Source organism: Pituophis catenifer, unplaced genomic scaffold (assembly GCF_029215685.1).
Source record: "Pituophis catenifer annectens isolate HBS135680 unplaced genomic scaffold, rPitCat1.0.hap2 SCAF_5, whole genome shotgun sequence".
In the NCBI taxonomy this organism is placed as follows: domain Eukaryota; kingdom Metazoa; phylum Chordata; class Lepidosauria; order Squamata; family Colubridae; genus Pituophis; species Pituophis catenifer.
In genome coordinates, this window is record NW_027256885.1 from 31,747,816 (window position 1) to 31,808,763 (window position 60,948).

At 39.7% G+C, this 60,948-nt stretch overlaps 2 protein-coding genes across 2 annotated transcripts; both read right to left on the minus strand.

Moving 5' to 3' along the window:
* Positions 1-10,803: 10,803 nt before the first annotated feature.
* On the minus strand, positions 10,804-24,862 carry LOC139317637 (vomeronasal type-2 receptor 26-like). The gene is made up of 4 exons (XM_070944721.1): positions 24,731-24,862; positions 22,492-22,719; positions 20,850-20,976; positions 10,804-11,705 (listed from the first exon to the last, which is right to left on the minus strand). The coding sequence occupies exons 1-4, from the start codon at positions 24,860-24,862 to the stop codon at positions 10,804-10,806; spliced, it is 1,389 nt and encodes a 462-aa protein (XP_070800822.1).
* A 9,830-nt stretch (positions 24,863-34,692) lies between these two features.
* LOC139317638 (vomeronasal type-2 receptor 26-like) lies at positions 34,693-54,651 on the minus strand. Its single transcript, XM_070944722.1, has 3 exons — positions 54,466-54,651; positions 45,449-45,575; positions 34,693-35,594 (listed from the first exon to the last, which is right to left on the minus strand). Exons 1-3 carry the CDS (start codon positions 54,649-54,651, stop codon positions 34,693-34,695), a joined length of 1,215 nt encoding a protein of 404 aa, XP_070800823.1.
* Positions 54,652-60,948: the final 6,297 nt, after the last annotated feature.

The window sequence follows — 60,948 nt, forward strand, 5'->3', positions numbered from 1 at the left end:
TCAGCCCGTTTGCCAGGAAACAGAAGGAGCTGTCCACCATAAAGGGCTGTCTGCTATGGGGAGACAGGGTGCTGATCCCAAGCACTCTGCAACGGCGGACGTTAGAGACTCTGCACAAAGGGCATCCGGGCATCGTCCGCATGAAGGCCCTGGCACGGAGTTACGTCTGGTGGCCCTCCATGGACAAAGACATTGAGCAATGGGTCTCCAGATGTGACCCGTGCCAAGAAGTTCGCCCAGCACCGCCGCAATCCGAAGTCGCAAAGTGGGAGACCCCCAGCAACCCCTGGTCGAGGATCCACATCGACTTCGCGGGTCCGATGCAGGGGCGACACCTCCTCATCGTGGTAGATGCCTTCTCCAAGTGGCTCGAGGTGGTACCCATGGCATCTACCACAACAGAAGCGACGATCCGAGCCTTGCGCCGTCTGTTCGCCACACATGGACTACCGGACGTGCTGGTCTCGGACAATGGCCCCCAGCTCACATCCCTGGCCATGGAGTCCTTCCTGGCAGGACTGGGCATCCGCCACGCCCTGTCCGCCCCTTACAGGCCGGCCGGAAACGGACAAGTTGAACGCATGGTCAGACTGACCAAAGAAACCCTCACCAAGATGGGCCCGGGAGACTGGCAAGAACGCATAGACAACTTCCTCCTCACCCAGCACATCACGCCACATGCCACCACCCACAAGAGCCCGGCCGAAATGCTGATGGGCAGAAGGTTGAGGTCACCCTTGGACCGGCTGCACCCCCAATACAGCCCGGAAGTGACCGCAACCGCCAGCCGCCCGCTTCGCGCCTTCAGCAACGGAGATTCAGTTTTCGCGCTGAATTTCAACGGCTCTCCTAAGTGGCTGAAGGGGAAGATTGCCAGCACAACCGGCCCCAAATCCTACACCGTCGAGTTGGAAGATGGACAGGTCTGTAGACGTCACATCGACCAACTCCGGAAAAGGTGGGGGGGAGCACACGAAAACCAGCCTGACGAGGGAGGCCTACAACACCCAGATGAGGTAGGCCTCCAACACCCCGGCGAGGTAGACCTACCACACCCAGACGAGGTAGGCCTACAACACCCCGGCGAGGTAGGCCTACAACACCCAGACGAGGTAGGCCTACCACACCCCTGCGAGGCAGAGCAACGCCATCCCGACAAGGCCGGCCCGGCACACTACCAGGTGCTGTCACGTCGGCAGTCCAGCGAGGTAGACCGGGGCCAACCGCACGGGGGATGGCAACACCAACCCAGCCAGGTGGGCACCCGGCACAACAGGGCCAGGGACTACCAACCCAGCCCGCAAGTAGACCGGGACCTGCCCAGAGAAGGAGCAGCGCACCCCACCAGTGACGGCAGCCGACGCCAGCCCAGCCAGGGAGACCGCAGTTCCAGGCGAGTAGACCGGGACCCAGCCAAGACGGGCAACCCACTACCCATGGGCGAGGGTGGCACACGACTCCCCGGTGAGAGGGACCCCCGCCCATCGCAGAAGACAGCCAGGAAACAACAACCCAACCCGGATGACCCCAGGCACCACCCGACGGTAGACCAGGGACTAGGGGGAAGGGAAAGCCAACAACAACCCGGCCAGGGAGACCTACACCACCCCGGCAGGGGAGACCTCCGCCGCTCCACAGAGGTAGTCCCGCAACAACGTCCCGACCAGGTCGACCACCACCAACCAGACGGGGTAGACCAACACCAGCCCAACCGAGGGGACCAACGCCACCCCTGCGAGGTCGGACAGCACAACGACAACCAGCACCACCCACAGCCGGCGGACCGGACCCGAGGGCACCGAGCGGAACCACCACCCAACCGGCAGCAGGCCGGACCGCGACCGAACCGCAGCGCCCGGGAGACCAGGGAGGAGCAAGCGACAGACTTACCGAGACTCAGACGCTCTTCCCGGGTCGGAACCGAGCAACCGAGACGAGGCGATAGATCCACAGGCCAGGAGGAAGACCAACAGAACCAGCCATCCAAGGTTTGCGGTCCGGCCGGAGGCGCTGGGGGTGACCCCGCTCACTCGACAGCCGAACCGAGCCTGGTTCCGGAGAGGGAACCAGGAGACGAAGGAGCCCCGTCCATCCAGGCCAGAGACGGAGAAGAAGTGAGACTGCGCAGGTCAGCTAGGGTGCCGAGGCGTCCTACGTACCTGCGCGATTACGTGACTTTTGTGGACGAGATTTGACAGTTCGGACTAAGGGGGGAGGAGTGTTATGTCCTTATAAGGACATCCGCCCTGATTGGCTGCTAGCCATCGGGCGGGAGATTTGAATCCCTGTCAAGGGGCGGTGCGTCTGCCGGGAGCGAATATAAGGAGAGCTCCGGCAGTGCGCCTGCAGTCTTGTCTTGCTACTTTTGTAACTAATAAAGTTATTAAATGTATCGAGCTGGTCACGTCTTCTGTTCCTGCGCCTGATCTAACACAAAACTTCCAGGATTTTTTTCAAAACCTAAATCCAAACAACAACCAACATGATCATTTTCGGAAAGATTTTTGGGAACAGACATTCAATTGTTTCTTCTCAAACTCAAAAATTGAGACATTTGAGAAGAAATGTACTGGTCAGGAGAGGCTTGAGACCCTTCCCACATCTGTGTTTGAAACACGGATGAGTGGACAGAGTTACAATATTTACAATGCAGTCTATGCTGTGGCACATGCTTTGCAATCTCTCTCTTTATCCAAATCCAAGGAAACAACAATAGTGAAAGAAGGAAGGAAATATTTCCACAATTGTATGTGGTGGCAGGTAAGCCTGCTAGTGGAGTAACCACCATATTTGTAGTTGCACCATCTCTTCATAAGCTCTAACAAATAATATCCCCTAGGGCACATGTCAGCAACCCGCAGTTCCAGAGCTGCATGCGGCCCTTTGACCTGAGGCTCCCTGCCGACCTGGTCACGTGACCTGCTCTCTGTCCTGAAAGACTGGCCCAACCCAGCAGTGGCTGAGACCAACATCGCTAACACAAGGGCTGGAGGTGTGGAAATGGGATCCAGGAGGAGGGTACAAAAGAAAGGGGGACAGGCCCACAGCTGAGGACTGAGCATGCGCCACAATGGCAGCTTCCCTGAAGACAAACATCCTCCTCCACCTTCTCACATGATCCCTTGACCAGTTGTTGCAGTGCCGGGAAGGTGTGCATGAGCAGGGATACCATCTTGAAGTGAGAGGCTGGGCTTGACCAAAGCGCAGCGAAGGCGTGCGGAGAGGGCGGGTTGACCAGCTGATGGGCAAGCATCTTTGGCAAGGGCAAACCAGTTTTGTCTGAGCCTGATCTCCAGGGTGGGTGTGCGAGATCCAGTGGGGTCAGTCTTTTCCCACTGCCCTGAGTTTCTTTACTCTTCCAGCTGGCAATATATCTGTTTATAGAGACCTCCAAAATACTGTCCATCTCAACATGTAAGCCAAACTGAGAAACCCATTCCATGTAGGTCAGCACTATTGTTATTGGAACAGTTGCATTAACAGTCTGCTTATCCCTCCCTCAAATTCACATTGTGTGAACTATGTTTTCCTGAAATCCCAAAGGTGATTTTTTTTCAAGAGATAACTGGACTTTCTGTTTTTTCTTTGAAGACATTTCTCTTCTCATCCGAGAAGCTTCTTCATGTCTTCAAAGAAAAACCGGAAAGTCTAGTTGCTTCTTGAAAAAAGCACCTTTCAGACAACCATGACCTGGATGACTGAGAATCTCCATAAACATTTTCCTGAAATGTTTTCTCAAATTACTTTTCTTGACACAGACTCAACTTCCTCTTTTAAGTCTGTTGCCCCACTAGTGACTCTTATAAGGTTCTTCGGGGCCATTCCTATAAAAATATGGATGTTTCCCCATTTGTAACACTATAGCCAGGCAAGAGAGAGAACCTGATGATCTTATTTTATTGGCAGTTAACCAGGAGTGGGAATGTCAGACATTGTAGTCCAGTTTTGTATGTGAGTCATTATTGAACATATATAACTCCAGCAATTCAAGAGATCCTGTTTAGGTCACCATAACCTCATATATCTTATGATCATTACTGACTGTTTTGAAAAGTAACATACATATATTAAATGTAAAGACATTACATTTTGTCTTATTATTCTCTTGCTTTATACTGAAGGATTTTACCTGAGCAATAACTCAGATCATAGATAATTTTTTGTTAGTAATTTACTGTGCAATCCTGTTAATACAGTTTAATTGTTTTTCAGTAGTGTCATATCTACTCCCTTTTGGAATCATTGTTATGTTTTGCACATATATTTCTGCCTTCTGTTTTTCTTTGACTGTCTCTGTATTTCAGGTTCATTCTTTTCTGAGAAGTGTCAGATTCAACAACAGTGTTGGTGAAAAGATCACCTTTGATAAAAATGGAGAATTCATTGGTGGATATGATATTGTCAATTGGATCACATTCCCAAACAAATCCTTCTTTAGACTCAAAGTTGGAGTGATAGATCCCACAGCTTTATGGGTTTTCTTGCTCTGGTTAGCTTCTCTGCTGCTTTTCTAGCTAGGAAGTTACTTGACAGCTTCAATGAAGCCAAATTCATTACCTTCAGCATGTTGGTCTTCTGTAGTGTTTGGCTGTGTTTTATCCCAACCTATCTAAGCACAGGGGGAAAATATATGTTGGCTGTGGAGATTTTCTCCATGATCTCCTCTAGTGCTGGATTATTGGTGTGTATCTTTTTCCCCAAGTGTTTTATCATTGTGATGAGACCTGAACTGAACAATAAACATCAGCTCATGAAAAGAAAGTTTTAATTTTTAAAAAAGAAATGTATATGTAATTGTAGGAGAATTTTCCAATTTTGAAGTCTGTGACCAGTTTATAATTTTATTTAGCTGAAATGAGCTTGCTTTCATACTTCAAAATGGGAGGCAAAATTCAAAAGTCTGAATGATCAACTATTACTACCACTCTTTTTAGATCTATGCTTTATTTTATTTATTTTTAATAAATCTATGATTTATTTTCTTTAGTTGTCATTTGTTATATGAGCCTCTGTGGCAAACATTTTTCTGTCTTAAATTATTGAGTGGCCAATTCATATGAAAAGTGACAGGTTAGGCCAGTTTTTTGTTTTAGGTTGTTGAGGTGTGATGTGGCATTGGAGGAAGTTGCAAAATGACTCTGACTGGAAATGGGTTAAAAACCATATTAAGGAATACCTTAATATTCAGCGCCCCTCCACGGGGCTTCATGGAATCACACAGAATTTGACTTGTCAGGTGGTTCTGAGGGACCCAAGTCACTCAGGAGGGGTGATGAAAATAGAGAGGACAGTCTTTGGATTACAAGGAGACTTCAACCTCCTTGTTTGACCTAGAGTTAGCTCTCAATCTGGCAGGAAGAAAAAGATGGCCATTGCATGCATGACCAAAGCTATGACACCTGACCAATGAAGAAAGCATAAAAGACTGAGAAACAGTGTGGTTGATCTGGGTGAGATTTTTCCAACTTCTGTTGAGCAAAGAGACCCCTTAAAGTTAGCCTGAGTGAAAGTGGGACTCAAAGAGTAGGAGGTGGAATCGTCTTCCACCCCTCAAGAAAAGCAGTGATCAAGCCAGAGAGCTTTCTATAGAACTGGAAACGGAGAAAATAGAACTTTTCAGGAGAGAGAAAGAAATATGATGCAGGCCAAAATGAAACCAATGATTCAATTACTTGATGAAGACATGAAGGAAAGAATAGAAAAGATGGATGATAAAATGGAGAATATTAAACAAATAATAACTAGAAACAAGCAACAGATCCAGAAAGAAGAAGAGAAAGCAGAACAAACAGAGAAAAATCAATCGTATTCTGCTCTCCAAGGTGATTCGAACCGTTGAAAACATGACTCGCAGCAAAGAATGAGGTTGTAAATGGGTTTACTTTTCATTTCTTGGAGCAGTCACACACGAACGTTAATTGACAAACATAAAGTTGGCATTGGGAGCAGCTGCCTCCCAACGCTATTTATACAAAATCAAAATAAACCGGGTGTGATACACAGGAAATGCCTGTCACCCAGAAAATAATCGACAGACTACCGCCCAAAAAGTACCCCTCAGACCAGAAACTTATCTATTAGGTATACTGACAAAGGACTATAAAAAAGAGACACAATATTTGATAATACATATCCTAACTGCAGCTAGAATTGTCTTCGCACAAATGTGGAAATTGGAAAACACGCCACCAGAAGAAAAAATAATACAAAAAATTATGGAATGTGCAGAAATGGACAAATTGACCAAAGAAATACAAGGAAAAGAAGATACAGAGTTTTACTTAATTTGGCAAGAATGGTACAAATGGTTAGATAAAAAAGACACGAAATAAGAGATTACCACCCAATACTACAAAAATAAGTAAATAACAGGAAATATCGTTATATAAACATTGATACAAGATGAAAGATAATATATATAGATATATTGATATATAATTACCGAAGTAGCTCTACTTTCAAAGTTCAAGTCATGCGACTTGACTTCATTGTATAGTTAGTTTATGTCTAGTTTGTTTTAATGTTTATGTCTATATGTGTATGTTTGTTTACAATAAAAAATTTAAAAAAAAAAAAAAAAAGAAAATAATCGACAGAGAGTTGAGAGATAAGACAAGAATACAATTTATTAATTATTTCTTTGCAAAGGTCTCCCTCAAAGTGAGAGAGCAATTTACCATTCGTTCTCGTCGTCTTTTATACAATTTCAGGTTACACCTTACAGGATACAAGCATGTCCCTTGAGTACAATTTCAGACTTTATATAACAGATAAGCACATAAACACATGATATCCCCATTATGGAAAGTCCCCATAACTCCAATATATAAAAATACCCTACTTAAAAATATTGCTTATACATGTAATATCAGCATATGCGTACTTCCCCTTCTTAACGAGGTCAAGTTGACCTGAAACATACTTCCTCATAGATAATCACTTTCTCAAGAACACAACTTCCTCAAGAACACAGGAACCACACAATTCCGTTCTCATGTTCCTTAAACTGTCAGCTAAATTATATAATCAGGTTATACAGAGTAAAATAAAGCCTTGACATGATTTTAAAATGGCGTAACTTAGGCTATATGGTTTTACAGGAATAATCCTAATTTTTTTATTTCTCACACCGGGCACCCTATTAGCCAATCGGCATTGCTTCCGGGTGCCGCCCTTTTTTGGGACGGCAGGCGATAGCCAATCGGCATTGCTTCCAGGTGCCGCCCTTTTTTGGGACGGCGGGCGATGTCAGCTCCCTATGCTGCCCTGGCCGCGGGGTGACCATCCATCTCCAAGTAAGGTATTAACACCTGCCACCCACCCTTCACCAAAGTGCACAGCTAACAACCCCTCACCACCACTAGACATCGTCGCAGCAGCCCGCTTCTTGGATTTCTTCGTTAGGTAGGGTTTTCCCCTGTCAGCAATGGATCTGCAGCAACTCCCCTCCCCATGCTATGTCGAGACAGCTTGAATCTCGACAGGCAGCCCCCTCTACCAGGAGTCCACCTGCAAAACATGAAAGAGATAGATTAGATTGTGGGACCCGGTTTGTTGGGGTTATTTTTATGATAGGAATTTAAGAGTTTAGGAGCTTTTAGGTCCGTATCTGCCACCCAAGAAGCCTCAGCTAAAGGATAACCCTTCCACTTCACTAGATACTGAAGCCTCCCATTATGGATCCAGGAATCCCAGGAATCAAGAACGCCATCCAATTCGTAGTGGTCATCTTTTACGGGGCCTGGACCCTGTGTAGTTTCAACAAACTACAATGAAAAGTGGGATGAATTTTTCCCAAATATGGTGGTAATTTTAGAACTACCGTAACTGGATTGATTACCCTTTGGATCCTGAATGGGCCTCGATTTTGGGGTCCAAGTTTTTTACACGGGGTTTTCAACTTTATATACTTAGTGGATAGGTAAACGAGATCCCCTAATTGGAATGGTTTATGGCTAGCTTGTTTTTTGTCCGCTTGCGCTTTGTATTCATTCGCCACCTTGTCCAGGGCTGCTTTTATCTGCGGCCACACTTTACTTATATTGGTACTCCATTCAGCTGGAGCTGGGGGTGTTGGTCCCAAACTTGGACCACTTAATTCGGGGATAGCATTGAACTCTTTTCCGGTGACAATTTTAAATGGAGATGCTCCGGTACTCCGATGCATGGTGTTGTTGTATGCTACCTCAGCAAATGGTAACAGGTCCGACCAATCGTTTTGTTGATAGGACACGTAGCACCGTAAGTAATGCTCTACCATTGCGTTTGCTCGTTCTACTGCGCCATTAGTACTGGGATGGTAGGCTGTACTTAGTCCTTGAGAAGAGCCAATCAGGGTTATAAAGTTACGCCAGAACCGTGCCGTGAACTGAACTCCCCTATCCGAGATAATACGTCATGGAACCCCATGTAGACGATACACGTGCTGGATAAACATCTTTGAAAGTTTCTGGGCTGAAGGCAATCCTTTACATAGAACAAAGTGCGCTTGCTTGGAGAAAAGATCGACTATGGTCCAAATTACGGTATTCCCATCGCTCTCCGGGAGCTCTATGATAAAATCCATAGCGATTTCCTCCCAAGGCCCCGTAGGACTGACTACAGGCTGTAAGAGACCCAAGGGCTGACCGGGCTTTGGTTTAGTCGTTGCACATATAGAACAGTCTCTAACATATCGTTTAATATCCTTGCGCATTTGGGGCCACCAGAATTGCTGTCTTGTTAGATGTAAAGTTTTGAGGAATCTGAAATGACCACCCAATTTTGAGTCATGACAGTGCCGTAATACTGATTGGTGCAATGCTGCTGGTACGTAAATCCGAACCCCCATCCAAGCTAACCCATTGTGGTGTGTCAATATGGACTTGTGAGTCTGGGCCCACATGTCTTTCACCGTTTCACGACACAAATCTTCTTGCCATACACTGTCCGTCACCTGTAAAGAGGGTTCAGCTGGAGTTTTAGGTATCATTGCTTGGACAATATCCTCTCTTCTACTATGAAATTGAGGCATTCCTGACAAGGTGTCCGCTAAGAAGTTCTTCCCTCCGGGTACGTATTTCAATACAGAGCTGAAATTCTTTGGCTGGTAGTTTGGTTTCTCTGTCCACTTAATAATCAGGGAGATTGCTTAATGAAAGCAATCAGGAATGCCAGAATTGCAATAATTGAAAAAGGAGCCATTTGGATGTCTGGCTTAATGACACTAACCCTTACTAACCCTTCAATGATTGAAATTCTACTCTTAATTGTGGTTATACATTGACAATTACCTGTATAATATAATATACAAATGGATCAATGGGGAAATATATGGTTGAAAGAATTAAAATTTTCACTTTTAGTCTTACAGATAATGTTTATAAAATGATGTATTGTTGGAAATTACCACCAGAGAAATTTGAAATGTGAAAAACATGAATGGTCACTTTATTATGTATGATAGACATGTAAAAAAGCCAAAAGTATTTTGAATAGAAATAAATAATTCAGAATATTTGGAAGACTAATATACAATTGAAACCAGAGACATTTCTTTTAGGATAAATACATAGATAACTAGGGAAAAAAAAGCCATGGAACTTTATTTTTATATATGAAAATTGCAGCAAGATTATTATATACTCAAAACTGAAAATCTTTGTCTCAACTCTGGCGTGCCTGGCAGCCTGGGGCTGCCATTCTGGTGGGGGAGATTGCGACAGGATGATCCAAACACCGCCCACCATCCGGGACTAACTTTCTTCCACCCACTTGGCCTCCTAATAAAACAATGGAGCCGTGGCAGCATCAACAGTTGAGAGGCGGTGAGGGAGGCAATGGTGGCAAACAGCTGAGAGGTGGCTGCGGCCAACTGGGCAGCAGCCACCTGCTAAATGAACAGTTCCGGGGTCACATGGGGAGGGGATTGTGCATGTGATAGAGTGGGGAGGCAGGAAGCATTTAAAAGGTGATGGGGAGCACTGAGTGGTTAGCCCTGACTAGAATTCATTGTTTTGCTGAAGCATTCCTTGTTGGTCAGTTTGTGTTGGAGCGGAGATAAAACTCTACAAACCAGAACTGTGTTTGGTGGTTTTTCATTCCAACCTTCTGGAACCTGACACTTTGCTTATACCCACAATAGAGAAATGGTTAGTAAAGATGAAGGAACTTGTTGGCTAAAATAATTTTAATTTAGAAGAGTAGAGAAAAACATCTATTTGTGTTTTTGCATAAACTGGAAAAATGCCCTTAAGATTTGTGGCTTCACTGATTAGGAAAAAACTGGGTAATAGAAAAAAGTGTGCTTTCTTTGGTAATTATAGAGTAAGATATAATTTTGTCATTACTGGAAGCAAAGGAAATCAGAAATTGGAAGCTTCTTTTTTCTGTATTTCTTTTTCTTCTTTCTTTCTGTACTTTTTTTCTTTTCTAAAATAATTTATAAAATGTGCAATATTCAGCAAAAAGATGGATTATTTTTAAATATCATCAAACATACCACTGGAGTTTATACTTTCACTGCATCCATGTATTATCCTTAATGTCTAAAAATTGCCTTACCACAGTGGTCAAAGATTCAAGAAGAAAATAAAATTAGCAAGGGCAAAATGTGACATCTCTGCCAAATCTCACTTTAAATCCTGTGGGTCTGAAATAATTTGAGTTTGCTTGACTCTTGCACATGTTTACAGTTGAATCTGAATCTACTAAATAAAGTCCTATGGAAAGCTGTAGCTAACCACCACTCGCTTTAAAAAATAAAGTTCTTTCACCTCAGCTCACAATGCTAATCCTATTTGCAAATTGACAAAAGTCAATTGCTCATGTATTTCTCTTTATTAGATTATCCCTTTTATTCAGATCAGGCCTCACAATAATGATGTAGCATTTGGGGAAAAAGACACAGGTTAGCAGCCCAGCACTGGAGGCCAAGAGGGAGAAGATCTCCACAGCCACTGTGAATTTCCCTTTGGTGCTCACATAGGCAGGGATAAAGGATAACCACACACTGCAAAAAACCAGCATACTAAAGGTAATAGACTTGGTTTCCTGGAAAGTGTCTGGTAACTTCCTAGCTAGGAAAGCTGCAAAAAAGCTGATCATAGCTAGGAAGCCCATAAAAGATAAGACACTATAAAACATAGCAACTGACCCTTCATTGCATTCCACAACAATTTCAGAAACAAAGGAGTGCATATCAACATCTACGAAAGGGGGTGAGGTGGCCAGCCACACAGTACAAAGGAGAGCTTGAATGAGGGAGCAGGAGAGAACAATGGAAAGGGCCAGTCTTTTCCCAACCCATGTCCTCATCTTTGATCCTGGCTTGGTGGCCATGAAGGCAAGAACCACAGTGATGGTTTTGGCCAATATACAAGAAACAGCCACTGAGAAGATGATCCCAAAAGCAGTCTGTCGAAAGAGACAGGTCACTGTCATGGGTCTGCCAATGAAAAGCAGAGGACAAAGGAAGGAGAGGAGGAGGGAGATGAGGAGGGTGTAGGAGAGACTGCGGTTATTGGCCTTAATGATAGGAGTGTTGTGGTACTTCAGGAATACTCCTAGTATAGAAATTGTAATAAAAGAAAGAATAATGGCCACTGTCATCAAGCTGCTTCCTAATGTTTCTTCATAAGAGAGGTATGTTCTGTATTTAAGAAGGCAAAAATTCTGCTTATTGTTTGGATACTGATCTTCTGGGCACTGGAAGCATTGGTCCATATCTGGAAGAGCAAATAATAGTAGAATGGTTAGGAGACCATTAGTCTGAGAATGAGAATATATTTTGGAAATGTATGTTAAACCAAGTGTTAAAGCAGGGAATTGGAGTTGATGTACAAATATAAATCATTAAAATATTAAAGACATTGCCTCTTTTTCTGGATTTGTGTCTTTTAAAGTTTCTTTTAAAGGTCTTTTGATCATGCAGGTTGATGAAGACAGTGCAGTTTTACAAAAGGTTCAGGGAACTACATTCATCAGAGAAGCTGGGAAAGGAAGACAGCAAATAGAGCCAGGAATCTCTGCTTCAGTAGATGCAGGGATGGGCTGCTGGGGTTCGCAGAGGTTCAGGAGAACCTCTAGCTAAGATTCTGTGCAGTTTGGAGAACCCCCAAATCCCACTTCTGGCCCACCCCACCCTGCCCCTCCCAGGAGTCCCTCTGTGGCCTGTTTTGGATGCAGGTAAGTGCAGGTCGTGAAGAGGCTCAGGGAGGGTGAAAAACGGCCTGCCAGAAGTTCAGGAAGGCCAGCAACTGGCCTCCAGAGGGCCTCTGGAGCCCGGGGAGTCAGTTTTTGCCCTCCCAGAGGCTCAAGGAAAGCCTCCAAAGTCCGGGGAGGACAAACCTCCCTCCCCCCGCCATGGTGCAGGAGGCTGACTAGGCCACACCCACCATGGGTATGCCCACCCAGCAACTGGGCAGAGAACCCATTGCTAACATTTTTGAAGTCCAACCCTGAGTAGATGGGCAGAAAAGGAGAAAGGTCAGTGCAGGGAGCTGGGAGAGAATGGGTAGAGAAGGAGAAAGGTCGTTGTAGGGAAAAATTGAATTCGGCAAAAGTTTCAAAAGACTTCAAAGATGCCTCAATAAGAAAGATATTCAGTATTCCCTTCATCACTATTTTCATCAACTTTCACCTGATAATAAACCACAATAGAGAAATTTATTTATTTATTTATTTATTTATTTTTTAGATTTCTTTTTTTTTTTTTAAAATACTTTATTGAGTTTTCCAAAACAAAAAAGAAAGTATACAATCTATCTCTCCTTTCGGAGGTGCAGTGTTTATACAATATTGTGAAACAAAAGTTAAAAAAAAAGACTTCATCCTTAACTATACATTATTTTATACAATACAACTATAATACATGTGCCAAGTCAAATTCTAAGGTCATGTTTTCGTCTTATTGTTCAACCAGTGGTACCAAATACCCCATACGTCATAATATTTTGAGTTGTCCTCGTTTTTTAACTCACTTGTCAGTTTCGCCATTTCTGCGCACTCTAGGATCTTATTTATTAGAGTTTCTTCTGAGGGCATAAGTTTGTTTTTCCAGCATTTTGCGAAAGCTAATCTAGCCGCAGTTATAATCTGGATTATCAGTTGGGTTTTATTGTTGTTGAAGCCTTCTTCGGTTATGCCTAGGAGGAAAAGCTCTGGGGCTAGGTCTACCTCCTGTGCCGTTATTTCACAGAGCCAATGTCGGATTTTGGACCAGAACTTTTTAGTCTCAGGGCAGGTCCACCATAGGTGGTAGAAGGTACCGACCATTTTTCCACATTTCCAACATGTGGGGGAGAGATTTGGAAACATCTTGGCTAGCCTCGCTGGGGCTAGATACCACCTGTGTAACAATTTGTAATGATTTTCCCTAAACGTTGTCGATTTAGTTATTTTGTAGTTTCTATTCCAAGCTATCTCCCAATCATTGAAATTTAGTCTATGTCCTAAATTTTTTTCCCAGATGTTCAGTTGATTTCTTGCTATGGACTCTGCCCTATCTTCATCTAATAGAAAGTTATAGATTTTTGATAACATTTTCTTATCTGTTCCCCAAATAATTTTGTCAAAGTTCCCAAATTTCGCTGCTATACCAAATTTGTCTCTGTCTTTTTGGAATCTTGAGTTGATCTGAAAATAGTTCCACCAATCCAAGTTTAGGCCCTGATCTCTCAATAGGTCCAGTGATTTAAGTTTCCCTTCTTCATCGAGGATATCCTTGTATGTACCCCATTTGTACTCATCTCTCCTGTTTGGTGCCGCCAACGCTTCCATGATGGAAAGCCAGTTGGGTACTTTCGTATAGCTCTTCTGTCTAATTTCGACCCACGTGTGAATAAGGGTCTCCCTAATTTTATGTTTATGAAAATAGGATTTTTTCTTATTCTTTATATCCCAAAGGAAGGAGTGCCATCCTTCTAGAAGGTCATGTCCTTCCAAGGTCAGGGTTCTCCTATCTTGTAACTTGATCCACTCCTTAATCCAGATTATTTTTGCCGCCTTTTGATATAGTTCCCAGTCAGGGAGCCCAAAACCTCCCAAATTCCTTTTCCCTTGGAGTATCTTAAAAGAAATCTGCGATTTCTTGCCCTCCCACAGAAAATTCCTGATATGTTTGTTCAAGTCCAAAAAGAATTTTTTATCTAAAGATAACGGAATGTTTTGGAATAGGAACAAAATTTTTGGTAGGATATTCATTTTAATCGCTGCAATTTTGCCAGAGACAATTTGAGCTTTTTCCATCTTTCAAGATCTTGGTGTGTTTTCTGCAGAAGGGGGATGTAGTTATCATCTTTTAATGAGGAGAATCTCGCGGTGATCCATATTCCCAAGTATTTTATTTTCCTAACTGTCTGGAGGCCTAATAAATCTTCTAATTCTTCTTTTTGAAGGTCTGTCATGTTTTTCACTAATAATTTAGTTTTATCCTTATTGAGTTTAAGGCCGGCCACCTCTCCATATTCCTGTATTTCCTGCATTAATTTTCCACCGGATTCTAATGGGTCTTCCATTATGAGGGCTACATCGTCAGCAAAAGCTTGGGTTTTGAATAATTCGTTCCTAATCTTTAATCCTTTGATATCATTGTTAGCTCTTATTTTTCTAAGTAGCACCTCTAGCGCCAAAATATATAATAAGGGGGACAGGGGGCATCCCTGCCTCACTCCTTTTTGAATCTGGAACAATTGGGTTCTGTCTCCATTCACTAGTATATTTGCCCTCTGGTTTTTATAGATATTCTCAATCATCTTCCTAAAGTTAGTACCGAATCCCATTAGGTCAATTTGATTTATCATAAACGTCCAATTCAAGTTGTCGAATGCCTTTTGGGCATCGACAAACATTAAGGCCAGCTGTTTTTCAGGATGTTGTTCGTAGTATTCAAAGGTGTTTAAAACTATTCTCAGATTGTCTCTAATCTGTCTCCCTGGGAGAAAGCCATTTTGATCCTTGTGTATCCACCGATTTAAAATTTTTTTGAACCTCTCCGCAATTATATTCATGAACAGTTTATAATCTGCGTTCAACAATGAGATAGGTCTGTAGTTGGATATCTGTTTCGGGTCGGCACCCTCTTTCAAAATAAGCGTCAAATACGCTTCCCTCCACGAATCTGGAATTGTGATACCCGCCAGAGCCTCATTCAGTATTTCTAGTAACTCTAATTTTAGGGCGTCATCAAATTTTTGGTATAATTCCCCGGGAAGACCATCTGGGCCTGGAGTTTTATTCTTCTTTATTTTAGAAAGGGCCGTTTTTAATTCCTCTATAGTGATCTTTTCATTTAACCTTTCCTTTTCTTCTTCAGGGATTAACGGTAGATTAGCATCCAACAGGTACTGTTCTACCTTGTTTGACGCAATTCTTTCACTTTTATATAAGCCTTCGTAAAACTTTCTTATACTCTCCAATTTATCTTCTTCCTTCGTCAGCAAATTACCCTGGGAGTCTTCTAATACTAATATTTGATTTTTTTCCTTCTCTTTTTTTAGTTTATATGCCAGCCATCTCCCTGATTTGTTAGCGTTCTCAAAACAATAATGCTTGGTTCTTTTTATTTTTTGCGCCATTTCCTCTTGGTCCAATAAGTTCAATCTATGTCTCGTCATCAACCACTGTTGTTTGGTCGCCTCGTCTCCCGGGCATTGCTGGAGTTTATCTTCAGCTTGCGATAACTTATTAGTGAGCTCTTCTCTAGTCTTTCTTTTTTCCTTGTTTTTGAAGGCGGCATATGAGATGGCAACCCCTCTCACATATGCCTTCATAGTGTCCCAGACAATTTCTTTGGCTGTCTCTCGATTTCCATTTTCTATGAAGAAGCGTTTGACTTCTTCATTCAATTTCAGTATAAACTCTTCTTCATATAGCAGCTTAGTCCTTAGGCTCCATCTCTGTTGAATTTTCTTTGTATCGTGGTGCCAGCTAATTTCAAGGAACTTATGGTCTGCCCAAGCATTTATGCACATGTTGACCTTTTTAATTTCTAGGCCCAGTTTTCTGGTAGCCCAGACCATATCTATTCTAGACCAAGAGTTTTGTGGCATTGAATAGAAAGTAAATTGTCTGTCATGGGGGTGTAGGATACGCCACATATCGACTAGGTTTATCTCGTCCACTAAATCAAAAAAGGACTTTGGTAAGGGAGATCTTTTATTCTTTTTAGTTATATCACATTTGTAATCATATTTTGGATCTATTATTCCATTAAAGTCCCCTAACATACATATTTCGTAATTTGCCCAATTTGCCAGCTGTTCATGTAATTTCCGGTAAAATTTCCCTTGTTTTTTATTCGGGGCATAAACCCCAACCAGTAACACCTTGGAATTACCCCTCATTATTTCTACTATAAGTATTCTCCCTTTTTCATCTTTATATTTACATTCTGCCTCTATTCCTTTCTTAACATAGATAGCCACCCCCCTTTTTCTTTTCTCAGCTAATGAAAAGAATACTTTACCAAATTTAATAAAATTTAAGTAGTTGGCTTCTTCTTTTTTTATGTGAACCTCTTGGATACAAATTATGTCGGGATTTTGTTTCGCCAATTTCGACAATACTATCCTCCTTTTTTTGTAATCATTTAAGCCGTTCACATTTAACGATAAGATCTTAGTATCATTCATTCCTGTAACTGTTCTCTAATCTCTGGTTCTTATTTACCTTTTAAAGTAACTGCTCTCACTGGTCTAGTTTTTTTCCCCCTTTCTTCTGTGTCTTCCTTTTTCTTCTCCTCTTCTATGTCTTCTGTTGTGATTTGTTCTTGAGATGTCTCTTCTTCCGTATTTACTATTTCGTTTTCCTCCTTACTAATTTGTTCCTCTTCACCTCCCCTTAATTGCTCTAGGAAGTCTTGGGCATCGCTTACATAATCGATTTTAATTTTCCTCCCTTGCCAGGATATAAGCATTCCTTCTGGCAAAAGCCACCTAAATATTATACTTCTCCTGTTTAGTTGGTTTGTCAGAAATCTATAGTTTTTCCTCCTCTCCCTCACTTTCCTTGGAATTTGTTTTAAGATGTTCACTTCTTTTCCCCCAAAGATAATTTTTTCCTCCCTGGCAATATTATACAAAATGTCTCTCACTTTTTTCCTAGCAAACCGAACATGGACTTCTCTAGGGAGCCTATTCCTTCTCACGTAATTTGTTTGGACTCTGTAGATTTCGTCGATCTCTCGAATTATTTCTTGCTTATCCTGTTGGAGAGTCACTGCAATCAACTCAGCCATCTTATCTCCTAAGTCCTCTTCTTTGTCTTCCACTATGTTTTGGAATCGCAAGTAAAATGAGGCCTTGTCCATCTCGAGTTGAATTAGGGCATCTTCCGTTTCTTTATTCTGCGCCAACAGGGTTTGATCAACCATGTCCAGTTTCTTCTCGTTTTTTTCTATTCTTTGTTCCGCTTTTTGAATTCTGTTCTCGTTACTAGCGATCGAGATTTGAATCTCATTCATTTTAGCATCAAGTCCATGTATATCCAGTTTCAATTCAGAATGGCTATTCAAAAGTTTTTCTTGCATCGCAAGCATGGTTTCTTGTATTGTTAACAGAGACGATTGTACCGTCTGCAGTGTTGGAGTTGCTGGGGGTTTGTCTGTTTTCTGTAGACCTTCTACTAATTTCTGGGTGGCTGGAGATGACATTGCTAATGTGGGGATAGATGGCACTTTTTTATTGGTTTTTGCGATTGTTGATGTCAAGCTTGCCATTTCTTTCAAAAGTGCTTTTTGATCTCTAATTATATTTTCTATCTTTCTCCAAATAATCATCCAATGACGCTTGCCACCTTTTACTCCGGGGCACTATCTTAAGTCCCAACCTCCTTAATTAATTCCCACTAATCTCTTAATATGTTTCAGGTAGAACTTGATTTAAAGATTACTATGATACGATAATTCTACGTTACAGCTAACCACAATATGTAAAAGTAGGGTTCTTATAAGGCTAAGTACAGTCTTAATATAATTTGTTAATATAAATGAATTAATAAGTTAATAAGTTGAGCAGTTAATAAATTACGTTAATAGATTAATTAATAATTAATTAATAAAATTTGTCAATTCTCTCAATAATTCTTATATATCTAAGTTTAGCCCTTAATATGGAATACAATATTACTAAAAAGTGAATATCAATGAAATAACTATTACCAATAGGGATAAATATTTAAGATTCAATAGATTCAATAGATAAAATAAATATACCTAGATAAATATATATAAAATATCAATATTATATCAAATCAATTCAATAAATACAAGTCTATATCCTAATATAAAGTTTTATCCAATAACTATTAAATAAGGTCAATACTTAATTAATCAATTTTATGAGTTCAATATTTCTTAACACTAAGGAAATCTGCTTGATAGATAGTCTACTTGATAGTATAGTGTAAATTTTTTTTTTGGTAATTTTAAAAGTACTTATCAGGGACAGAATCAAAGTTCTGAGTATTAAAGTCCCAGATACTCGAAAGAGCAGGAAGGGAAATAAATAAAAGTATATCTATGATGTAAAACGGTGATCGCCCAGCTTTAAGTCTTCGCCTCTCAGCTCTGCTAGGTTCCGGCACTTCTCAGTGGTAAACACTCACGACTAGAGCGTCTCCTTGTCAGTCCTCCGCTGTTTCAGTCTTCCACTTCGATGGACGCACTTCCTGTTTCTCCAACACTCTCTAGAGCTCTCAAAGGCAGGTCGCAAATTTCTCCTTCTTCTTATTCACTTTGATCGCCAAACAAAACCCAACCGCCCCAATAGACTTTCCCTTTGCTTCCCTTTCTCACCGCACCATCTGGAGCTCTTTAAAAAGACAATCTGCTCCCTCTGTGACTCTCGTCAGCTCGTCGGGTTGTCGGGTCTCTGTAGTTGCAATCCGCTTTACCCTCTCCGTCGCCGCCTCACATCGGATCAGAACGCTCCTCTCCCGACAGCACCGACCTCCTCTTTCGGCGCTAGATCACTCCAGGGTATGGGAATAAGGTTTTAGAGCTAACACCGCACCTCCGATCTCCTTCTTAACTCCCCGTCACTTGCTGGCTATTGCAGCTTCAGGCCGGCCATTAGCGGCCAGCTCACCACGTTGGATTGACAGAGCCGCCGGGTCCAGCGAGAAGTGGTTGCGCCCCACTTTCCCACTCGCCTGGCTTCCCCTCTTGTCCGCAGGGCTCTCCGGGTCCTGCGCCCCCCAAGGGATCCCCAAAACGTGATGAAAAGAGGTGAAGAGGAGCAGCGAGCACTCACTCCACACCCTGTCGCTGCAAGTCACCAACCGGGTTTTTCTATTTTTTAGATTTCTATACCGCCCTTCTCCTTTCGGACTCAGGGCGGTGAACAGCCAAGATAAAAAACATTTATATACAAAAGTTAAAAAATAGATTTAAAATAATTTAATAAATTTGGCCCGTAATTTAAAACTTTCAATTAAAATCCATATCAAATTTTAAAACTAACTGTAAAATCAGGACAGCCCGGCTAACTGAAAAAAATAGGTTTTTAGGGCCCGACGAAAAGTCCGGAGGTCGGAGATCACTCGTATCTTTGGGGAAGATTGTTCCAGAGGGTAGGTGCCACCACAGAGAAGGCTCTACCCCTGGGGGTCGCCAGCCAACATTGTCTGGCCGACGGCACCCTGACGAGGCCCTCTCTGTGGGAGCAAACTGGCCAGTGGGAGGCAATTGGTGGCAGAAGGCGGTCCTGTAAGTACCCCGGCCCTAAGCCATGGAGCGCTTTAAAGGTGATCACCAACACCTTGAAGTGCACCCGGAAGTCCACCGGAACCCAATGCAGCTCGTGCAGGAGAGGAGTCACATGTGAGGGCCCCGTCGCTCCCATAATCCCACGCGCGGCCACATTCTGCACCATTGGAGCCTCCGGGTGTACCCCATGTAGAGAGCGTTACAATAGTCCAGACGAGAAGTGACGAGTGCTTGAGTGACCGTGCGTAGGGAGTCCCGATCCAGAAAGGGGCGCAACTGGCGTATCAGGCAAACCTGATAAAAGCCCCCCTGGCCACGGCCATCATATGCTCTTGTAAAGACAGCCGTGCGTCCAGGAGGACACCCAAGCTGCGGGCTCTTTCCGTGGGGGCCAATGATTCGCCCCCAATAACCAGCGATGGCGCCAGCTGGCTATACCGGGATGCCGGCAGCCACAGCCACTCGGTCTTGGAAGGGTTGAGTCAAAGCCTGTTTCTCCCCATCCAGATCCGCACGGCCTCCAGGCACTGGGACATCACTTCCAAGGCATCATTGGGATGGTCTGGGGTGGAGATGTACAGCTGAGTATCATCAGCGTACTGATGGAACTCCACCCCAAAACCCTGGATCATCTCACCCAGCAGCTTCACATAAATGTTGAACAGGAGGGGCGAGAGGACCGACCCTTGTGGCACCCCACAAACAAGGTGCCTTGGGGTCGACCGCTGCCCCCCTGTCAACACAGATTGCGACCGGTCGGAGAGATAGGAGGAGAACCACCGTAAAATGGTGCCCCCCCACTCCCAGTCCCTCCAGCCGGCACAACATGATACCATGGTCGATGGTATCAAAAGCCGCTGAGAGATCTAACAGGACCAGGATAGAGGAGTAACCCCTATCCTGAGCCCTCCAGAGATCATCCACCAACGCGACCAATGCCGTTTCCGTGCTGTACCCAGGTCTGAAGCCGGACTGGAGCGGATCCAAATAGACAGCTTCATCCAGGTACTGGGGAATAATTGATAAACAAAAACTTTGGCTCGTATAGTCCACTGTTTCCAGTAGAAATGCAATACTGAGTTATGAAAAGTTGTACACATTTAGGAAATTGAGTAATGTATTGAAATGATAGACAACATCCAGAGTCTTCCATAACATCTCTTACCTGTCTGATTTGTGATCTTTCCCTGTGGACATGGAATGCAATCATAGCAGCAAAATGGTTCTCCTTCTTTTGCGGTCTTTCTGTAACCTAAAGGGCAATTATTATTACACAGGGAGAGAGGTAATATCTGCCCATGAAGGAAATAAAATATATTAATATATTTCAAAATAATATTCATAAATTGCAACATGTTGACATGGAGGTGCTCATGGAAGTTTTGCAATAAGGCCAAGAGGAAGATGGACTCTTTCTTACTCCACATATCAACTGCATGTTTCAGCTGTTACAGGTAATGCTCCTGTGAGCTCACCTACAAATTAAACTTAATGACACACATTTTATTATTGGAAGCATAACTTTTGGGTCTTATAGCTGCCTTGGATTCTGTAGCAAATCAAAATTAAGTTACAAAAAATGTCAAACTGGCCAGAGTCAGTAAAACACTATAATTAACCTGATTAATACTATTGATTTGTAGAAATAGAAAAGGATTTCACAAGTATGATTTACCAACATCATTTTTGAGATAATAGCTTACTTCTTAATGTAAGTTTCATAAAACTATTCAAGAGACAAACAAAAAGCAACAAAGCACTGCTACATGCTATAATCTTCTTTGAGATTATGTTATGAATGGATTAACAAATGTGCCTATAGACAGAGTGACTTCAGAATGAGTTAAACATATATTGTGACATCATAATAAAAGTTCCTGGTTGAACTTCATTAGCAATGTCACACAGAAATATATGAGTTCCAGGAGCATTTGAAGTGAGTCACTGGCTCCCAATGGCACACATATCCAGTAATCAAATCATTGTCCATTTTAATGTGTACTGTAAGCTCTGCTCACTTAATAAAAAGGAACATAACTTTGAAGCCATAAGGTAACCCCATAAAATATACAGTTTGGGTCCCACTACATAATTTGCCACCTAACCTATCCATTGTATTCCCAATTATCACATGGATAGAGAATCTCTTCCTACAACGACTCAGTGTCAATTTGCAAAGCATCCCTGGCCTGCTCTCGAGTTGCCATAGGCAAGGGAGATGGGAAACTGATGAAGCAACACAGCAGCCAAAGACAGGAGTACATTCCAGACATCTCTCTCAAGGCTGTTTCCCAGGGTTACGCACAGTAGCCAGAGGGTAGTAACCTGTACAACCTGCAAAATCGCTCTGTTGGTGAATGTGATTGATGACACACCCTGGGGGGAGAGGGGAAACAGGGTCATGATTAGGGCTGTAAATTATGTGGGGTCAGAGTTGACTTCATTTGGGTACGTGCTGAGCTCATAATAAATAACTGGATTTCTTTTGAAATCCAGTTATTGGCTCGAGGCTCATGATTTAATTAGGGCATCCGTTGGAACCCTGACACTTAGATTCATCAACTATTCCTATGATTGAACCAAAACAAGTTGAAATAGAATATATATTTTATCACAATAGTCACTTGACAATATACTAAATAAGTACATATTATCATGTGTCAGATTACTCAGTTCTTGATCAGTTTTTTTTTTTCTTAAGACAAAATTGCTCAGCGGAAAATAATTAAATTGTGCTGGGTTTATGTCAACTTCCTTGGAATAGTGAGCAAAGTAATAAATCAAGGAGGACATGGTGTGGATTCTACCTGATTAAACCAGGTGGGCCAGATAAGATTGTCCTCTGAAATGGTCAGCATCTGATGTGAGAGTCCATCTGGATCTATGGTTCCCACTTTAACTCTATGGAAGGATTGGTTTGGGAATGTGACCCAGTTTATGATATCAAATCCTCCTCTGAATTCACCATTTTCATCGAAGGAAATCTTGTCTCCGGCACTGTTATTGAATGAAACTCCTCTCAGAAAATGGTGAAGCTAAAGAGCAAGGAGGGAAAAATTAGAAACAAGATGAAAGCATGATATTGTGGGACGGGCCCCTTCTCCAGAATAAAATATTCCACAGGATATTAAATGAGGCAGAATAGAATATTTCCCCTAAAGGAAAAGAGGTGAAAAACCACGTTAATAAAGGCAGAAAGCAGTCCCAGCCTTTCTGCTATATGAAAACAACTTCAAGCAGAAGCCTGAAGAGGCTAAGATTTATGAATGGATATCTTGGCTAAGCCACTCTGTTCATAAACAAAGGGCCACCAGCAGGTAAGGCCTTGCCTCTCCTCCTTTCCCAAGAAAGTGTAGACTCTTGAAACATGATGATTCAAAAGGAACCTTTTATTGAGAAGAAGTGATAGCAGGACAAAGGCAAAGCACACTAAATTCCCTCCCAAACTATACAGTTAGAAATAGGACTTTAAAACCTCTCCCTCTAGTCCGATGTGAATTCAGCCAATCCACAGGTTTGAAGATATTATTGCAACAGCCATCCTGAGAAACAGATAAGGAGCCATTCCCAGTGTCTTCTTCCACTTCCAACAAACTGAAACAATCCACATGCCCCTCCCTCCTTATTACATTCCACAAAAGGTGAGAATGCTTCAGGGCACTTAGACCCAGGATAAAGGTTATAAAATACAGCTTGTCCCTATGCTACCCCTCCTCCCTCCATTTGAATGACAGCATCACTTAGCACTAACAATAGAGAATAATTCTATAAAATATTTTATTACAAAGCTCAATTGAATTGCAGAAACATGTCTTTCTGTTTAGAAATGAGCCATGATCTTGATATATATGGCAGAAACATTACGTCATAAATCTATCTGGTGGGATTTTATAAGAATATTTCTTTTGAAAAACGATATAAAAATGGATCTGAGAATTAAATCGAGACTAGATTTCTTTGTCTGCAAATTGATTTTTGCAGAACAATAGTGCAAAACCAAAAACAACGAATGTCGCCCATTTTTAGAAAGATAACAGAGAAGTCCAACATGGAGAAAAAATTTTAAAGTTCAAATGAAAGGAAATAATTTGCATCCAATTTGGAATAAAATATTGGGGGAAGAGCATTGCACTGAACCATAACTGGAACCTAGGCCAGTTCTACAACTGCTAACTAAACTAAAGTGCTAACTAAAAATGGAAAGAATCTACAGTACAGGGCAGCTCATTCCAACTTTTTTCTCTGCTGATTTGCTTGAGCCGCAGATATTCATATATGCATACAACCTGAAGAAAAAAATGATTCTTCTTCATGGAAATATGAAGATCTCTGGGCCCAAACATCTTACAATTATTAGTTAATCACACACAAACAATCACACACACTGCTCTTTAAACAGATATGGTGAGATAACCAATTAAATACAAAAAACTCATAATATTACTGTTCTATCAATAGATATTAATGTAGGTAAATCCAGCTGGATGATCACTGAAGGGCTAACCCTAACCCTAACCCTAACCCTAACCCTAATTCATAGTATTGTAAGAAAGGAAATGTGCTTGTTTGAGGGAAGCCAATTATCCAGATGAAAGGCAGAGAATTCCTTTGAAGTAGAAACATTCACAAGAGGGGCCCCTCAGTTGCCAGAGATAGAGATATTTGTTTGAAGGTTAAAACAGATCAAAGGATGACCACATGTAATATCAACAAGAGATAATTTGAATCTATGCTTCAGTAATTGGCAAAAAGAATTATGACTGTTGGCAAAGAAAAATGTAAAATTTAGTAATTGGGAAGTGTCAATTAAATATGACAAATGTATATGATCACATAAACTGCTGAGTTAACAGAATCCTTTGTCTTAGAAGAGTATAAAAACCATTGTAACTGATTTCTGTCTTTGTTCAACGCTTCATGTACAAGCTTTGAACCTATTTGCACAATATACAATGTCTCTGGCTAACCCTGAAACGTTGTATTGGTTTTATTAAATTCACAACAATATGGTGCCATATCTTGCACTAGTCTGAAAAGGAGATTTACCTTCCACAGCTGTTGTTTCAGAATTTTCCATGTCATTCCTGATCTTTGATGGTCTATGGATGAATACAGGGCATACAAAGCATGTGCAACAGCATAGACAGCATTGTAAACACAGTAACTGTGGGCAGTCATCCTTGTTTCAAAAACAGTCATAGGAAGATCCTCCAACCTTTCCACTCCAGTGCAGATATTCTGGTCCACTGACTCAGTGGAAGAGTTTGGAATCAGACAATCAAACAGTTGTTTCCAGATCTCTTTCAAGAAGCCATCTCCTTTATGCAAAATAGGATTCCTCATCTGAACAAATCTCTGGAATCTGGTCACTTCCTTAGATTGGATTGCCAAGGATAGAGCACCATGAAGGAAATCCATGCTCCAGTTTCTTTGAAACAGGGTTGAGGTGAAGTCCACATCTGCTGTCATGATCCAGACCTTTCCTTTTTTCCCCGCCATATCATCATATTCTACAACGTTGAGTAAAATCCATAAAAACCCAACACTATGAAATTCTCCATGAAAGATAACTGCATTGGCTGTGCTCTTCAAGGCCAGGCTTATTTTGGCACGGTTTGTTTCCAAAATCACAGTCTGTCCTCCGGGTAACTCTTCAATGAAGTCAAAGCAGATGCCATGCTTTGAAAAGAAAGGTAATACCTTCCAGAGTAACAATTCTGCCTGACTGCCAATGCCAATATAAAATACGCCAATCCATGTCCATTTGAAATAGAGTAAGAGCTGAAGAATCCCATCATACTGATAATTAGCATTTGGAAAAAAACAATGGAAGAAAATAGCTTGATTTGTTCTCTTCCTCTCTGGAGCAGAAGAATAGGCAAGCTATGTGAATGGAAGCATAAAGCAGAATGAATTCAAGAAAGGAAAAAGATTTATTCCATAAGAAATAAATTTTCCCCAGTAAGACAGGGCTTAATTTGGTTCTTATGATTGTGATGCTTGAAATAAACTGGGTTTATGTGGTCCTGATTTTATTGTAAATTTTCTATCCAACAAGCACTTGGATGTCAATACAGTTAGGGATGTGTTTGTGTGCAGAAAAGATGAATAAGGCATTTAGCTAGTTTCTTTGCAAAAAATATTAGATATTCACCAATACCCATCCCACAATTCTCAAAGTACAGGTGAAACTCAAAAAATTAGAATATTGTGCAAAAGTTCATTTACTTCAGTGATGCAACTTAAAAGGTGAAACTAAAATATGAGATAGACTCATTACATGCAAAGCGAGATAGTTCAAGCCTTGATTTGTCATACTTTTGATGATTATGGCTTACAGCTCATGAAAACCCCAAATTCACAATCTCAGAAAATTAGAATATTGTGAAAAGGTTCAATATTCTAGGTTCAAAGTGTCCCACTCTAATCAGCTAATTAAGCCATAACACCTGCAAAGGGTTCCTGAGCCTTTAAATGGTCTCTCAGTCTGGTTCAGTAGGAATCACAATCATGGGAAAGACTGCTGACCTGACAGTTGTGCAGAAAATCATCATTGACACCCTCTATAAGGAGGGAAAGCCTCAAAAGGTAATTGCAAAAGAAGTTGGATGTTCCCAAAGTGCTGTATCAAAGCACATTAATAGAAAGTTATATGGAAAGGAAAAGTGTGGAAGAAAAAGGTGCACAAGCAGCAGGGATGACCGTAGCCTGGAGAGGATTGTCAGGAAAAGGCCATTCAAAAGTATTGGGGACTGTCACAAGAAGTGGACTGAGGCTGGAGTCATGCATCAAGAGATACCACACACAGACGGATCCTGGACATGGGCTTCAAATGTTGTATTCCTCTTGTCAAGCCGCTCCTGAACAACAAATAACGTCAAAAGTGTCTTACCTGGGCTAAAGAAAAAAAGAACTGGTCTGTTGCTCAGTGGTCCAAAGTCCTCTTTTCTGATGAGAGCAACTTTTGCATCTCATTTGGAAACCAAGGACCCAGAGTCTGGAGGAAGAATGGAGAGGCACACACTGCAAGATGCTTGAAGCCCAGTGTGAAGTTTCCACAGTCTGTGTTGATTTGGGGAGCCATGTCATCTGCTGGTATTGATCCACTGTGCTTCATTAGGTCCAGGGTCAATGCAGCCGTCTACCAGGAGATTTTGGAGCACTTCATGCTTCCTTCCACAGACGAGCTTTATGGGGATGCTGACTTCATTTTCCAGCAGGACTTGGCATCTGCTAACACTGCCAAAAATACCAAAACCTGGTTCAATGACCATGGGATTAATGTGCTTGATTGGCCAGCAAACTCACCTGACCTGAATCCCATAGAGAATCTATTGGGCATTGCCAAGAGAAAGATGAGAGACATGGGGCCAAACAATGCAGAAGAGCTGAAGGCCGTTATTGAAGCATCCTGGTCTTCCATAACACCTCAGCAGTGCCACAGGCTGATAGCATCCATGCCACGCCGTATTGAGGCAGTAATTGATGCAAAAAGGGCCCAAACCAAGTACTGAGTACATATGCATGCTTAGACTTTTCAGAGGTCCGATATTGTTCTATGTACAATCCTTGTTTTATTGATTTCATATAATATTCTAAATTTCTGAGATTGTGAATTTGGGGTTTTTATGAGCTGTAAGCCATAATCATCAAAAATTTGACAAATCAAGGCTTGAACTATCTTGTTTTGCATGTAATGAGTCTATCTCATATATTAGTTTCACCTTTTAAGTTGCATTACTGAAATACAGGTGAAACCCGAAAAATTAGAATATCGTGCAAAAGTTCATTTATTTCAGTAATGCAACTTAAAAGATGAAACTAATATATGAGATAGACTCATTACATGCAAATCGAGATAGTTCAAGCCTTGATTTGTCATACTTTTGATGATTATGGCTTACAGCTCATGAAAACCCCAAATTCACAATCTCAGAAAATTAGAATATTACATGAAATCAATAAAACAAGGATTGTACATAGAACAATATCGGACCTCTGAAAAGTATAAGCATGCATATGTACTCAGTACTTGGTTTGGGCCCCTTTTGCATCAATTACTGCCTCAATGCGGCGTGGCATGGATGCTATCAGACTGTGGCACTGCTGAGGTGTTATGGAAGACCAGGATGCTTCAATAGCAGCCTTCAGCTCTTCTGCATTGTTCGGTCTCATGTCTCTCATCTTTCTCTTGGCAATGCCCCATAGATTCTCTATGGGGTTCAGGTCAGGCGAATTTGCTGGCCAATCAAGCACAGTAATCCCATGGTCATTGAACCAGGTTTTGGTACTTTTGGCAGTGTGGGCAGGTGCCAAGTCCTGCTGGAAAATGAAGTCAGCATCCCCATTAAGCTCGTCTGCAGAAAGAAGCATGGAGTGCTCCAAAATCTCCTGGTAGACGGCTGCGTTGACCCTGGACTTAATGAAGCACAATGGACCAACACCAGCAGATGACATGGCTCCCCAAATCAACACAGACTGTGGAAACTTCACACTGGACTTCAAGCATCTTGCAGTGTGTGCCTCTCCATTCTTCCTCCAGACTCTGGGTCCTTGGTTTCCAAATGAGATGCAAAAGTTGCTCTCATCAGAAAAGAGGACTTTGGACCACTGAGCAACAGACCAGTTCTTTTTTTCTTTAGCCCAGGTAAGACGCTTCTGACGTTGTTTGTTGTTCAGGAGTGGCTTGACGAAGAATACGACATTTGAAGCCCATGTCCAGGATCCGTCTGTGTGTGGTGGCTCTTGATGCACTGACTCCAGTCTCTGTCCACTTTTTGTGAAAGCCCCCAACCCTTTTGAATGGCCTTTTCCTGACAATCCTCTCCAGGCTGCGGTCATCCCTGCTGCTTGTGCACTTTTTTCTTCCACACTTTTCCCTTCCACATAACTTTCTATCAATGTGCTTTGATACAGCACTTTGGGAACATCCAACTTCTTTTGCAATTACCTTTTGAGGCTTTCCCTCCTTATGGAGGGTGTCAATGATGGTTTTCTGCACAACTGTCAGGTCAGCAGTCTTTCCCATGATTGTGATTCCTACTGAACCAGACTGAGAGACCATTTAAAGGCTCAGGAACCCTTTGCAGGTGTTATGGCTTAATTAGCTGATTAGAGTGGGACACTTTGAGCCTAGAATATTGAACCTTTTCACAATATTCTAATTTTCTGAGATTGTGAATTTGGGGTTTTCATGAGCTGTAAGCCATAATCATCAAAAGTATGACAAATCAAGGCTTGAACTATCTCGCTTTGCATGTAATGAGTCTATCTCATATATTAGTTTCACCTTTTAAGTTGCATTACTGAAATAAATGAACTTTTGCACGATATTCTAATTTTTCGAGTTTCACCTGTAAATGAACTTTTGCATGATATTCTAATTTTTCGAGTTTCACCTGTATTTCCTATCCAATATGAGAGTGATAGCAATCTAATCTAATGATCTAAGTGCCAAAGCCCACTGTAACAACATTGCCAAAAAGGCATTAAGAGTTGTTAACCTAATCTTGCGTACCTTCTTCTCTAGTAATATTGTACTTCAAACTAGAGCATACAAAACATTTGCTAGACCAATTCTCGAATACATCTCATCTGTCTGGAACCCGCACTGCATATTGGACATTAATACAATTGAGAGAGTCCAGAGATATTTCACGAGAAGAGTCCTCCACTCCTCTGCTTGCAACAGAATACCTTATGCCACCAAATTTAAAATTTTGGGCTTAGACAACTTAGAACTACGCTGCCTTTGGTTTGACCTAATCATAGTACAAAAAATTATCTGCTACAATGTCCTACCTCTCAATGACTACTTCAGCTTCAACCACAAGAACACACAAGCACACAATCGATACAAACTTAAGGTAAACTGCTCCAAACTAGATTGCAGAAAATACGACTTTAGCAACAGAGTGGTCAATGCCTGGAACACATTGCCTGACTCTGTGGTTTCTTCCCCAAACCCCCACAACTTTAACTTTAGACTGTCTACTGCTGACCTCACCCCATTCCTAAGAGGTCTGTAAGGGGCGCGCATAAGCACACCAACATGCTTACTGTCCCTGTCCTAATGTCACAATTTATTTGTATCCATTTCATGTATTCATAATCATGTTTATACTTATATATGTTATCTTATACATGCTTAACAAAATAAATAAAATAAATAAAAAATAAAAATAGCACTTAAACTTATATACCATTGCATAGTGTTGTACAGCACAGTCTAAGCAGTTTACACCATATCACCCCTCAACAATCTGGGTCCTTATTTTACAGTTCTCAGAAGGAGGGAAGGCTGAGCCATTCAGAGTCGAATTCCTGGCAGTGAGCAGAGTCAACCTACAATACTCCATTCTAACCACTGCACCACAATGGCTTTATGTGAGGGGGCATTGTGGGCAGTTTCTTTATTTTTTTTTTCCTGTTCATGAAAGGAAAGACTACCTGTGCAATCTTGTATTGACTCAAAACAGTTGATACACGAAGAAAATCATTTGAGTTAGGTCCTCCAATGACTGCTACTAGATTGTTCTGGAGATCACATCTATAGTTTGGGATGAATCTGCCTGGTGTGAAGAGGATTTCCATTGTAGCTGCATATGTAAATTTTGGATTAAAATAATTGTTGTAGATATTAAAGCCCAAGGTGGTGTTGGTTAAGATGTGGGGATTTCCATTGATCTCCTTGACAGCAAATACAACAGCCAAGATGTGTTGATAGGTCTGAGTTACTAATCTGCAACTCAATTAGAAAATAATAAATACATTTAGTACATGTGTTTGTTGATTCACTTGCAATATTAATAATTCTCATATGCTTACTACCTGAATTCCTATCTAACACACTGAAAATATCACCACATATCTACTAACATTAATTTTGAAGTTAAATAAACGTGGACAATATAATTCCAGCATTAATCCTACTTGTACAAAATTTATTGTGTACATTTTCTTATCAAGTCAACAATAAAACTAATCCTACTATTTGTTAAATATAGATCATGTTTGCCATTCCTTAAAAATAATGTGTGGTAATGTGAAGGCAGTGGTCCATTGTTTGCAAACTTCAGTAGCTCCAAGGGACAGTTCGTACATATGAGAAACCTTTTTGGTATTTCTAAAATAAAATACTTGGTAATTGTTCAGATGTAGTACAAAATGGTTAACTTCAAAAGAATTGCTGAGTTGGGAAGTTCTTTTGGAAAGATTTCTACTGCAAGTAGTTCATATAAGTTTTGTTTTATCTGTTCATTGACCATAAATATTATCTATCTTATCTTATCTTATCTTATCTTATCTTATCTTATCTTATCTTATCTTATCTTATCTTATCTTATCTTATCTTATCTTATCTTATCTATCTAAAGAGAGGAATCGGAATATTTTAAGGTATGGGGACAATTTTATCATTGGTTAGAGTATATATCTATATATCTATATCTATATCTATATCTATATCTATATCTATATCTATATCTATATCTATATCTATATATATATATATATCTATATCTATCTATCTATCTATCTATCTATCTATCTATCTATCTATCTATATATATATATAGGGTAATGTTGTAATGAAATAAGTGAAGAAGAAAGAAGAGAAAGAAGATAAATAAATGCATTAATAGAAAAGCAAGAAATGTGTGAGAAATGTTATAATAAATGAAATGATAATATTAAGATATGATAAATAGTGGAGGAGTAGGAAGAAGACACAAAAGATGTACTCAGATGATTCACTGATTGATTATGTATTGTATGTATGTTTGTTTGTTTATAAAATAAAAAACTTATAAAAATATCTATCATCTATCATCTATCTATCTATCTATCTATCTATCTATCTATCTATCATCTATCTATCTATCTCTAGTATCTATCTATCACCTATCTATCTCATCTATTCCTTTGAAAGCAATGCAATGAAAGAGATTGGAACTTTAAACTTTGATACCCCAAAGTTATGAGATTTACTTTTTCTAACTAATATTTCAAACAGTAATATTCCTCCACCACCTCCTTCTCCTCCTCTAGACTGATGAAATTAAAAAGAAAGAATCATTAGCTGGCAGAAATTCTCCACCCCACCTCCCTTCTCCCACAAATCAATAAGCAAACTGTATGTTCTTTAATTCTGAATATAAAGATACAATAGAGGTCTAAAGCATACAATTCCTTACATGAAGTCAGCAAAGAAATCTTCAAAAGGATGTCTTCTGAATGAGATCTCCTCTGAAACTACAAAGCTCTGAGAAATTATACCACCAAGAATGAGGTCTCCTGGTTCATGATATTTATGAAGAAATGGACTTGGATCAGTGCTATGGCATTTTGAAAAAGGAACTTTGCAAACCCTCCTAGGAAACATTCCTAATATCAGCATCCCAACTGTAAAATGAGAAATTCTTCCTGTAAAAAGTATATTCACTCCCCACATGACTGGTGGAGCATTCTCCAACTAAACAGCCAAGATTCAACTGGAAAGCTGAGGGAGTTGTGAACAAACTTCTAGTTATTGAGCTACAACTCCTCTGTAGGCATAATTTCTAAGACCAAAAGGAATGTTTGAAGCACCTTTAAGTTTTAAAGTCCTAAACTGGTCATGTTCTATTGCATGTTACAGGAATTGCCAAATGGAAAGGAGAAGTCAATCAAGGAAGGGCAGATGATTACCTCACTAGACTTCTTCGTTATTCAAAACAGCAAGGAAAGAAATATATTTATCTGAGTGTTGCACAGAAATTCTTCAGTTTATTCCCATGGTGCAATTAAGCCAATTTTTTTGTAAGGATGCCAAGGGAAAAACATGATCACAACAAATGAAAAACTACTGGAAAATATTTCTGCAGGTTCATGAAATTCTACAAGTTCATGAAATACACAAAAAAATGGTAGCCTAGAAATTCAAGCTGGCTTCTATCTTGATCACCTTAAATTGAATTAATTTTATATAGCTTGTCTTGAAACCTTTCTCAATGTGTCACCTGTAATTAACAATAGAGAAATGGAGATCTTCACTGAGATACACATGGATTTCCAAATATCATGGAATTGGGGCTTCAGGACTGGTATGTAATAGTGCAGTTCCATACCATATAGTAGCAGTGAAAAAAATGTAATGGGACAATTTTTCCTCAGCAGAAATAAAAAGACAGACAAGGATATAGAGAGGTTTAATGTTCATATCATATCTATCATGTAGGCTAAAATCTTGAAAAATAACAGATCATTATTGCTATTAGTTACTTATTTAGATAAAATCTACTTTCATTCAGTCAGAAAAATCAGATTGTAGAATCTCTCTCTTATGATCTATCATCTACAGATTTTTGCAGATTAACAGAGTTGGAAGGGACCTTGCAGGTCATCTAGTCCAATCCCCTGCCCAAGCAGGAGACCCTACACCATTTCTGATAAATGGCAGTCCAATCTCTTCTTGAAAGCCTCCAGTGATGAAGCTCCCACAACTTCTGAAGGCAACTTCTGTTCCATTGGTTGATTGTTCTTACTGTCAGAAAGTTCCTCCTCATTTCTAGGTTGAATCTCTCCTTGGTCAGTTTCCATCCATTGTTTCTTGTCTGTCCTTCAGGTGCCTTGGAAAATAACTTCACCCCTTCCTCTCTGTGGCAGCCTCTCAAATATTGGAACACTGCTATCATGTCTCCCTTGGCCCTTCTCTTTACTAAACTATCCATTAGCAGTTCCTGTAACCGTTCATCATATGTTTTAGTCTCCAGTCCCCTAATCATCCTGGTTGCTCTTTGCACTTTTTCTAGAGTCTCAACATGTTTTTATAGTGTGATGACCAAAACTGGATGCAGTGTTCTAGGCGTGGTCTTACTAAGGCTTTATAAAGTGGTATTAGTACCTCACTTGATCTTGATTGTTTCTCTCTGTTTATGCAATTTAGGATTGGTTTGGGTTTTTTTTGGCTGCTGCTGTACACTGCTGGCTCATATTTAGTTGATTGTCACTAAGACTCCAAGATCCCTCTCACAGTTACTGCTATTAAGCCTGGTTTCACCCAGTCTATATGTGGACTTTTGGTTTTTCTTGCCTAACTGTAAGACTTTACTTTTCTTTACATTGAATTTAATTTTATTAGATAGGGCCCAGTGTCAAGAGTGCCTGTCAAGATCCATCTATCTATCTACCTAATTTCAAAGGATTGTAATTATCAATACTTTGAATGAAAAATGGGATACAGAAACTCATGCTGAGGTCTGGATTCTCCAGAGGTCATAAAAGGAGAGTTCCACCTAAAAGAATATTTCAGTTATCATTACCAAAGCATGAGAAGCAAAATAGCGTACCGGTGAACCTAACAATGGCACCAATGAAAGAACTGCACAAATAGCAGTCCTCTTTATCCACAGAATGATGTTCTGGAAGAAAAGCTTTAGGAACTGTAAAAAGTAGTTTTTTTTATATATAACATTAATTCTGTTTCTGCACTGTCTTTAACTTTCCATTTCCTTAATGACTGGGATAAGAAAGTATGTTACAAGCAAAGCATAATACATTTTTGCAAAAGATTTCTGAATCCTTTATCCATTAAAGAATTAGGAGCCATGTTGAAACGTATTGAATCAAGTAAAAATGATGCCTAATGAGATTCAAAGGGACGTGGTGGCTCAGTGGCTAAGATGCTGAGCTTGTCAGCAGTTCAGCTGTTCGAATCCCTAGTGCCACGTAACAGGGTGAGCTCCCGTTATTTGTCCCAGCTTCTGCCAACCTAGCAGTTTGAAAGCACATAAAAAATGCAAGTAGAAAAAATAGAGACCACCTTTGGTGCGCCTTTGGCATTTAGTCATGCTGGCCACAAGACCATGGAGATGTCTTCAGACAGTGCTGGCTCTTTGGCTTTGAAATGGAGATGAGCACCGCCCCTTAGAGTCGGGAATGACTACCAGATATGTGTGAGGGGAACCTTCACCTTTTTAATGAGATTTAATGGTAACCTCATATGGGAGAAAGACAAAAGATATGATTGTTTAAATAATTCTCTTTATTAGATGCTCTCTTTTATTCAAATCAGGCCTCACAATGATGATGTAGCATTTGGGGGAAAAAACACAAGTCAGGAGCCCAGCACTGGAAGCCAAGAGGGAGAAGATCTCCACAGCTACTGTATATTTTCCTTTGGTGCTCATATAGGCAGGGACAAATGACAACCACACGCTGCAAAAAACAAGCATGCTAAAGGTAATAGACTTGGTTTCCTGGAAACTGTCTGGTAACTTCCTAGCTAGGAAAGCTGCAATAAAACTGACCATAGCCAGGAAGCCCATAAAAGATAAGACACTATAAAACATAGCAACTGACCCTTCATTGCATTCCACAACAATTTCAGAAACAAAGGAGTGAGTATCAAAGTTTGGGAAAGGGGGTGAGGTGGCCAGCCACACAGTACAAAGGAGGGTTTGAATGAGGGAGCAGGAGAGAACAATGGAAAGGGCCAGTCTTTTCCCAACCCACGTCCTCATCTTTGATCCTGGCTTGGTGGCCATGAAAGCAAGAACCACAGTGATGGTTTTGGCCAATATACAAGAAACAGCCACTGAGAAGATGATCCCGAAAGCAGTCTGTCGAAGGAGACAGGTCACTGCCATGGGCCTGCCAATGAAAAGCAGAGGACAAAGAAAGGAGAGGAGGAGGGAGATGAGGAGGGTGTAGGAGAGGCTGCGGTTGTTGGCCTTAATGATAGGAGTGTTGTGGTACTTCAGGAACACTCCTAGTACAGAAATTGTAGTCAAAGAAAGAATAATGGCCACTGTCATCAAGCTGCTTCCTAATGTTTCTTCATAAGAGAGGTATGTTCTGTATTTGAGAAGACAGAAATTCTTCTTATTGTTGGGATACTGATCTTCTGGGCACTGGAAGCATTGGTCCATATCTATAAAAACAAATTAAATGGAGTGTCAAAACATGGTAAAGTTTCAATCAGGCTGAGAATGTGGATATGTTTGTTTTATGTTTTATGTTTTATTTGATTTGTATACCGCCCTACTCCCGAAGGACTCAGGGCGGTGAACAGCCAGACAATAAAATAACATAGATACAAAAAATTTAAAAACCAGATAAAATCAGATTAAATCATTTTGGCCCAGACAAATTAAAACACCCCAATAATTTAAAAACAAATTAAAATTTACATATTTAAAAAGGGAAGAGATTAGGCCAAGCCCGCCTGATGGAATAAAAAGGTCTTCACAGCGCGGCGGAAGGTGCGCAGATCCGGGATCCTCCGTATCTCTGGGGGGAGCCCATTCCAGATGGTAGGTGCCCCCACAGAGAAGGCTCTCCCCCTAGGGGTCGCCAGCCGACATTGTTTGGCTGACGGCACCCGGAGGAGTCCCTCTCTATGAGAGCGTACTGGTCGGTGGGAGGCTATTGGTGGTAGTAGGCGGTCCCGTAAATAACCAGGCCCTAAGCCATGGAGCGCTTTAAAGGTGGTAACCAAAACCTTGAAGCGCACCCGGAAGACCACCGGGAGCCAGTGCAGCTCGCGCAGGAGAGGTGTTACATGGGAGCGCCATGTCGCTCCCATTACCACCCGCGCGGCCGCACTCTGCGCCAGTTGGAGCCTCCGGGTGCTCCTCAAGGGGAGCCCCATGTAGAGAGCATTACAATAGTCCAGGCGGGAGGTGACGAGGGCATGAGTGACCGTGCGTAACGAGTCCCGATCCAGAAAGGGACGCAACTGGCGAATCAGGCGAACCTGATGAAAAATCCTCCCGGTCATGGCCGTCAAGTGCTCTTCTAAAGACAGCCGTGAATCCAGGAGGACGCCCAAGTTGCAAGCCCTCTCCGTGGGGGCCAATGATTCGCCCCCAATAGTCAGTGATGGCATCAACTGACTATATCGGGACGTCGGAAACCACAGCCACTCGGTCTTGGATGGGTTGAGCCTGAGCCTGTTCCTCCCCATCCAGATCCGTACGGCCTCCAGGCACCGGGACATCACTTCAAGGGCATCGTTGGGGTGATCCGGGGTGGAGATGTACAGCTGGGTGTCGTCAGCATACTGATGGTACTCCACCCCGAAACCACGGATGATCTCACCCAGCGGCTTCACATAAATGTTGAACAGGAGAGGCGAGAGGACCGACCCTTGCGGCACCCCACATATGAGGGGCCTCGGGGTTGACCTCTGTCCCCCTGTCAACACAGACTGCGACCGGTCAGAGAGAAAGGAGGAGAACCACCGCAACACAGTGCCTCCCACCCCTAACTCTTCCAACCGGTGCAGCATGATACCATGGTCGATGGTATCAAAAGCCGCTGAGAGATCTAACAGGACCAGGACAGAGGAGCACCCCCTGTCCCGAGCCCTCCAGAGATCATCAACCAACGCGACCAATGCCGTTTCCGTGCATTGGACATATTTAGAAAGTTGTGTTAAAGCAAGAGTGAAAGCAGAGAATTGGGGTGGTTGTATAAATGTATATCATTATAACAATAATAGCAAAGTCCCTTTATGTGGATTTGTGCTTGGATAAAAATAATTGACCAAAGTCCTTTTTACAGATAGTTCTGGTTTATGTCCATAATTTGGACAACATTTTCAGTTGCTAAAAATATGCTTCTAAAACAAGCTGTCCTATAACTGCATTGCTTAGCATGCACAATCTCTACCCATTGTAGCCATTAACTGAGAATTGTGGGTCATTAAACAATAATAGCAATAGCAATAGCACTTAGACTTATATACCGCTTTACAGTGCTCTACAGCAGTCTCTAAGCAGTTTACAGAGTCAGCATACTGCCCCCAACAATTTGGGTCAGAAGGATGGAAGGCTGAGTCAACCTTGAGCCTGGTGAGATTTGAACTGCCAAATTGCAGGCAGCCAACAGTCAGCAAAAATAGCTTGCAATACTGCACTCTAACCACTGCACCACCGCAGCTCATACACTCAATCCAAGCCATTCCAAGCTTGGTGTCTCCCAGTGCAGAGACAATCCCCCCCCCCTCACTTGCCTATCTCCTCTTGTCTAAGCCTTTTTGGTTACCCGGAATTCTATGTTGTGGGTGTCAAGTTTCAGGAGAAACCAGAATTCATTTGTGTTCTAGCAAGCACCAGATTTGTTTGCTCCCCCAGGTGCCTTCTATCTTAGTGCCCAGCAATGAGCTTTCTCCTTTACATCCCTTCTCCCAAAAGTTCCCAAGGTAAACCATTTTTATAGGAAATACAAACATTTTCACCCCCCCCCGCCCTTCCCCCCTCAACCCCTCCCTAGACTTCCCAGAACAAGCACAGGGTATAGCATTCACAAATCAAAAACTAAAATATGCTAACAAATTATTACATTTCATATTCTCCCTAGATCCTTAACTCCTTATAACTCAAAAAACAAACATAAACTACTTAAAATTACTTCATTCATAAGCTATATGAATCTTCTTATTCGGATACTTCTTCCGTATGTAATCGATCCATCTTCTCCATTCCAATATGTATCTTTCATTTGAATGGTCTTTAAGATATGATGAAATTTTTGCCATTTCTGCCAAATGCACAACTTTTATTTTTTTTTTTATTTTTATTTTTTTAAATACTTTATTGAATTTTCCAATTTTTAAAAAGACAATGTACAATCACAATCTTGATCCGAGGTGCAATGTTTACACATTTCATTAGATCAAACATTAAATGAAATCCATCCATAGCTATACAATATACGGTTCTATACGGTTCTCTACATTTCTATACAATTAAGTCCATTTCGGGTGTCTAACAGATCGTAGCCTATTATCATATTTTTATTCTATTCTTTAACCAGTTATACCAAATTCCCCATACTTCGTAGTACTTAAAGTTCTCTTCGTTTTTTAGCTCGCTCGTCAATTTGGCCATCTCTGCGCACTCTAGAATTTTATTTATTAATGTTTCTTCAGAGGGGGTAGAGTTGGATTTCCAGAGTTTCGCAAAGGCTAATCTAGCCGCAGTAATAATTTGAATTGCCAGTTGGGTTTTATTGTTGTCGAGACCATCTTCAATCATACCTAAGAGGAAGGATTCCGGGGCCAGGGCTATCTCTTGTCCCATTATTTCCGAGAGCCAGAGTCGGATCTTTAACCAAAACTTTTTGGTCTCAGGGCAAGTCCACCACAGATGATAAAAGGTGCCGACCGTCTTTCCACATTTCCAACATAAAGCAGAGGAATTTGGAAATATTTTGGCCAGCCTGTCCGGGGCTAGGTACCACCTATGCAACATTTTGTAGTGATTTTCCCTGAATGTTACGGATTTCGTTATTTTGAGATTTCTGTTCCAAGCTATCTCCCAATCATTGAAATTAAGGCCATATCCTAAATTTTTCTCCCAAATGCTTAGCTGATTTTTAGCTATCTTCTCGGCTCTATCCTCATCTAATATAAAGTTATAGATTTTCGATAGCATTTTCTTATCTGGTCCCCAAATAATTTTGTCAAAATATCCATATTTCATTTCAATACCACATTTATCTCTATCTTCTTGAAATCTAGACTTAATCTGAAGATATTTCCACCAATCCAGAATAAAACCCTGGTCCCTCAGTACTTCCAAAGGTTTGAGCTTCCCTTCTTCATCCAAGATATCCTTATATGTGCCCATTTTATAATTCCCTCTTGTATTTGGGGCCACTAGAGCATCCATAATCGACAACCAGCTAGGAACCTTGGTATATATCTTCTGTCTAATTTCCAGCCACGTACGAATCAATGTCTCTCTAATTTTATGTTTATGGAAATGAGTTTTCTTCCTATCCTTTATGTCCCAGAGGTAAGCGTGCCATCCTTCAAGGAGATCGTGTCCTTCTAGTGTCAAAAGTCTACCTTCTTGTAATTTGATCCACTCCTTTATCCAAATTATTTTTGCCGCCTTTTGATATAATTCCCAGTCAGGGAGCCCGAACCCTCCCAAATTTCTTTTCCCTTGAAGTGTCTTGAGAGAAATGTTGGCTCACCTACATTTTGTGACCATTTTATCATACAATCCTTGACTAACTCTGTTTCTGAATCTATTTCCACTAATGCGTTATACAACCTTTTTATATGCATTTGACCTTTATCTCTTATTTGCTTTATCAAATTCTCATCCTGCTGTAAAATACCAGTTTTTTGATCTTCTCTTCATCTGGCCAGCAGCTGTCCATACTGAAACCAAGTCCTAATAATCCCCTCTTCTCTCAATTGCTCCATAGATTTTAATTGTAATCTGACTCCTTCCTTATAGAGGAGTTCCTTATATGTAATCTTATCTTGCTTTTGCTCTAAATTTATATTCTCTATCGCGTGTCTGGGTACTGTCCATATTGGTAACCTATCATTTAATTTATATTTATACTTTTTCCAGACACGCAATAGAGCATTTCTTAATATATGACTTTTAAAAGTCTTATCTACTTTCTTATCATACACTAAATAAGCATACCAGCCATAAACCAAACCATATCCTTCAATATTCAATATCCTTTCCTCCGTTAAATTTATCCAATCTGTGATTGCTGAGAGGGCAGCGGCTTTATAATACAACCTTAAATTGGGCATCTTAAGGCCACCTCTTTCTCGAGTATCTTGCAATATCTTTTGTTTGACTCGTGGTTTCTTCCCTGCCCACACAAATTTATTTATGCCCTTCTGCCATTCCTTCAAGTTTTCATCTTTTTTAAGTATAGGTATCATTTGGAAAAGAAATAAAAAATTTGGTAAAATATTCATTTTTACAGCAGCTATCTTTCCCAGCAAAGACAGTTGTAATGTTTTCCAGTTTTCCATCTCTTTCTGTATTTTGTGCCATAATGGTTCATAATTGTACTGATATAATTTCATATTTGCAGTCATAATATAAACCCCTAAATATTTAACCTTCTTAACTACTTCAAATCCTGTTAACCTTTCTATCTCTTCTTTCTGGCTCCTAACCATATTTTTAGCTATTATTTTCGTTTTAGCTGCATTTATTTTAAAACCAGATACTTGTCCATATAAGCAGGTTATATCCATCAAGGCTGTAACCAATTGTACCGGTTGGGTTAAGGTAACAACCAGGTCATCCGCAAATGCTCGTAACTTGTACTCATGCTGTCTAATTTTAATTCCCTTTATTATATCCATCTCATGTATTTTACTTAGTAAAACTTCCAGCGACAAAACAAACAATAACGGAGACAAGGGACAACCTTGCCTTGTTCCTTTTTCTATATTAAAAGCACCTGTTAAGCCACCATTAACTATTATTTGTGCTGTTTGTTTTTGATATATTGCCTTAATACATTGTACAAATTGTTCTCCAAATTGCATCCTTTCTATTAATTTTAAGAAAAATTGCCAATTCAATGTATCAAAGGCTTTTTCAGCATCCAAAAACACTAGCACTGCGGGGACCTGGTTGTTCCTTCCCAAATACTCTGATAAGTTAAAAATTTGCCTTACATTACTCTTCATTTGTCTGCCATTTATAAAACCAGTTTGATCATGGTGAATCATTTGCTGCATAACTATCATTAATCTATTTGCTAAAATTTTAGCAAAAATCTTATAATCTGTATTTAATAATGAAATCGGCCTATAATTTTTAGGATCTGTATCATCATGTCCTTCTTTTGGGATCAACGAGATAAATGCTGTCTTCCAAGTTGGAAGTACCTCTCCTCCCTGTTGTATATTGTTAAATAATTCTTTCAATGGTTCCACCATTTCCTCCTGTAGAGTTTTATAATTAAATAGCTGTCAGACCGTCCGTCCCAGGAGCTTTACCCACTTTCAACTGCTTAATTGCTAACACAATTTCCTCGAAAGTTATCATTTGATTTAAACTATCCCTCTGCTCATTTGAGATTGTATAAATATTCTCTTTCTGCAAATATCTATCTATATCTATATCTTTAATTTTATCACCAGTATACAGCCTCGAATAAAACTCTAAGAAAGATTTTTTAATCAATTGTTGCTCATAAACCTCTTTACCCTTATATTTTATTTTCTCTATTGTCCTTGATTTTTGCTTTTTCCTTAACAAATATGCTAACCACCTGCCTGGTTTATTGGCATTGTAAAAAGTATTATGTTTTGCATATCGTAAATTAGTTGCCACTTGATCTGCTATTAACATATTAAATTGACCTTTCAATAAGTTGATTGCCTCTTTGATTTTCTTATCTGTTGGATTGACTATTAAAGCTGTTCCTGTTTACTAATCTCATCTTCTAATTCTTTTCTTTTTGCCCCCTGTTTCTTTCTATGTTTATTATTCAAATATATCAAAATTCCTCGCATATATGCTTTACTTGCATCCCATACCATTTCCATAGATGTACCCGTTTGCATATTCATAACAAAAAATTCTTTCATAAATTTTTTACACTCTTTTACATTTTCTTCATACCTAAACAAGTTATCATTTAACCTCCAGGACCTCCTAGACCCTTTTCCACACTCCAATTCCAGCCAAACTGGACTATGGTCTGTCAATATTCTTGAGCAAATTTTCGTGTTCTTCACCCTAGATAAGAGATCATTGGTAATTAATATAAAATCAATCCTTGAAAAGGATTGATGTCTATCTGAGAAAAAAGTAAAATCTTTTTCTTCCGGATTTCTTTCACGCCAAATATCCCTCAATTCCCAATCATCCATCATCTCCCAAAATGCTTTGGGCAATTTTGCTCTTGTTAAAACATTTTGTTTAGGTCCCTTCTTGTCTTTTTTAACGTCCAAAACACCATTCCAATCCCCCAACAGGATACAAGTTTTTATATGCCCATTGTGTCAACTTCGAGTGTAGTAAATTATAAAAGTTTTCTTGTTGTTGATTCGGGGCATAAACTCCAATTACAAGTATTTTTTCTCCTTTTATTAAAAGTTCTATCGCTAAAAATCTTCCTTGGTCATCTGCTTCAATTAATTTAGCAACTAAGTCTCTTTTCAGATATATGACTATACCATTTTTCTTTTCTGGTGCTGCTGCTACGTAATGTGTACCAAGTCTTGCATTTATTAAATATTTTTGATCTTGTATTCTTATATGAGTCTCTTGTAGACAAATTACTTCGTTCTTAAATTGTTTAAGGTAATGAAATATTTTTCTTCTTTTCTGTGGAGAATTCAAACCATTAACATTCCAGGTCAAAAATCTAGTTCCCATCTCTGGGCCTTTGGAGCCTCTGGAGCAAATCCTGATGGTCTTGCCTCATTTGACCTTTAGGTCTTGCTCCCCCCACTGCTCCTGTTTTGGTAGTTTCTTGAATTATTTCTTGAGTTGCCCTCTGGGATTGTTGCTGTCTTAATTCTTCTTTGAGTCTAGCTGTCACCGATCTGGTCTGTCTTTGATCCTTTAGTTCCTGTGATAGGTCAATTAGCTCCAACTCTTGAACAGCCATCTAAATTTGTAATGTTTCTTCTTGACCAGTCAAAGCTCCCCCCTGAAATACTGTCAGTAGCTCTTCTTTCTCACCTTCCATTGCTTCCTTTCTTTTGCCTTCTGGTGATTTGGGTGTGCCAGCCTTTAGTACATTAATGTAAAAATCTCTTGCTTTCCAAATTGTATTAAGCCGATGCCTCTCTCCAGAAAAGGTCACCACTAGTCCAGCTGGCACCTCCCATCTATACTGTATCTGGCATTTTTTCAGTTCATCCACCAGAAAAGCATACTCCCTTCTAGCTCTCAGTATCTTGGGGGGGGGGGGGGATTTCTTTCATTGTCATCACTTCCTGGCCTTCAACCCGAAGCTTTTTTTTAAAAGTAGCCTGTAAAATTTCATTACGTACTCTCCTTGTAGTAAAATATATCACAATATCTCTTGGTAGGTGTTTCTGTCTGGCAACCCAAGAGTTAACGTGAAATATCTTGTCAATCTGCCAGCCCAGATCATTTTTTGTCTCCCCCAACAACGGTGCCAATACTTCTGACATCATTTCTTTCAAGTTCTCTTGTTTATTCTCCTTCACCCCTCTAAATCTTAAAGCAAATTCCATGTCTCTATATTGTATCATTGTTACATCATCTCAGCCCTCTGAATTCTGTTTTGAGCTTCTCCTAATTTACTATCCAAAATTTCTGAAGATTGTTTAATTTCTTCAACTTTATCATCCACCATTTCAATATTGCCTGCCAAGCACTTAAATGCCATTAGTATATCATCCCTAATATGCTGATTCCGAATTGCAATCTCATCTGACACAGTCTGTATTTTTTCATTAGTTTCCTTAATTTTTTCATCAATCACATTAACAATTTTGTTTTGCGTAACTTGGAGGGCTTGTTGTAACATTTCCAATGTTAAAGTCTGTGGATCAGCTGGAGGGGCAGAGGCTTGTAAACTAGGAATATGAGCTGGGGAGCTACCAGCACTCCCAGTTCCTTTAGTAGGAACAGTCTTTACAGGTTTTGAGGCCATCTCCAATTTAAAATTCTTTATATTTTAATCAGAAGCCAAAAAGAAAAGTTCCTCAAAAAAATTCCAAACTTAATTAGCGTTTTAAAATCCTCCTTCTATCAATACAAAAGTTCTTTCCAGGCAAAGGGCTGCCAGCAAAGCGAAACTTTCTTGTAACTTTCACTTTCCCCCACCCTTTCAAGCTTCAATCGCCATTTTGTTGCAAAGTGCTAATTGTTAGTTCCGAAGGAGACTACAAACGTCCGAGTTAAGTAAAGATACTTGCAGTCTGATTTCTCCTTGCTTGTTCTGCCTGCTGCTGGTTCCAAATGTTAAAGTCCCCTCATTTCCATTCGGCAGAATTGGTCGCGGCTTCTAGGTCCACTAATTAGCGGATTCGTCCCTGGTCCGGAGCGGCTTGACAGGCTTTTAGGGAGCGCACGCCCTTTGCGCCCCAGGATCTTTCCTAGGGCGTTCGGGGGGGCTCTACCTCCATCTGTCATCTCTTCTCTCTCCCCTTTGCCCGGGGAGAGGGTTTCAAGCCTCCAGACAGCTGTTTTTCGGCTGTTCTGGGGCTTTAACGGAGCCGGGGATCGGGCGCTCGTAAAAGAGCGTCTTCGAGGCTCGCGGAGCCAACCGGAAGTCAGTTGCAATGTCTTTTGAAGGTCTTTTTAATCATGCAGGTTTATGAAGATGGTGATGGAAAAGGAAGACAGCAAATGGAGCTGGGCATTTCTGCCTCAGTAGCAGTAAATGAGCACAAAAGGAGAAAGATCACCGCAAGGAACTGGGAGAGAATGGTCACCTAATGAGAATGGTTGGTGCAGGGGAAAAACAGTTTGAGTTCAACCAAAATTTCAAAGGGCTTCAACAATCTTCAAGAGTGCAGGACAGACTACAAGGCAGACTTCAAGAGCCGAGGTGGCACAGTGGTTAGAGTGCAGTATTGCAGGCTACTTCAGCTGACTGCTAGCTGCAGTTCAGCAGTTCAAATGTCACCAACTCAAGGTTGACTCAGCTTTCCATCCTTCTGAGGTGGGTAAAATGCGGACCCAGATTGTTGGGGGCAATAGGCTGACTCTGTAAAACTGCTTAGAGAGGGCTGGAAAAGCACTATGAAGCGGTATATAAGTCTAAGTGCTATTGCTATTGGTATCCCTTAATGGAAATTGTATTAAATATTTCCTTCATCACTATTTTCAGAAACTTTCATCTGCAAGTAAATCACAAGAGAGAAAATGAATTTTAAAGAGAAAGCTTTGTCTCATACCCTTCACTGTTTTCAGCAGAGATGAGGTACTCAGGTATGAAAAGTTGTATATATTTAGGAAATTGAGTAAGGTATTAAAACGATGGATAACATCTGATATCTTTCATAACATCTCTTACCTGTCTGATTTGTGATCTTTCCCTGTGGGCATGGGATGCAATCATAGCAACAAAATGGTTTTCCTTCTTTGGGGGTCTTTCGGTAACCTGAGGGGCAATTATCATTACAGAGGGAGAGAGGCAATACCTGTCCATGAAGGAAATCAGAAAAAATCTTAATATATTTAAAATAATATTCATGGATTGTCGTTGAATATGTTGAGATGGTATTGCTTATGGAAACAGAGGGATAAAATCAAGATCACATGAAGTGTTAATACCACTGTATAATGCCTTGGTAAGGCCACACTTGGAATACTGCATCCAGTTTTGGTCAACACGATGTAAAAAAGATGTTGAGACTCTAGAAAGAGTGCAGAGAAGAGCAACAAAGATCATTAGGGGACTAGAGGCTAAAACATATGAAGAACCGTTGCTGGAACTGGGTATATCTACTCTGATGAAAAGAAGGACTAGGGGAGACATGATAGCAGTGTTCTAATATCTCAGGGGCTGCCACAAAGAAGAGGGAGTCAAGCTATTCTCCAAAGCACCTGAGGGTAGGACAAGAAGCAATGGGTGGAAATTAATCAAGGAGAGAAGCAACCTAGAACTAAGGAGAAATTTCCTGACAGTGAGAACAATTAATCAGTGGAACAACTTGCCTCCAGAAGTTGTGAATGCTCCAACAATGGAAGTTTTTAAGAAGAGATTGGATAACCATTTGTCTGAAATGGTGTAGGGTATACTGCCTAAGCAGGGGGTTGACTAGAAGACCTCCAAGGTCCCTTCCAACTCTGTTATTCTAAATGTTGTGATAAGATGGACTTCCTTCTCTACACATCAACTGAATGTTTCAGTTGCTGCAGGTAGTTGCTTCTGTGAGCTCACCTACATTATAAAACTTAATGGCATTCATTTTATTCCTGTTAGATTAACCCCTGCATCCTTTAGCTGCCTCAATTCTGAAAAAAACCCACCAAAACTAATCAAACTAAATAATCAAAAGTGTCAAACTGAACAAGACAATAAAACAATATTTAGGAGCCTTGATAGCACAGTGGTCTAAGCACCCTGTCATTAACACAGCTGCCTGCAATTACTGCTGGTTCGAATCTCTCCAAGGCTCAAGGTTGACTCAGCCTTCCATCCTTTCTAAGGTAGGTAAATTGAGGACCCAGTTTGTGGGGGCAATAAGCTGACTTTGTATAAATATACAAAAGTATGAAGGCTATTGCTTAACGCATTGTAAGCCGCCCTGAGTCTCCGGAGAAGGGCGGCATATAAATCAAATTAAAAAAAAAAAAAAAACTAACCCCATTAAAATAATTGATTGATGTCATATTCCTTTCTTCTGGAATAAGGAAATAAATTCAACCTCACTTATTTTTTTTCTCTTAATCTATTTTATCTCAATTTCCTTGCTATTCTTTACATACTTTCTGCAATTTGCATGTTGTTGTTTCTCTAGTTAAGACTATATGGTGTGGTTTTGCAGATGACCTAATGTTAACCTTCATCAAAGTTAACATTAGAACCAGAGTTCAGCTAAGAATGCTTCCATTACACTTTTGCCAACATGTGGTGTGAGCTTATTTTGCCAAGTGAAGGACTGAAATTCTCCCCATAAGATAATTCAACACTAAACAAAAATTTAGAAGAAATATACAGAAAATCTGATAATATTTGGAAAAGAATCTGGCAAATATGATTTACCAATATCTTTGAGATAATTAATTTAAAAAATTGCATAAAATTATCCAAGGGAAAAGGAAAAAACAACAACAAAATGCTATTGAATTATATAATGCCCCCCTTTTTTATTGGTAAATGGGTTGACAAATGTTTCTGTAGGCAGAATGACTCCAGAATGAGATTACATATATTGTGACTTCCAACAGAAAGTCCTGATTGAACCTGCATATATAAGGATATGAGTTCCAGGATCACTTGAAGTGAGTCACTGGTTCTTAATGGCACATACTGTCAGTCCTGAAAGCCATCTTTTACTTTGGATCTTCAGAGCTGTCACTTTTAGTGCTGTAGGAAATTAGGAGGGGGGATTGTATGACGTTCGAGAGATATCTAGCCATAATAACATTCTTTTCTTGGAGAGTCAAGGACATCCTGCCCTGTACCTGGAGTGGTGTGACTGGGAGGCATCTCCAGTTGGGATGGCGCATTGATTGGACCATGTGATGGACATGTGGGTGCTGGGGCAGGGACTTGGACTTTCTTTTGGGTGGGGAAAACCTGGAAGCTTTCAGATCCAGGTTTTCCCAGATGTGCCAATATGACATCTCTAATAAAATGGAACTTTGAGGAACTTCTAGCCTCGGAGTCTTCTTTCGTTGGGGGTGTTACTTGGATCCCTGACACATACATTTAACAAACAAATCCTTTGCCATTTTAACGTGTGCTGTAAGCTCTGATCATTTAATAAAAAGGAACAGAGCTTTGAAGCCAATGACCATAGCCGAGGATACCGCCATAAACTGTACAATTTGCTCCCACTCCATCATTTGTCAGCTACTGTAACAAAAGGACTCAAATTCACTGACAATTCCTATAAGTGAAGCAGAACAAGGTAAAAAATGAATATATATTTTACTAGAATACTCATTTGACCATCTGACCATAGAGTAAATATATAAGGTCAGGTTTTTTTTCCCTTAAGACAAAAGTACTCAACAAAATATGATGCAATTGTGTTAGGGCTATGTGACTCTCAGAGGTGGGATTAACATAATTTACCTACTGGTTCACCCACCACTGAAAACGTGAGTGCATGCTCTTTGCTCGTGTGAATGCCTTTCGCGCATGCGCCCGGACTGAAAACCATGCCTAAACAGGACAGCATAGAGCGGGGGTGGGGATGGGGGCGGCACCCACCCACAATTTCCGCTACCGGTTCGCCCGAACCAGTCAAAACTGGCTGAATACCACCTCTGCTCTCCTTGGAATATTGGGCAAAGTAATACATCAATATGGAACATGAGATGGATTCTACCTGATTGAACCAAGTGGGCCAGATGATGTTATCCTCTGAAATGGTCAGCAGGTGATGTGAGAGTCCATCTCGATCGATGCTTCCCACCTTAACTCTAAGGAAAGACTGGTTTGGGAAGGTGACCCAGTTTATGATATTGAATCCTGTTACAAATTCACCATTTTCATCAAAGGAAATCTTGTCCCCAGCACTGTTGTTAAATGAAACTCCTCTCAGAAAATGGTGAAGCTAGACAGCAAGAATGAAAACATAAATAAATGAAAAGACATAAAATCATGGTATGAACATTTATTCTTAATTCTTTGCAATGCTTTGCTTCTTATCATTCTAAAATAAATGGTTAAGGAATGACACATTCCTTCAAATTCTACAACATTAATTTATTTCTTATGACCAAACATGACATGTTTTACTTAATATATTGAACATCTCAAAACTAGTTAATGTTTGTGTAAGCTAAAGACCTTGAACAATTACTAACAGTATTTTTTTTAAAAGTTATCTGGAATAATCTTAGTTACAATAAGTTACTGTCAAAAATGGACCTGGTATAATTTTCATCACATCTCTTGTCTTTTCCAAAAGTATATGATAATAGTATGAAAATAAAATGTAAATAAATCAATAATTAAGGATGAGCAGGTAACTTTATGCAAACCTATGCTGATATACTGAGATAAATATAATAGCGGTAAACTATAATCAACTACCATACTTTTCAGAGTATAAGACACACTTTCTCCCCCCCTAAAATAGGGTGGAAATGTTGGTGTGTCTTATACACTGAATACAGACATTTTTGGCCTCCCGAAACCCCACTCCGCGTGTCCTGGTTTTGTTGCCGTAATTCGAGGATCGGACTCAATAAAGAATTCAGAATTATAGTATTCAAACAAAGTATTGTTTATTTACAGAAGGCATTCTATATTCACTGAGTGATTGTAGATAGAAGCAAGGAGGAGGAGTGTGCATCCCCTTTTATATCAGTGAGGCGGGATTAGGGAGTAGGAGTGGTTACAGAGGAATACATTAGGAAAGGAAGACTAAATTAACCCTTGATACTCTATGAGTATATATTTCTTTCATTTAAGAATAAGGCATTTATCCATGACAAATCCCCCTCTAAATGCCGATTCGACGTTCAGATTCAGAACAATATAAAACATGTAATTTTGAAGTTAAATATTTATGTTGTTTTGATTGTAAAGGTTTAGTCAGTATATCAGCTATTTGTTCTGTGGTTTCACAATGAATAGCTTTAATGAATCCATTTTGAGATAATTGTCTTACATGTTTGTATTTGATATCTATATGCCTAGATCTTTGACCAATAGCATCTGCTCTAGATATCTCTATTGCAGCTTTGTTATCTTCATATATAGTGAATGGTTGTGAAGGACTCTTCCAAACATTAGTTAATAGATCATTGAACCATATGAGATTATTAGAAGCTTTCGACAAGCAAATATACTCTGCTTCAGTAGTTGACGTAGCTACTAAATCTTGTTTTCCAGTATACCAGTAGACTGGGCAGTTGTTAAGAAAGAACACATAGCCGGAAGTGCTCTTCCTGCTTTTAGTGTCGCCTGCCCAGTCAGCATCAGCGTAACAAGTGAGAATAGGCTCTTTAACATTGTTGGGCTCTAATAATAAGCAAAAGTCTAAGCTGTGTTTCAAATACCTTAACACTCTTTTAATAGCTTCCCAATGATAAATCAAAGGCTTACTGACATATCTGGACAACAAATTAAGGGGTAGAGCAATATCGGGTCTGGTCCAATTAGCGATATATAAAAGGGAACCAATAACTGATCTGTAAAGTGTATTATCATTAAACTCAGGAGATGATTCATTCATATTCTTTAGGAAATCAGCTTGCATTGGGGTATCACAAGGCTTTGCATCATTCATATTGCATCTGTTCAAGAGTTCAATAATTTTATCCTTCTGAGACAATCTAAATCCTTTTTTAGTTTTACTAATCTGTACTCCAAGATATTTATTTACTTTCCCCAATGACTTCAATGAGAAATGTTCTCCTAATTTTGTTACAAATATATCTCTCTTATCTTTATGTTTGCCAATATACAAAATGTCATCCACATAAATTAACACAAATTCTAATGATTCACCATCTCTCCTAACAAAGAAACAATTGTCTGCAGTTGTAGCATTGAAGTTCATAGTTTTGAGTACGTTGACCAAGCATTCATACCAACGTTTGCCGGATTGCTTCAATCCATACAAACTTTTGTTTAGTAACCATGTTTCGTTTCTATTTGTGTTTTGACTATGAGGAGCTCTTACATATATTTCCTTATCGAGTTTTGCATGTAGGTATGCAGTTTGTATATCGTATTGAAAAACTTCAAGATTAAGGGCTGAGGCTATTACTAAAGCTGTCTTAACACTTTCAGTTCTTACAGTGGGAGAATATGTGTCGGTATAATCCTCAGGGTATCTTTGGGCGAAGCCCTGTGCAACCAGTCTTGCTTTATATAATGTGTTACCCCCTTCTAGATTCTTAATTTTAAATATCCACCTAGTACCTATAATTGTCTTATCTTTTGGAGCTGGTGTTGGAGTGAATACTTTGAGTTCTCGTAAACTGTCCATTTCTTTGGCCATGGCTAATTCCCATTTCTTTCTTTCTTCTGTGGGGAGTTTTAATACTTCTTCATATGTATTAGGTGTTGATGTATCATTATTTATATGCATTATGTAATCCTTATATCTTTTTGGTACTTGATTCCTATTGCATCTAATTGTTCTTTCTGGTCTGCTGTTGTTATCATGTAAATATCTTGCTTCCTTTTGTATTAATGAATCTGTTTTGATTTTGGGACAATTTCCCATCCATGTTTTGGTGTTGCCTTTTTGTTTTATCTTGTGTCTTAATATCTGGTCTTGTTGTTGGGAGTATCTCATTAAGATGTATCTTAGACCAATTGGCCTGTTCGTGAAATACAGCTGTCCTAGAAATTATGAATTTGTTATTATTGTCAATAAATCTATATCCTTTTGTACCTGTTTCATAGCCCATGAATCTGAGCCTCCTAGATACATTATCTCCCTTACGTCTCAATTGTTTCGGTATATGTACATCTGCTGTAACTCCAAATACATGCATGTGGGCTATCTTGGGTTTTTTACTATACATCAATTCGTATGGTGTTTTATTTATGACACTAGACCAAAGTCGGTTAAGTGTATAATTGGAATATAATAGTGCTTCTGACCAGAAATGTTTGCCTAAACCAGCATTTTCTAATGTACATCTAATCATGGTTTGTAGTGTCGAGTTTTTTCGTTCCGCTACTCCATTTTGAAAGGCAGAGAAAGGACTAGAGGTGAAATGTAACATTCCTTTGACTTTTAGCCATTGGGAGAATTCCTTTGACATGAATTCAGATCCTCTGTCTGTCATGATCTGTTTTATTTTTATGTTGTGTTGTGTTTCTACATGTTTATAAAATTCTTTAAACTTTTGAAATGTTTCATCTTTGTGTTTTAAGGTGTAGACAAAGCCATAACGACTATAGTCGTCTACAATAGTAAGAAAATATCATTTTTTGTATGTAATTGATGGAGTTAATGGACCAACTAGATCCATATGTACCAGGTTAAAAATATGATTTGATGATCTTGTTGCTTTTTTGGGTCTGGGCTTGGTTCTGAGCTTTGAGGACTTACATACTGAACATTCCAAGTAATTTTTACAGTCTTTTATTTTAACACCTTCAGCATGTTCAATCATTTTTTGTATTACAGGAAAACTGGCATGTCCTAATTTTCTGTGTAATATATGTGCACATTCATCATGAATTGGTTTTCCAATTATTGGTCTTTTGTTAGTATGTGTATTGCTGACAGATATAGTTTCATCATTATGTTCTGGTTCATGTTCCTCATTGTCACTGTCATTATCATTTTCATTTTCTATGCTAGTGTCATTTTCTATGTTTGAATCAATGTTGTGTAGCCATCTTTCCTCTGTGATCAAATATGGTAAATCTCCTTTGGTAATTATATTACCTATGTTTATTTTGTTTTTCTCTAGAGTTACTTTTCCCTTTGAGAATATTATATTTATGTTAGAGTCCCTGCTTAGCTTTATTGCACTAAGAATGTTGTAAGGTATTTTGGGTATTAATAGAACCCCCTCTATTTTCCCTAGACCGGGTAATTCTACATTTCCTCTTCCAATGACTTGGACTTCCTCTTGATTTGCTACTTTAATTACAAATTTATCTTCTACGAAGGAAGATAATATTTTCTTATCGTGTGTTGTGTGATTTGTCGCCTCGGAATCAATGAGCCAGGCATTATCCTTTGAGTCTTGGTTTTTGGTTATAGTGTACTTATCTAATCCATACAATGATCCAGACTTTCTATCTCTTGAGTTATCTCTGCCCCCTCTATGTTCTCTAAAGTTTGGTGAGTTTCTATATCTGTATCTGTCAATAGAAGATTGTCTGTCGTGGTATCTGTTTCTAGTGTCATGTTTTTGTCTTTCCCTAGGAGGTTTTGGACAGTCTCTTCTATAATGTTCTTTGGATCCACAGTTATAACACTCAATTGATTCTTGATACCTGTCTTGGAATACTACCCTTTTGGCCTGTCTGTGTTCTTTGTATGTACTGTAGCGGCTTCTTCTCAAATTATCTTCAGCTATTAATCTATTTGATAAACTCTCTATAGATAGATATCCTAAATTAATTGTATCCAAATGTGATATGTAATTGTCCTATGATGAGTCTAATGAATTAATGATAACACTTTTCATCGTCTGGTCAGATATTATTTCTCCCCTTAAATGAAGTTCTGCTCTAATTGTGTTTAGTGATAATAAATGTTCACTTATAGTAGTTCCAGGTTTTATCCTGGCTGAGAAAAAGTTTTTAGACATTCTCGTTGTGGTTGCCATACTTTCACTATGAAACAGTTTAAACATACAATGAATTATTTCTGAGACAGTTAGATTATGCTTAATACTATGATAGATAGCAGGTAATATACTAGAGATTAGTAAATAAAATGCTCTGTGGTGTAGGCAGTCCAATTTTAGGGTCCATGGTTTTTTAGGAGGGTTAGTTATGAAAAATAATAAATTCTCTTTTAAGAAAACAACCTGGAGTTGTTTACTACATTCCTGTAAATTAATACCGTCTATTCTCAATTTTGGAAAATCATTAGGCAAGTTTCCAATGTTATTTGTTGCATTACTTACAACTGGAGGCTGTCCATGGTCCTGTATATGTTGATAATTGCAGAATGGTGTAGGTATACTCGCGATTAGTCTGAAAGGTTCTCTCTGTTCTTTATTGTCTCTATATTCATCTGGGCATATTTGTGCATGCGTGTAGTTCATTTCGTTCCTGAAGCTGTCGGAAGAGGTTCTCATCACTGTAGCTCCCTCGTAGTGTTCTTCCTCTGATGACTCGCTCTCTGGTTCGACTTTAGGTGTCCAGGTGATGATCGGGGCTTGCTTCTTTCCATCGTAGTCGTCTTGGTTGAGGCCTCTGGCTCCCGGAAGCATTTGCAGTGTGGGCGAGTACTTGCAAGGCTCTCTGTGTTCGGGCGTTAGTGTTCTTGTCGTTCGGGTTGAAGTGGATAGATGCTGGAACGTTTGCTTGCTTGCTTCTGCATCTTTGCTTTTGGATTGTGCTGTTTGTCTTTTCTTTGCTGTTTGATTGGCTGGCTTTGGTATTTTCGTCGATTTCTTCGATATTTTTAAATTCGGACCGAAGGTTGCAAAAAGTGTTTTCATAGCTGTTTCGATTTGTAGTTCGGTTGGTGTTTCTTTGGTGTCTGTATCAGATTCTTCTGATGAATAGAATTTTTGTTTTTTATTTTTCATGCTGTGTAAAGCTTTTCGCGCCAGCCATTTTGAACTCTGCTTTCTGATTGGTTCTGAGTCGGCCATTTTGCTTGGCTGGCAAAACCAAGATGGCTGCCATTCAAAATTTTGCACGGGACCGTTAGTCTTTCTTTTAGTTACACTCTCATCTATAGGTAATTCGCTTACCATTTTGTGGTCTTTAGATTCTGGTGCGTTGGTGTGATTTTCTCTCGCTGCTCCGCTATCTTTTATGATGTCTTGGAGATTCACGATGAGATTTTTGTCGTCTTTTTGGCTTTTCAGCAGTCTTAGTATTTCTGATCTGAGCGTATTGTTTTCTGTCTCGCTCGCTTCTCTTTTCGTCGGGTTCATTGATTACCTCTTCGTTGTCTGTAGTGAAGTTTTCAGATTCTCTTGTCATTATAGTTGTAGATTCATCGATCATTTCTTGATCTGTTTCCATTTCTTTGTTGTGTGCCCTGGTGTTGGGTCTTTCTCTTTTGTTTCTGAAGTTTTCTTTCTTTGGCATGTCTGTTTCTTATTGAGTCAGCAAACCATCCTCTGCTACCAGATTGTTGCTGTAATTCGAGGATCAGACTCAATAAAGAATTCAGAATTATAGTATTCAAACAAAGTATTGTTTATTTACAGAAGGCATTCTATATTCACTGAGTGATTGTAGATAGAAGCAAGGAGGAGGAGTGTGCATCCCCTTTTATATCAGTGAGGCGGGATTAGGGAGTAGGAGTGGTTACAGAGGAATACATTAGGAAAGGAAGACTAAATTAACCCTTGATACTCTATGAGTATATATTTCTTTCATTTAAGAATAAGGCATTTATCCATGACAGGTTTTGCCAAGAACAGGCCCATTTTTCACAAAAATGGGATGTGCAGAGGGTTTGGGAGGCCTGCAAAGTGCTCCTGGGGGCTGGGGAGGGCAAAATGTGATGCATGGGGGGTTTTGGAGGCCAGAAATAGGCCAGTTTTTTGCAAAAACACGATGCACAGAGGATTTGGGAAGCCTGCAGAGTGCTCCTGAGATTCGGGGAGGGCAAAAACCTGACTCACAGAGGCCAAAAACTATTATTTTTCTTGTTTTCCTCTTCAAAATCTTGGTGTGTCTTATAGTCTGAAAAATATGGTAGATTATGTGCAAATTAGGATAAAGATGTACAGGTCTATCAAAGAGAGACCTGAAAGTATGAAATACAGATAGTTCTAGAACTGAAAATACAAATCTAAAGTTTAACTTAGCACTTACAATAGACAATTATCCTATGAAATATTTTGTTACAAAGCCCAACTGAACTGCAGAAATTTGTTTTTCCATTTAGAAATGAGTCATGATCCCAATATACCTAACAGAATCATGAAGTCATTAATATAGATGATAGGATTTTATAAGGAGATTTCTTTTGGAAAAACGTTAAAAATAGATCAGAAGAGTAAATTGAACATTGGACCAGATTTCTTGCTTTGCACATTTTTTTGTTTTTTTACGAAAAATAGAAGAAAACCAAAACTAAATAAAGATCTGCAATCAATGTTACCCATTTTATGAAAGATAATGGAGAGAATCTAGCATGGAGAAAAGGTTCAAAGGAAGGAAAATAATTCACATCCATTTTGGAATAATTTATTTTTTGGGCAGAGGGGGAGAAATAGCATTGCACTGGATGAAAAATAGAATATACGATAGTTGTAGAAACAAAAACAAAATTGCTAACTAAAAATATACAGAGCAGAGAGTAGGGGGCAACTGACTCCAAACTTTTTCTCTGTTGATATTCTTGAATCACAGATGTTGATATAGGCATCCCACCTGGAAAAAATAATTAACTCTTCTTCATGGAAATATGAAGATCTCTGGACCAAATATCTCACAATAATAAATTAAATACAAAAAAACCTCATAATATTACTGTTCTATCAACAGATATGGTGCCATATCTTGCACTAATCTGATAAGGAGATTTACCTTCCACAGCTGTTGTTTCATAATTTTCCATGTCATTCCTGATCTTTGATGGTCTATGGATGAATACAGGGCATGCAAAGCATGTGCAACAGCATAGACAGCATTGTAGACACAGTAACTGTGGGCTGTCATCCTTGCTTCAAAAACAGTCATGGGAAGATCCTCCAATCTTTCCACTCCAGTGCAGATATTCTGGTCCACTGACTCAGTGGAAGAGTTTGGAATCAGACAATCAAACAGTTGCTGCCAGATCTCTTTCAAGAAGCCATCTCCTTTATGCAAAAGAGGGTTCCTCATCTGAACAAATCTTTCAAATCCTGACACTTCCTTAGATTGGACTGCCAGGGATATAGCACCATGGAGGAAATCCACGCACCAGTTTCTTTGAAACAGGATGGAGGTGAAATCCACATCTGCGGTCATAATCCACACCTTTCCTTTTTTCCCTGCCATATCATCATCTTCTGCAATTTTAAGTACAAACTGTAAAAGCATCACACTCTGAAATGCTCCATGAAAGATAACAGCATTAGCCCTGCTATTCAAGGCAAGGCTCATTTTGACACGGGTTTCCTCCAAAATCACATCAAGCTTACCTAACCCCACACCGGGTAACTGTTGAATGAAATCAAAGCAGATACCATGCTGCAAAAAGAAAGGTAATACCTTCTGGAGCAATGATTCTGTTTGACTGCCAATACCAATATAAAATATGCCAATCCACGTCCATTTGAAATATAGCAAGAACTGGAGAATGGAATAATATTGATAATCAGCATTGGGGAACATTGAATGGAAGGAAATTGCTTGATGTGGTGTACTCATTTCTGAAGCAGAAGAATATGCAAGCTAAGAGAAGGCAGGTGTAAAGAAAAAGAAGAAAGACAGAATAGGACAAGGTTTCAGAAGAAATTGTGGTTTACAATTCTTTTTGGTGAGTCCCTTGGACTGCAAGGCGATTAAACCGGTCAGACCTAGAGAAGATCAACCCTGACTGCTCTTTAGAAGGCCAGATCCTGAAGATGAAATTCAAATACTTTGGCCACCTAATGAGAAGGAAGGAGTCACTGGAGAAGACCTTAATGCTGGGAACAATTAAGGGCAAAAGAAGAAGGGGATGGCAGAGAATGAGGTGGCTGGATGGAGTCACTGAAGCAGTAGGCATGAGCTTAAATCAACCCCGGGGGGATGGTAAAGGACAGGAAGGCCTGGAAGAATGTTGTTCATGGGGTTGTGATGGGTCGGACACGACTTTGCAACTAACAAAAAAAAAAAAATATTTTTGGTTGTTTTTGCTGTAATCCCCTCAGCATATTGTGATTTCTAAAGCTGTGCTGCCTATTATTGACTCAAATGGCATGGTCCTGAGAATAATGTAAATTACTCCTTTTATGCATTATTAAATGGAAGCCTAGCAATTAAAACATTTAACCAAGGTAAGCTATGGAAGGTGGAATTATTAAAGGTAACCTAAATTTTGAAATTAATTAAATATTAGATCCATGTTTTGTGTAGAAATTCCCTTATTGAACTCAATATTTGGTTTCTGCTTTATTATTGTCTTTAACTAGTGTTCAAATAAGCATTCTGTAGCCAAAAAACTTAGACTCTTTTGTTTATGACAAGCTAGGGGATTGTGAAGGATTTCTTCAGTTCCTCCTTTTTCATAAACAAAATCTACCTGTACAATCTTGTATTTATTCAAAATAGGTGCTACATGAAGAAAATAATCTGAATTAGGTCCTCCAATGACTGCGACCAGATTATTCTGGAAATCACATTTGTAGTTTGGGGTGAACCTGTCTGGTGTGGATAGAATTTCCATGGTAGCTGCATATGTCAATTTTAGGTCAAAGTAGTTGTTGTAGATGTTGAAGCCCAGAGTCATGTTGGTTAAGATCTCAGGATTTCCATTAATCTCCTTTACAGCAAATACAACAGCCAAAATGTGTTGATAGGTCTGAGTTAGCAATCTGCAATTCAATTTTAAAAAATATTAAGTACCTGCAGGACAAATGTTTGCAGAGATACCCAATTGCAATCCTAATGATTCTAAAGTTGGTTACTCTCTGAATTCATATCAAATAAACTGGAAATATCTTCAGATATGTACTTGCATTAGCAGCCAAATGTTGGAAATACTATTCTACAATTAATCTTACTTGTAAAAAAAAATGTTCTGTAAATTTTCTGAGCAAATCAATGATAGACTAATGCTGCTCATTTTTCAACTGGCATCATCTTTAAAAAAAATCAAATATAAAGAAAAACAATTTAAAAATTGTGGTAATATGAAGGCAGTTTTCCTTTTCTTTTGCAAACTTCAATAGCTCCAAGGTTGAGTTGGTATAGATGAGAAATCTTTCTGTTCTTTCAAAAATAAAATGCTTGGTGGTTTTTCAGAGGTGGTAAGAAATAATTACTTCTGCAGAGTTAAACCAAGGTGGAAATTTCTTCTGAAAGGTTTTTTTTTTTTTTTTTTTGCTCTAATTAGTTTATATAGCTTCTTTACATAGCTTTTTCTTTATGTAGCTTCTTCTCCAGTAATATTGAACTGCAAACTAGGGCACACAAAATTTTTGCTAGACCAATTCTTGAATACAGCTCATCTGTCTGGAACCCGCATGTATATTGGACATTAATACAATTGAACGAGTCCAGAGATATTTCACAAGAAGAATCCTCCACTTCTCTGCTCACAACAGAATACCTTATGCCACCAGACTTGAAATTTTGGGCTTAGACAACTTAGAACTTTGCCACCTTCGGTCTGACCTAAGCATAGTGCATATAATTATCTGCTACAATGTCCTACCTGTCAATAAATACTTCAGCTTCAACCACAACAATACACGAGCATATAACAGATACAAACTTATGGTAAACCACGCCAAACTTGACTGTAGAAAATACAACTTCAGTAACAGAGCTGTTAATGCCTGGAATGCACTACCTGACTCTGTGGTTTCTTCCCCAAACCCCCAAAACTTTAACCTTAGACTGTCTACTGTCAACCTCACCCCATTCCTAAGAGGTCTTTAAAGGGCGTGCATAAGCGCACCAATGTGCCTACCATACTTGTCCTAATGTTCCCTTTTTATTCATATCCATTTCATGTATTCATAATTATGTTTATACTTATATTTGTTATCTAATACATGCCTGATGAAATAAATAAATAAATATACTATAGTTTTTATTTTATCTTTATCTATTGATCACGATAAACATTCTCTCTCTCTCTCTTTCTCCTTCCTATCCACCCCAAACTCCTCCTCCATTCCCCAAACAAAACAATAAACAACACCTGTCTAAAGATCCAATTACTTACATATATTCAGCAAAAATGTCTTGAAAAGGATGTCTTCTAAATGTGATTGTCTCTGAGATTATAAAGCTTTGAGAAACGATACCACCAAGAGTGAAGTCACCCAGTTCATGGTGTTTATGAAGAAATGGACTGGGATCACTGCTAGTGCATTTCGAAAAAGAAACTTGGCAAACACTCCTAGGAAGCATCCCTAATACCAACATCCTGACGGTAAAGTATGAAAATCTTTCTGTAAAAAGTCTATTCACTTCTCCCATGATTGGGGTGGGGTGGGGGACTCAACTGAACAGCCAGGATTCACTGGAAAGCCTTCTAGTTATTGTGCTACAAGTTTTCTGTATTGATAGTTTTGCAAAGACCGAAGGGAATGTTTGAAGCATCCTTTTGGCAAAAAGTGCCAGACTGGTCATGTGCTGTTGTATTTTAGAGCAAATTGCCCTGTTGAAAGGAGACATCAATTGTCAACCCTTACCAGAATTCTTTATTGGGAGGAAAGAAATATTTTCATCTGGGTGTTGCACAAAAAACAGCTTATTCCCGTGGTGCAATTAGGTTTTTGCAATGACTTTCCTGAATGATTGTCAGGGGAAAATAGTGAACACAATAGATGAGGAGCTTCTGAAGAAAGTTTTTCATGAGATTCACATAAAGTTAGGAAACCTTGTTTATATATTTGCAATGAAATAGGGCTATACCCTAGTTGCTGTTCTTTTATTTTTATTTTTTTAAAATATATTTTTATTGTTTACATATAAATACATAAGGAATACAGTGTGATTGTCCTGGCATTTCACTTGCCATAAAAACCAAAATGAAAACACATAACATATATACTATTTAAACAACGCTAGTGTTGTACAGTTATTTTTGAGCATCATATTCATTCTAATACAATGATGCATATATAGTATCCCTTTCCAAGTCCACCTAACCTAATTTTTTCGTATCCCAACTTCCACCTCGTGCTTCTAACCATTGATAGAATCTGTTCCATATATCATAATATTCTGTCTCTTCTTTGTCTTTTATTTTTAATGTTAGTCTATCCATTTCTGCACAGACTAGTGCCTTCCTTATTATCTCGTCCTCTGAAGGGGTGTTTTCACTCTTCCACTGCTGTGCATTCACCATTCTTGCTGCGGTCAGGATGTGTAATATTAGGTGTATTGTCCCTTTATCATAGCCATCTGATATAATGCCTAATAGAAATAATTCTGGCTTGTACTCTATACGTTGTCTAACCATTTTTTCTAACCACATATGAATTTGTATCCAAAATTTCCTTGCTTTTTTTACAGGTCCACCACATGTGGTAGTATGTGCCTGGTATTTGTTTACATTTCCAACAATTTGGAGA

Bases quoted from the DNA above. Each gene is read 5' to 3' on its own strand.
- LOC139317638 (XM_070944722.1), bottom strand. From the start codon at position 54,651: ATGAACCCGACGAAAAGAGAAGCGAGCGAGACAGAAAACAATACGCTC. The intron at 45,576-54,465 runs GTAAGCGAATTA...CTTCATGGACAG, and splicing joins AATCTAAAGACCACAAAATG to GTATTGCCTCTCTCCCTCTG. The intron at 35,595-45,448 runs GTAAGAGATGTT...TTGTTTTTATAG, and splicing joins AAAGATCACAAATCAGACAG to ATATGGACCAATGCTTCCAG.
- LOC139317637 (XM_070944721.1), bottom strand. From the start codon at position 24,862: ATGACTGCCCACAGTTACTGTGTTTACAATGCTGTCTATGCTGTTGCA. The intron at 22,720-24,730 runs GTAAATCTCCTT...CTTGCTCTTTAG, and splicing joins TGAAACAACAGCTGTGGAAG to CTTCACCATTTTCTGAGAGG. The intron at 11,706-20,849 runs GTAAGAGATGTT...TTGCTCTTCCAG, and splicing joins AAAGATCACAAATCAGACAG to ATATGGACCAATGCTTCCAG.